Below are 72,089 nucleotides of genomic sequence, written 5' to 3'. Positions count from 1 at the left end.
ATCCATACCATCTCCAAATTTCAATTTTGTATCCTTAGTTGTTTGGTCTGGACGGTGATGAGTGAGTCAGTATGACAGGACGTTGCCCGTTACGTATAGAGACTGTACTCAGGGAGCGGGTTCTGGATAATCTGGTAATATTCGGCTGATTTCTCGAGAAGAATTCTTGATTACAATACGCCGAAAAAGCACGAATTCGAATGAAACAAATGGATGGTCCCTTCCCATCCGTCTATCATACGTTGCCGACACGGAGCTGGGACGGAGTGACTGGCAGAAAACCAAGCGAATTCGCAGAGACCGTCCGGCGGCCGCGGAGGGGGGGGGGGGGGGGGGAGACTGCGTTGTTTTGCCGAGGGCGCGAAACGTCCCGCCTGGCGGCGCCGGTGTGGGGCTAGAGCCACGGCACGCACACGGGGATTCAGTTACAAGTCATCTGGTATCAGTTACAAATAATAAAAGCGCCGGATAACAAGCCATTACCGCAGGCGCCCCCGCGCCCATATCGCGCCAAGACAACGACAAATTAATACCGCAGGGGCGGCGGCGGCGGCGAGGGGTGCGCTGGGCCGGCGGCCGTCACGTGACCCCAGCGAATCACTGCGGCGCCACCTACCCGTCACTTCGGCCTCGGGAGACGGAACGGCGGGGCTGACTCAGCGGCGAGCCGACAGCCTGTGACGGACCGCGGTCAGTGGGGGGTCCTTCACGCTCGTGCGCTGTCGGGTTTCCGATGAGGTCTTTGACCAACGAAGCACAGGCCTTCGACACTTCATTTTAATAAAGTCATGTTCTAACATTCTGCGTGGTGTCTGTTTGTTCTAAGTCGTGTCTCCCTACCACTTTCGCGCAGCGACGCTCTGAGAATTTTTTTTAGGGAATTAACTAGTTTGAACCTGGGACCTGTTGCTGGTAAGGAGACGCCAGACCGCACATGACATGTAGAGTTCAGAAGAGTTCAGTGAGACTAGCGATGATATAACCAAATACTTAATGATTTCAGCGTCAGCTCCACTCCACTCCCTGTAAAAGAATCTTAATACTAACTAAATTTACTGGAAGGGATTCAAGACTTTCCTATTTTTAGTTAGCTAGTAAAATAACGTAGAAAAAGCAGTTATGTTTACCACTGGAAATTTTATTCTACTCACAAAACATTGTTTATAAATTGCACTATTGATAAAAGGAAATATTTTAACACAGGATGATAAAAACCAACTGCATTCAACAAAAATGTGAACGAATATTCCCTGAATGGGTTTCCAAGTTCTACAATGGATCGAAGGATGACCTATGCCATATCACATCTATAATCTAGATTTAAGTTAAGTTTGATAAAAGAGAAAACTATCAAAATGGTCTACAGTGACCCTCAATTATCTTTAATTACTTATCTAACTTGTCGTAAATTACAGTGGCTGATGTGGCTTCTCAATAATTATATAACAAAAAAATCATCGCGTTTCAGATTTTAACTTACGTAGCAAATGTGAATACCATGAGCTTTATTTGACGATCGACACTAGTATTACGCAAAAAGGGGATGTAACAGATGAGACTTCTGCAGTTCTGAGTGAAGCCTTATGCGCTCAAAAATGCAGCATTGCGTGCGTTCATTACCTTGTCGGTGATCAGGCAGCGTCAGGGGGCGGAGGGCGTCGCAGCTCCTCACATCTCGCCGTCTCGGAAGCAACTCTCCCCTAACTTCTCCTTACTACAATTTACCGAAGTTGCTTTAAAAAAAGCTATCTGGCTGTGTTCTCAACTGACCAGTCAGGATCTCAATGTTAACCTTAAGCTCCACCTGCAAAAATTCTGTCTTTCCAATGAGAAACGTTATACTTTTCGTGGTGGGGCAATGTTTTTAACGTTTGCAACGTAACAGAGACGCGAAATAGTCTCACGCTAAAACTTTCAGCTGGTATGGCCCTTTTAGTGTTATCGTAAGATCTATACTGTTCTTCTGGAGCGCTCTATCTTTTAACATAGGCTGGGGGGTGGTTTTGGCGGTGGGCTGGCGACGTGGGTGTCCGTCCCTTATCGTAGGGCCTCCTAGCCTACACGATTCTGCTCTCGGCTTCTGTTCTCGTTTCTGCCCACGGAACTGCGTCCGTTTCACAGTGGGAAGGTATGACATGCATTTAGGCGTTCTTGTGTTAGTCTGTGGTATTCCATTTGCCCACTCGTTGATAGTATTACTTTGGTTAATTTAATGTCAGGATTTATTCGGAGCTATGTGACATACTGCCGGATTTGCTTATCATGTCAGGGTTTTCATGGAAGGTGTTGGATTTGCCTGACACCTTACAATGTTCAGAAAAAACGCAAAACCTAGAACAACTAGAGACAGGACGTTCATATTCACTGCACATGTACATCATGTTCTGCAGAAATGATTAGCATTTGAACATGTCGGCCCGCAGGTTCAAGGTCAATATCGATATCGCGGCGTAACACCACCTACCGGTAAAATGTGCCTGCAGCTCTCATTATCTTTTATCAGTGGCGGCTCGTGACGATAGATGGTGGTGCACTCTGCTCACGAAGGAAAACATCAACAAAAGAGAGAAAATCAGTACACTGCTCATGTTTTTGTAATGCCTAATATAAACAGACCGCTCCCTCGTGTCACTCCTGCATCTTCTCATAATAAAACCAAATGGTGCACACAGAAAAAAGTATGACTTTTGCAGAATAAAAGTAATTAAAATCACCTGCAGCTCTATGTACTCAAAAAGTGGTAGGCATGCCTCACTAACCTTCTTCAACAGGACTGACGTTAACGCCGTTCGATTTTATTTCTGAATTTGGATGTGGTGGTGAACACTTGTACAGGAACTCTATTCTTCTTTCTTTCATATTTGCAAATCTTTCAATCACTCTGTGCTTGAAGTCCGCAATTCCTAAGACGAGGTCTCGTTCAATAGAGAGCATCGCGAGTGCTGACAGTCTTTCTTGGTCCATAGTATTCCGCAAGATGGTTTTAATGCGTTTCAGCGAAGAAAAACAGTGTTCTGCGTCTGATGTGGTCATTGTGATCGGAATTATCGCTTTAGGAGCTTCACAGATTCGCTCAGTGTATCACAAAGATTACTGTCTGTTATGTAATCCAAGCAAACTCAAAGTTCCACATATGCTTTTGAATTCCTCTTCCATAAATAACAGAGAGTTCTGTTCGAAGTTTCTTTCCTTCCAAAAAAGAGTAGCATTCAATAGCAGCTCTGAAAGAAGTTTCTGGAAAACTGGAAGAGTAAGTAGCGAATTTCTCTGGTAGAAAAAGAGGGGCTGCAAGTAGGTGTCCGGTGAACTTGACTCTTTCTTTTGACTCGTAACTTATGACGTCACATACTTCTTTTGCCTCCCGCAGTAGATTACACATCATTGCACCATCTTCAGTTCTCCCTCTTTCATGCTACTCCTGTAAACCTATTGAATTTTGCTGCACTAAAATTAATCAAGAAACGAAAAACACCAGGATTGGGAGATGATTCAGTCTCATCATGTCCTCTATGGGTAAGTTCCAACGCACCACAGAAACGAATGCAGTTAATAATTAGATTAAATATGTACCTATTATCGGTAACTTTTTGGTTGTGTAATGCCACGGACCTTCTGTACTCATTGTCTAATTGGGTAACTATATTTACATTGCCTAGACTTGCCATATTCAAAGCGTTATCTACATGGTCTGAAGAAAGTTCATGTTTTCTAATTTTATCATGGAGGTGTTGAATGTCACAGACTTCATGTTTAGACAAAGAAAGATGTCCTCCAAACAATAAACAAGGAAAACAAAATAAGGCAGTTTTCATGTCACAACCACACAGCCGTTCATGCTTGTTGTACAATTCAGAGTTAAATTTCCTATTGAACTGGTGACTTTTCGTTTTAACGGTCTGCGAAATTGCTAAAGCAGAAGTCGGCCTACCTAGCCTCCTACTTTCTAATTTTTCTTCAAACTTCCGTGAGCTGAAAGGTCCAGAGAGCTATGAAATTACCTGATTCATTGTTTCACGTATTCACTTGTCACTTGAGCCTCAAAATTCAGGAGGAAGCACACGCTAAAATAACTAACACAATGCACAGGAAATAGTTCGCTCGCAGCTACACCTGAACTGGTAAGGTGGCGCGAGAATCCCGCTTTTTTCGAAAATCCGATAGCTGTTTCCCTTCGGAAGAGTTCGGGCCGTCTTCCTGCGGCTGGCAAGGTGGCCCGGGTGAGGTGTTTATACACACTAGGCCCGCATACGAGTATAGTGTTGCCTAGCGTTGCCCCCGCTTCCCGCACCCCCTCTGAGACACCCAAGTTCGCGTTTGCAGCCACAGTGCAACCCGCTGTCGCCGTCGCCACATTCTGTCCAATTCCGATGCATTCGGCGTTTGGAGCCCGGACATTTCAAAAGAGATAAACGGCCCGCTACTTGTCCACTAGAATAGAACGCTCAGAAGGCAAACACAGTTGAACAAAATTATTCGTTAGTGGTAACACAAACCTGCAAACCTATACAGGTGGCGCCCCTGTCTTTTATAAACCAAAGATAATGGACCAGTGTGATTTGTGCAGACGTGCAGGTTGCCCCGCAGACGTAAGCGCGAACCGTGCCGTTAAGTCAGTGCGTGTGAAAGAGGCCATATTATTGGCGTGAGAGAATGTGATGCATCCTCTGGGAAATTGCTGCTCGTACGGGACGTAGCGTTTAGGCAGGGCAAAGGGTGTGTGCAGAGTGGTTCCCGGAAGGCCGTAGATGGTTCAAATGGCTCTGAGCACTATGGGACTTAACTTCTGAGGTCATCAGTCCCCTAGAACTTAGAACTACTTAAACCTAACTAACCTAAGGACATCATACACATCCATGTCCGAGGCAGGATTCGAACCTGCGACCCTAGCGGTCTCGCGGTTCCAGACTGTAGCGCCTAGAACCGCACGGCCACTCTGGCCGGCGAAGGCCGTAGAAAATGATGAGTAACTCATCCGAATGGTATTGCAGGACATATCTGCATCCTCCGCGGCTCTGGTGCAATGGTGGAACAGTGTAACACATCGTACACTGTCAGGGGTCACAGTCCATCGCTGTTTATTAAGGTATGGGTTAGGTGCGCGTCTTCCACTTCTCCACCTACCTTTGACGAATGCGCAGAAACGTGTTAGACGCTGATGGTGTATTGAATAACGTTATTGAGGGCAGAAATTGCATCAGACAGTGTTTTCGGACTAACCCAGGTTCTGTTTGAAAATGATGGCCGCACTGTTCGTTCGTCGCAGACAGGAGGAGCGCCATCACAGTGGCTGCATTCGCACAGGACATAAAGGCCCAACTCAAGGTCTTATGGTGGCCTTGGGTACAGCCACAAATCACAGCTGGTGCGTGTCCAGGGTACTGTGACCAGTGTGACCTACGTGAATGACATCCTGCGACCTGTAGCCATATCCTTTCTGCACACAACCACCACAGACGCTATTTTTCAGCAAGACAATGCACAACCACACCTTGCTGCGCGAACACATGCCTTCTTGGTGACACAGGATGTCAGATTTTTGTCCTGGCTCGCAGGTCACCAGACTTGTCGCCAATCGAAAATGTGTGGGACATGGTGAAATGACGGACGCAGCGCTGTGGCCCAAAGCCAACCACCACAAATGAACTCTGGAACCCGGTGAACGCAGCATTGATGGCTATACCACAGGATGCAATTCGCACCTTATACGGGTCAACGCCTTCATGCATGGAACAGGTTATCAGGGCTCATGGCGAACGCTGTGCCTGCTAGACAAGAGGACGCATGCTGAACCGAGGTGACTGAAATGCTAATGATTTCTGTGTAACTTACTAATATACAGGGCTATTACAAATGATTGAAGCGATTTTATAAATTCACTGTAGCTCCATTCATTGACATATGGTCACGACACACTACAGATACGTAGAAAAACTCATAAAGTTTTGTTCGGCTGAAACCGCACTTCAGGTTTGTGCCGCCAGAGCGCTCGAGAGCGCAGTGAGACAAAATGGCGACAGGAGCCGAGAAAGCGTATGTCGTGCTTGAAATGCACTCACATCAGTCAGTCATAACAGTGCAACGACACTTCAGGACGAAGTTCAACAAAGATCCACCAACTGCTAACTCCATTCGGCGATTGTATGCGCAGTTTAAAGCTTCTGGATGCCTCTGTAAGGGGAAATCAACGGGTCGGCCTGCAGTGAGCGAAGAAACGGTTGAATGCGTGCGGGCAAGTTTCACGCGTAGCCCGCGGAAGTCGACGAATAAAGCAAGCAGGGAGCTATTTTCATCTTTCAACAGGATGGTGCTCCACCGCACTTCCATCATGATGTTCGGAATTTCTTAAACAGGAGATTGGAAAACCGATGGATCGGTCGTGGTGGAGATCATGATCAGCAATTCATGTCATGGCCTCCACGCTCTCCCGACTTAACCCCAAGCGATTTCTTTCTGTGGGGTTATGTGAAAGATTCAGTGTTTAAACCTCCTCTACCAAGAAACGTGCCAGAACTGCGAGCTCGCATGAACGATGCTTTCGAACTCATTGATGGGGACATGCTGCGCCGAGTGTGGGAGGAACTTGATTATCGGCTTGATGTCTGCCGAATCACTAAAGGGGCACATAGCGAACATTTGTGAATGCCTAAAAAAACTTTCTGAGTTTTGTATGTGTGTACAAAGCATTGTGAAAATATCTCAAATAATGAAGTTATTGTAGAGCTGTGAAATCGCTTCAATCATTTGTAATAACCCTGTATTATCACGACGAAAAAATCAAGCTGCCACCATGAAACTTGTTGATGTTGTTTTTTTCCCACATATTTACCATGCAGTGCGAAACATTTTGACTAACTTCTCTCGTCCCAGTGTAGCATATATGCTACAACCAACTTTTTTTTTCTAGCTCAGAGAGTAAACTGAATTTCCTGAGCTTAATTATAGCATACGCAGGGTGTCCATTATAGAAGTTCCAGTTTTAAAATGCAATAGAAAGAGAGCCGCTGCTCAGAATGCTTTTTCAAAAGCATTTCATTGACGCAGGAGAAAACATCAAGGGATAAAAACAAAACTAACGAAAATTTGACCAATAGATGGCGCTGTAATCATCATAATATGCACACCAACAGTCACGCGGCACTCGGCTGTTCCTCAGTTTGCATCCGAGGCGCGCAACGTGAGTCCTTGAAGCATCGCGCGCTGCTGAGAAATCTCTTTTACAGGAACGCTGACTGTGCGCCTACACTCAAGCATATGACAAAAAGCATTCGTCCTATGTCAGTAGCTCTGCAGAAGTTTTGGACACTCAAGGATATGAAAAAAAGCATTGGCCCTATGTCTGCTAAGAGTCTGGAGAAAATGATTCCAGAATTCGAAAAGACAGGTACTCGAAATCTGATTTCGCAGGACAGAGCGGATCAGGTTGTGGAATGGGGCCAAGGTCAATTATTGTTGGTTATACAATAACACACAACTTTATTTCTCAAACCAATGCACAGTTTTCTCTTTAAAACAACAAAGAGCAATTCACTGCTCAGGGCCCAAGTAACTTCTGCAACATAAGTTTAGATGATTCCTTTTAAAACAACAGGATTTAGAGTAACGGCTGAAGGCCATACTGAAGTAAAATTGCAGTATCTTCTCGGCTAAAGGCCGAAATAGTATTTCAGATCAGCTAAGGAAATTCTTTAAAAGCTAAGTATTTACAAATTTCGGCTAACGCCAAATGAAGGAAAATTCAAATTAATTCTTCGGCTGAAAGCCCAATTTAAAAAATTTGCATAATAAAAGAGAGGCTTTAAAGAAAAACTTTTACACAGTACTACAGAAAAACATCTTAAGAAAACTTGAAGTATCTCGTCGGCTGAAGGCCCAAACAATTACGAATAATTAAAAACCACCTTAAGATAAACATTTACAGAACACGGCTGGAGGCCGTTTCAAGAACTCAAGATAATTAAAGAGAAACCTTACAGACAAGTATTTACATATTAAAGTCACAGATTCTGAAAGAAAGGCGGTTGAGGGCCTAAAAACAGAGCAACAAGAATTTTTAACTAAAACACGGCTGAAGGCCTAATCTTAAAATAGTTGTCATGAACTTCGGCTGAAGGCCGTATACTAAACATAAAACAGACAATATTAATACGCGTCTTAAGGTCTGGACAGTACCTGCGACCAAATAAAATGACAATCGCAAACAACAAATTGGTGCTCAGAAGTGTTGCAAGGGTCGGCCTGGGGAGGAAACTCTAACCACAGTTTAGGTGAGACAGGCAGTGAAGCGTAACACTAAACAATCGGGGTGCAACACGACCTAGGGACGGCTGAAGAAGCAACCAACAGCCTAATCAATTCCCTCTAGTCGTGGACTGTGCGGCTGGTCCAGGCGGAGGTGCGAGTCCTCCCTCGGGCACGGGTGTGTGTGTGTGTGTGTGTGTGTGTGTGTGTGTGTGTGTGTGTGTGTTTGTCCTTAGGATAATTTAGGTTAAGTAGTGTGTAAGCTTAGGGACTGATTACCTTAGCAGTTAAGTCCGATAGTATTTCACACACAATTCCGTCTGTCGCAACCGTCCAACTGCCTATGCCAGTAGGCAGACATCATTCATACGCTCAGTGGAAATCACAGAAGCTACACACAGTTCGACGTAAACACACTTGCATAAGAACTCGAACAATCGTAAAAGCAATCACTGTGGATCAACAACGACGAATCAATTCGACACACAGAGAGTTTCCACAAGCGGTCGGCGACCAAATACACTTCGTCCGATGAGGCGACCGACCGAGCGACCAACCCAGGTCGTGTCCACTCAAGCTATGAGTGTCGGCAAGGGTCGGGCGAGTCTTTGCTGTACGAAGCTGACTGCAGCTCCAACCCGACTCAACTCCATGTCCGTTCAGAACTCGGAGACACGGCGACCCGGGCACCCTGTCTCGGATCCATCATGTGGAGGTAACTCTTGCCCATTGGCCACGACATCTCTGCACAAGGAAGGAACCGACCCACGTCTGGCAAGATGACCCTATGACGATGCCCAGGAACGGTCCCAAAGACCAAATACACGTCACCCGATAAGACGACCAACGGAACGACCGACCAACGGTCGTCCCGCTCCTATCTCCTTCCTTCGGACAGTTCGTGTGTGTCGCCAGCGGCCGGCGAGAATTGGCTGTCCGCACGCCACTGGCGCACCGTCCCCGACTTCACTGTTGCTCCTTCCAGACTGAGCTCCCAACTCCAGACACACGACGACGCAGAAATACTATCGGTCGCTCCAGATATAGTACGACAGTGCAATTATCCATAAGCACTGCTCCTGCCACTCACGGGCAAGTAAGGCAGGAAGTTAGTGACGCCAGTAAATGGAATAAGAAAACGATGTGGTAGTACCGTAAGAGAAGATTACAAACAATGACCGGGATGAACACGAGCCAAGCACGGCTCAGTTCTTTTGAAGTGTAATGTGACAGAGGGAGGAAAGCAATTGATCGGATGTCTGTCGAAGATACGACCACGTAACTGTAGGAGCTGTCGTGAGGAGGTGAACACGCAGCGCACGAGGAATTGTCCGAACCCTGGATATGCCTGCGAAACTTCCTGCTTCGCTATCCACACAGGAGTTTCGTCCTGCTGACCTGCCAACATGACATACATTCGCTTCGGGATTTCTTGCTCGCATGATAATAGACAGTGAACGGAACATTCTCTGGACAGACGAAGCCCAGTTCCATCTACAGGGTGTTTCAAAAATGACCGGTATATTTGAAACGGCAATAAAAACTAAACGAGCAGCGATAGAAATACACCGTTTGTTGCAATATGCTTGGGACAACATTACATTTTCAGGCAGACAAACTTTCGAAATTACAGTAGTTACAATTTTCGACAACAGATGGCGCTGCGGTCTGGGAAACTCTATAGTACGATATTTTCCACATATCCACCATGCGTAGCAATAATATGGCGTAGTCTCTGAATGAAATTATCCGAAACCTTTGACAACTTGTGTGGCGGAATGGCTTCACATGCAGATGAGATGTACTGCTTCAGCTGTTCAATTGTTTCTGGATTCTGGCGGTACACCTGGCCTTTCAAGTGTCCCCACAGAAGAAGTCACAGAGGTTCATGTCTGGCGAATAGGGAGGCCAATCCACGCCGCCCCCTGTATGTTTTGGATAGCGCAAAGCAATCACACGATCATCGAAATATTCATTCATGAAATTAAAGACGTCGGCCGTGCGATGTGGCCGGGCACCATCTTGCATAAACCACGAGGTGTTCGCAGTGTCGTCTAAGGCAGTTTGTACCGCCACAGATTCACGAAGAATGTCCAGATAGCGTGATGCAGTAATCGTTTCGGATCTGAAAAATGGGCCAATGATTCCTTTGGAAGAAATGGCGGCCCAGACCAGCACTTTTTGAGGATGCAGGGACGATGGGACTGCAACATGGGGCTTTTCGGTTCCCCAAATGCGCCAGTTCTGTTTATTGACGAAGCTGTCCAGGTAAAAATAAGCTTCGTCAGTAAACCAAATGCTGCCCACATGCATATCGCCGTCATCAATCCTGTGCACTATATCGTTAGCGAATGTCTCTCGTGCAGCAACGGTAGCGGCGCTGAGGGGTTGCCGCGTTTGAATTTTGTATGGATAGAGGTGTAAACTCTGGCGCATGAGACGATACGTGGACGTTGGCGTCATTTGGACCGCAGCTGCAACACGGCGAACGGAAACCTGAGGCCGCTGTTGGACCACCTGCACTAGCTGCGCGTTGCCCTCTGTGGTTGCCGTACGCGGTCGCCCTACCTTTCCAGCATGTTCATCCGTCACGTTCCCAGTCCGTTGAAATTTTTCAAACAGGTCCTTTATTGTATCGCTTTTCGGTCCTTTGGTTACATTAAACCTCCGTTGAAAACTTCGTCTTGTTGCAACAACACTGTGTTCTAGGCGGTGGAATTCCAACACCAGAAAAATCCTCTGTTCTAAGGAATAAACCATGTTGTCTACAGCACACTTGCACGTTGTGAACAGCACACGGTTACAGCAGAAAGACGACGTACAGAATGGCGCACGCACAGACTGCGTTGTCTTCTATATCTTTCACATCACTTGCAGCGCCATCTGTTGTTGAAAATTGTAACTACTGTAATTTCGAAAGTTTGTCCGCCTGAAAATGTACTGTTGTCCCAAGCATATTGCAACAAACGGTGTATTTCTATCGCTGCTCGTTTAGTTTTTATTGCCGTTGCAAATATACCGGTCATTTTTGAAACACCCTTAATAGGCAGTGAACGGAACATTCTCTGGACAGACGAAGCCCAGTTCCATCTACAAGGACATGTCAACACGCAGAATTGCGGAACACGGACAACGGAAAACCCACTCACACCTCAACCGGTACTTCTTCATTCTGCAGAACTCATGCGGGTTGACGACATCGTTTATAGTAGGGCCGTACTTTTCCGAGGAGATGAATCCTGCGCGCCGTGTTACCTGCAGCGTCGCTGGTAAACGCTATGAGAGCTTTTTGCGCATCAACGTCATTCCAACCCTTCAACAGCTTGGATTTGTGGATAGGATCATTTTTAATGTGAGATGGCGTTCCTCCGCACATTGCACAGCCGGTGAAGCGGCTGCTGCAGAAGCATTTCGTAAGTGCAAGAATTATCTGCCGTCGTTTTCCTACAGCCTGGACGATTGTGTAACTTCTGGCTATGACAGACGTTGTGGTCAATGTTCCAGTTACGAACATAGCTGAGCTGAAGGCACGCACTGCGCAACGCAATCTGAACGTGCCCCCAGAGACTCTTTGAGATGTTGTGGAGCGTGTTGTTTTTCGATTTCAACTTGTGGCAATAAACAGTGGACAGCATACTGAACATGTGTTTCCTTTTTATGCGGATTTTGACTCCAGGATAATTATAAACCGATGTAATTTGGTTTTTATGCAGTTTTTGGCCTCAGGAAATTAAAAACCGATTTTTCCCATCCGATGTGGCTCGACCTTGCCTTAGTGGATGGGCTTAACTAATTAACTGTTGACTGCCGAACCTGTGCAGGTTTCACATTGAAGAGATGGTGTAATGTGCAAAACATAGCCATCGTATATACAATTCGTTAGCACCACATCACGGCCTCCCAAAAAACACTGAGCATCACTTTGCCGCGGTCCGTTGTGTACGTCGCACCCGCGTGTCGCCACTGTCAGTAATTGGAGACCGAGCGCCGCCACACGGCAGTTCTAGAGAGACTTACTAGCACTCGTCCCAGTTGTACACACCGAGCGGGGTGGCGCAGTGGTTAGACACTGGACTCGCATTCGGGAGGACGACGGTTCAATCCCGCGTCCGGCCATCCTGATTTAGGTTTTCCGTGATTTCCCTAAATCGCTCCAGGCAAATGCCGGGATGGTTCCTCTGAAAGGGCACGGCCGACTTCCTTCCCCATCCTTCCCTAATCCGATGAGACCGATGACCACGCTGTCTGGTCTCCTTCCCCAAAACCAACCAACCAACCCAGTTGTACAGCCGACTTGGCTAGGAATGGTTCACTGAGAATTACGCTCTCATTTGCCGAGACGATAGTTAGCATAGCCTTCAGCTAAGTCAATTGCTACGACCTAGCAAGGCGCCATTTATCCTTTGCTAAGTATCTAATGACGCATATACTGTATCAACAAGACCAATGTTCACCAATTGTGGATTAAAGTTAAGTATTCCAGGAGCTACGTACTTTTCTTTATAGCATTCATTACGTATCCTGTTCCAGACCTCACGCCAGCCTACGTGAGTTTAAGCGCGTGCCTTTCGGTTACCCGTCACTGTGGATTGGCTGTCTTGCCAGTCCACAACATTGCCCGCTGAAGAAGCTTCACTTTTATCGCCGGTGATGATGAATCCAGAAGTTTCCATTGATTGTTTTGCTTCTTTGCTTCGGAGTCATAGTCATTTATCTACTGTTATCAGGCGGCTAAGAAAGTCTGGATCAGTGTTATGCATCTGCAACATTTCTTTAACTATCTCTCTTCCTCCGGATCTTTGAATGAACGTGAGCAGTGTCGAAATCCGGCAGGCGGCGACCTTTTGCAAAACCCCCTGCTCGAACTAAACTTCCAGAAGTAACTCAGTTTAGCTGGTGAGTTCGTAGGCGGTGGAATGAGGGGAGTAAAGCATAACTGGCCGAGCTTTCCCCCCGAGTTGTGCGACAATTAAGCCGGTTTGTCCTTGAACTGACTTACGAGCCGTCGCGTAGGAATTCTTCCTATCTGTTATGTGGAGACGCTTCCGTAGTTTCATGTCCCCTTGCAGAGCCGTAGCAACTCCATCGGGTTCTGTAACCATCATGAAGTGGGAAGAAGTCTTTTTTTTATGCAAACAATTTTTGCACGGGATGCCATCGTGGCGTGTTCATTTAAGAAATACCATAAAATGAACTTGTCATACTGATTATAAGCGGTACAATAACATGGTCTACGGCGCACAGTCTGTAACTTGAGTGTACAATCGGTAAGGTTCGTGTAACATCCTACGTCTTCTATTATGCCAGAGTTATTTATTTATTGAGTGATATAAACGTTTGCTGGCAATGTTAAATTATTGAAGGACGGTATTTATACCCCTTAGACTCCTCCTAATGTCTGATTGGCAGAAGAAAACTGCTGTTAGCAGATCTTTATTGATAACAATGACTTGAGTCGAGCCAGAAAAAAATGCACTTTCCGTACGTATCTTTTTCCTGACGTTGCGAGCGATTTCTGCATCGACACTTCATCCCGCCAGATGGCCAACCGCCTCTGCTAGCCAGCGTGGGAACTTGCCGCTCGCTCCTTACCCCGTAGACACTGCAGCGCTGATACATTCACTTCACGTATGTGAAACAGCAAAAATGGAAACAAAGTAAAATTCCCCTTATCTGCAAATCAGGGTACCTTACACTTTTTCACGAGCACTTTCACACTAACACTTTACTACTAACTCTATTCGCAAAACATTTTGCAGGCAGAATTCACACATACCACTGAATGTATCAGCAAAATTACATCATTGTACGGGACACATGTCTGGAGGCCAGATTTCATGAACTTCGACCTGTGTGGAAAATCTAGCTTTGCTTTAACGAAGCGCAAATTACTCAGACATTATTCATCCACTCTTTGATAATGGGAGCATTTAGCGACTTTCAACGGCCTTTAAGCAAATTACAAACCTTTTCTATACTGTTCCTTTCTTACAGCCTCAGAAAATAGTGATAGGACCACAGTTAATCGTTTATTTTTTCGTTAATCTATGGGTGAACGATCCGACACTAATAAAACCATCATAATTTCGGTTTTGCGTCTACAAACATAAAGGTTTTACATGTTCAACGTCAAATACTTAATACAGTAACTCATTTGTGAAGTAATCAGACGTTTGAAGATCTGTTAACACGATGACTGTGCGTACGGTACAGTGGTCGAGAAACTCCTCATAAGCCATACATTTCTGCAGTCAGTGGGAAGCGGCACTTGAAGTAATGTAAAGAGCGACGGAATTGGATAGTGGACGACTCGAAATTAGTGATACGGAGTGATGAATCACGATATACCCTATGGCAATCCGCCGGAAGCGTATGGGTTTGGCGAACATTACCTGCCATCATATGTAGCACCAACGGTGAAGTACGGAGGAGGTGGTGTTACGGGCTGCGGGTGGTTCTCGCGGTTAGGTTGTCGTTCCCTTATTAGGCTTAAGAAAATGTTAATTGCAGAAGAGTATGGACACTTTTGACGGCACTGTATTGGGTAGGTGCATAAGTTCGTAGCGTTTTTTCATAAGTTTAAACATTACATAATAAAGACATTAGTAATCAATAATACAGGGTGATTCAAAAAGAATACCACAACTTTAAAAATGTGTATTTAATGAAAGAAACATAATATAACCTTCTGTTATACATCATTACAAAGAGTATTTAAAAAGGTTTTTGTTCACTCAAAAACAAGTTCAGAGATGTTCAATATGGCCCCCTCCAGACACTCGAGCAATATCAACCCGATACTCCAACCCGTTCCACACTCTCTGTAGCATATCAGGCGTAACAGTTTGGATAGCTGCTGTTATTTCTCGTTTCAAATCATCAATGGTGGCTGGGAGAGGTGGCCGAAACACCAGTCCTTAAAATACCCCCATAAGAAAAAATCGCAGGGGGTAAGATCAGGGCTTCTTGGAGGCCAGTGATGAAGTGCTCTGTCACGGGCTGTTTGGCGGCCGATCCATCGCCTCGGGTAGTTGACGTTCAGGTAGTTACGGACAGATAAGTGCCAATGTGGTGGCGCTCCATCCTGCTGAAATATGAATTGTTGTGCTTCTTGTTCGAGCTGAGGGAACAGCCAATTCTCTAACATCTCCAGATACTGTAGTCCAGTTACAGTAGCACCTTCGAAGAAAAAGGGACCAAAAACTTTATTGGCTGGAATGGCGAACAAATGTACAACTAAATGAAACTTTATAGCTCCCTTAATTCGCCGACAGATAGTGCTTAGCTCTGCCTTTTGTCGTTGCAGAGTTTTAAATTCCTAAAGTTGTGGTATTCCTTTTGAATCACCCTGTATATTCTCCTGTTAGCCAGCGCTGAGGTAATTCTTCGAGTCCGTGACTGTAGAAATCACGTGGTTTTGAGTCGCAAAACTCGTCGAGCCGTGTTCGGAGCTCATTTTCATCCAGAAAGGAAACTTCTTGAAGATTTTTCGATAGAGGTCGGAAAAGGTGAAAGTTTGAAGGCGCAAGATGAAGTGAATGAGGTGGCTGCGGAATGACTTCCCAACTTCTGTATAGGGTTTTTCTTCCAATATATCAAAATGCGGGTGGGTGTTATTAGGAGTAGCATCACTTCACGCAGTCTTCCTGGTCATTGTTCTTGGATTGCGTCTTTAAGATGTCTAATTTGTTGACAACAAATGACAGCAGTGGTGGTTACAACGCGGCAAAGCATTTCGTACTACACCACAATGTCGCTGTTCTACCAGGAACGTAATAGCTTCTGTCAGCGAGCGCAGGTCCTCGTACGGGGAGTTGCTGCTTTGTCTGGGCCCAACTGTTCCTTTCTTGTGTAAGTCTGCAGGCTTTCGTGGCCCTTGTCATTGAAGTTAAAGCCTTCTGGGTTATTAGGCCGCGTCATGTTTCTTCTATAATGTTCGACGTTTCGACCCCTCTGCTGGGATCCTCCTCAGGATCTTTTGGTGTCCAGTACTACTAGAACACTGTCAGAGACGATAGAGGTGGAGCCCCTCCACGCCCACACCGGCATCATGGGCAACACAATAGGTCTACTGCCATCTCTGCATAATGGTCAGTTTTCACTAAAGTAAGGTGTCGCAGGATGTGGGTACTGCGATGTTTGCGTACGTCTGGTTAAGGTTAACCATTTATACGCGCTCATCTGGAGATAGATTGGGTCGAAAGTCGAAGTAAGGGTAGTGGTTTGAAGGGCAGAGAAAAAAAGTACCAAGGCAAGAGCCAAGGGAAAAAAATCTATGCGATAGTTAGGTCGGGTGGTAAGAGCAGTAGCGGTTGTCTTGCTGCCTGCGGTAGGTCGAGCGAGGATAGGCTTTGTTAGTAGTGGGTATCATGCATGTCGGTACCTTGACGTTGTGCGGTTGTGCTGCTCGGAGGCTGGCGCTGGGTGCTGGTGCAGAGTCCTCGTTCAGCGTCAGCAACCTGCAACAGTTAGGTTTATTAGCGTTCTTGTGTCCGATAGGTCATATACCGGAAGCACAGTGTGAGGGATGTTGGCGGAATGTTTGTGCGTCTGTGGGAGAGCTCGTCGGTGTCCCTGCCGTGGCCTGTTGGTCGGCTCTAATAGCAGCTGGTAGTTACCTTTCAGTGTTACTGATATGAAGGGACTTGCCGACGTTTGTCGCTTGTTTGCGTGTGTTAGTTTACCATAGGTGGCTATACCTTAGCTAACAGTGTCTTTGGCCGCTTGTGCTTCCACCTGTGGTTGTGATCATAGTTTCCCAGAGTGAGGATGAAAGGATTGTTCGAGTGTCTCGAGTTCCTGTACAGTCGTGTAGCGTGTTTTTTGAACACTTCCTTGAGGGTACCAAGGCGGTATTCATGGTGAAGATCCATGGTGCGTGTGTAGCGTGGAGCGTTGCTAATGATCCGTAGCACCTTGTTCTGTATGATCTCCAGGCGGCGCAGTCGTGTAGGAGCTGCATGTCCCCAGACGGGAGCTGCGTACGTCATCAGAGGTCTAATCAGTGTCGTGTGTATGGACCTCGACACCCTCCTATTCAGTGTGCTTTCCCTGTTGAGCATTGGGTAGAGCTGTTTGAGCCTCGCGTGCGCTCTGTTGGCAACGTACTCCATGTGGTCCCCCCATGTAAGTTTCCGGTCCAGCCAGACACCAAGGTATCTGACTTTCTCTCGGAAACGTATTGAGCGTGTATGTAGTGTTATCGGTCTACAGTGTTGATGTTTGTGCAGTAGTTTCGGTCTGCGTGTGAACAGAACTGCTTCGCACTTGTCGACGTTTACTTTAATACGCCATCGCTCCAACCAAGGCTCAGCTGTTCTGAGTGCTATCTGTATTCGTGAGTTGATGTTCGACGGTTTCCAATCTTGCGCAAGGATGGCGGTGTCATCCGCGTAGATGGCTAACGTCGTGTTTTGTGTTACTGGGAAGTCGTTAATGTACAGGTTAAACAAGATAGATTGAGTGTCGCGTCCACTTACAAAGGGGGAATTTTCTGGCGTTCGTGCTGGAGAAGTGATAGTATTGGTTAAAATTCATATGGCTACCATTGGTGGGCTATGGTCATAGACTAATACAGAAGAAGGGGCGTTGGTAGCTCATCACCTGTGGATACCATTGGCGCTCATCGTCATTGGATAGAAAGGCACTATTCCACACTTATGCTGGAGAAGGGTTATTGGTTGAAATGCCTGCTACCGCTATTGATTGGTCGTCATCAGTGGCTAGATTCTAAACGGACAGAGCAAGGGGGGGGGGGGGGAATGTTTACCCAAAATATTATTGTCCGCCGAGGTGATTTGCTCCGCGTTGTTTATGGCGCTCACACACCGCGGCCGCGTATTTACTTTCTTGTTGGTGGGGAGCCACGATGCCGGAAGCCTATAGCCGTCCTCTCTATTGAAATTAGATGCTTCTTAGAAATTTCCACCGCTTCTCGGACCTTTCTTCTATAAATGTTTGTTTCTTTAGCCAGTACACGTATTATTAAAATCGATGTCAGAGCCATCAAGGAAGTAAATACGCGGCCGCAGTGTGAGCGGCATAAACAACGCGCTGCAAATCACCTCGGCGGACAATAATATTTTGGGTAAACATTCCAACTCTCTTGTTCTGTCCGTTTCGAATCTAGCCACTGATGACGACCAACCAATAGCGGTAGCAGGCATTTCAACCAATAACCCTTCTCCAGCATAAGTGTGGAATAGAGCTTCCTATCCAATGATGATGGACCGCCAATGGTATCCACAGGAGATGATCTACCAACGCCCTTTCTTCTGCATCAGAGCGGGAATATTAGCCTATGACTATGGCCCACCAATACTATCACTTCCGCAGCACTAACGCCAGAAAACTCCCCCTTTATAAGTGGACGCGACACTCGTCTCTGACAGTGTTCTAACAGTAGAGGACACCAAAAGATCCTCAGGAAGAGTCCGCAGCTCGTGGTCGTGCGGTAGCGTTCTCGCTTCCCGCGCCCGGGTTCGATTCCCGGCGGGGTCGGGGATTTTCTCTGCCTCGTGATGACTCGGTGTTGTGTGATGTCCTTAGGTTAGTTAGGTTTAAGTAGTTCTAAGTTCTAGGGGACTGATGACCATAGATGTTAAGTCCCGTAGTTCTCAGAGCCATTTGAGCCATTTTGAACCTGAGGAAGATCCCAGCAGAGGGGTCGAAACGTCGAACATTTTAGAAGAAACCTGACGCGGCCTAATAACCCAGAAGATTTAAAATTCTATTCCTTTCTTTTCCTTATATTAGCATAAAGACATAATTTCTCGTCAGCAGAGGACAAATATGGTCGATGTTATTCACGTGCCAACTGACGACAAGAAAGCAGAGATGCGCAGATGGCAGCCCACTGATTTTTGTGATTTTGGCTTAGAGCATGCGGTAGCCATACGCCCGGTTTTTGAGCCTTCCACACTGCATGCCAATGGCGCACGAGGGCGGAATGATCACAGTTCATCACATTTGTCAGATCTCGAGTCCACTGACGTGGATAATTGTAGGTGAATGCTTTTAAACGATCTTCTTCTAACACCTTAGCCCTTCCTGAACGTGGAGGGTCACTAATGTCAAAATAATCCTCCTTAAAAGAAGAAAACCGTTTTCTTGTCGTGCTCTGTTCACTGGCATTATGCAAATGTTTCTGGCTGCCCTTGCTTCTGTCACCGCTCTACTGAACTCAAACAGAACAATATGTCGGAAATGTTCCCATTTCTCCTCTTGGCATTCCATTTTCTAGTGTCCAGGGCTCCATTCGCTATCTCTAGATGACAAAATTACAATACGTAAATTCAAACAGCAACAGTGAACTACATATAAAAATGACGATCGATAAATAAATCTGTAGTAACCGGAATAACAACAAGCAAAACAACATCGCAACATACTTTTGCACAACACACTATAATGCGTAGAGCAGAGGAGCAGATCGGAGACGATGATTTCTCTTTTTTATTTGTATCAGTATGACGATGCATCCTGTCACAAAGCTTTATACCTGAATCAATGATTTTTGGACAGTAACACCCCTGGAATGATTGGCCTGCCCAGACACCCGACGAGAAACAAATGGGTCATATTTCGGGTGACTTAGAACGTCGGCTCGCTCCAGAAGCCAGCGTCCAACATCACTACCTTCTCCGGTTTCGGCTCTTCAGGAAGAGTGGATTGCCATTCCTCCACAGAGATTCAGACAACTCATCGAAAGTGTTCCCAGCAGAGTTCTGGCCGTCAGGATACTTTTGATCAGATAATACACTACTGGCCATTAAAATTACTACACAACGAAGATGACGTGCTACAGACGCGAAATTTAACCGACAGGAAGAAGATGCTGTGATATGCAAATGTTTACCTTTTCAGAGCATTCACACAAGGTCGGCGCCGGTGGCGACACCTACAACGTGCTGACATGAGGAAAGTTTCCAACCGGTTTCTCATACACAAACAGCACGTGACCGGCGTTGCATGGTGAAACGGTTGTTGTGATGCCTCGTGCAAGGAGGAGAAATGCGTATCATCACGTTTCCGACTTTGATAAAGGTCGGATTGTAGTCTATCGCGATTGCGGTTTATCGTATCGCGACGTTGTTGCTCGCGTTGATCGAGATCCAATGACTGTTAGCAGAATATGGAATCGGTGGTTCAGGAGGGTAATACGGAACGCCGTGCTGGATCCCAACGGCCTCGTATCACTAGCAGCCGAGATGATAGGCATCTTATCCGTATGGCTGTAACGGATCGTGCAGTCACGTCTCGACCCCTGAGTCAACAGATGGGGACATTTACAAGACAACAACCGTCTGCACGAACAGTTCGACGACGTTTGCAGCAGCATGGACTATCAGCTCGGAGACCATGGCTGCGGTTGCCCTTGACGATGCATCACAGACAGGAGCGTCTGCGATGATGTACTCAACGACGAACCTGAGTGCACGAATAGCAAAACGTCATTTTTTCGGATGAATCCAGGTTATGTTTACGGCATCATGATGGTCGCATCCGTGTTTGGCGACATCGCGGTGAACGCACATTGGAAGCATGTATTCGTCATCGCCATACTGGCGTATCACCCGGCGTAGTGGTATGAGGTGCCATTGGTTACACGTCTCGGTCACCTCTTCTTCGCACTGACGACACTTTGAACAGTGGACGTTACATTTCAGATGTGTTACGACCCGCTGCTCTACCCTTCATTCGATCCCTACGAAACCCTACACTTCAGCAGGATAATGCACGACCGCATGTTGCAGGTCCTGTACGGGCTTTTCTGGATACAGAAAATGTTCAACATCTGCCCTGGCCAGCACATTCTCCACATCTCTTACCAATTGAAAACGTCTGGTCAGTGGTGGCCGAGCAACCGGCTTGTCACAATACGCCAGTCACTACTCTTGATGACCTGTGGTATCGTGTTGAAGCTACATGGGCAGCTGTGCCTGTACACGGCATCCAAGCTCTCTTTGACTCAATGCCCAGGCGAATCAAGGCCGTTATTACGGCCAGAGGTGGTTGTTCTGAGTACTGTTTTCTCAGGATCTATGCACCCAAATAGCGTGAAAATGTAATCACATGTCAGTTCTATGTAATATATTTGTCCAATGAATACCCGTTTATCACCTGCATTTCTTCTTAGTGTATCAGTTTTAATGGCCAATGGTGTATATATGCTCCTATACTACTGTTTGTAAAATGTGGAACTCTCAGAAGTAATGGGCTGCAGCACGAACAAATAAGAAGAGGTGTGGAACAGCTGAAGCATAACAAGTCATTAAAATGGCAGAGAAGTGGCGTGCACGCAGGCCCCACAGTGCCTTGTTTTGTGTTGGCGGACAGGCCAGTGTTACGCAACACTCAGTCGGTTCGGAGCCGTCATACGAAGTGGAAAATCTTAACCAGCTGCCACTATTCCTTACCGAAATGCGCCATGCGAGTGCGTTCGAACGGGGCAGTACGACTGATCTTCGGGAGGCGACTCGCACAGGGTACGCTGCTTCAACAATGAGGCGTATGTGGAACCAGTGGAGAGAAGGGGACGTTACACAGCGCCGACGGAGTATTGAAAGACACAATGTGACCACAGGGCGAGATGACCGCCATGTTGTCCGCTCCTTGGCTGTAAAGAGAATAGCTTCGTCCACAACGTTACCTCGACATTGGAACACTGCAACGGTTGTGGACATATCTGCGATGACGGTTCGATTCGACGCTGTGTTCTGAGGGCTGGACCGGCAGTACGCATGCCATTGCGTTGGCTTCCATTGACCAGAGCCCACCAAGACCGCAGACTGCAATGAGCACGTGAAAGCCTACATCGGTCGTTCTGAGTGGCAAAATGTACTGCTTTCGAGCGAATCCCACTTCATCTTGTCCTACCATGATGGCCGAATACTCACTCGATACCGTTGTGGTGAACGCAATGGAGCAGACTGTACTGTTGAGCGACATAGCGGAAAAAACGCCAAGTGTGATGGTTTGGGGCGTTTTTGGCTACAACACGCGTCATCGCTTACTACGTCTTGAGGGCAATCTGAACAGCTACCGCTACATCAGGGAGCTCTTACGGCCTGAGGCACTGCCCCTCCGACAGGCCGTCCCAGGTGCCATATTTCAACAGGACAACGCCCAGCCGCAGCTGGCGAGGAATGTGCGAGTTTTCTTCGAAGGACGACGGGTACCACTACTTCCCTGGCCTGCCCGTTCGCCTGACATGTCGCCCATCGAACACGTCCGAGACATGGTTGGCTGGCAACTTGTTCGTTCAGGTCCTAATGCAGCCACAGTTGATGGTTCCTGGACGCACCTACAGACCGCCTGGTGGAATATTCCCAAGCAGCATGTTCAGGCGCTCTTGGATTGGATGCCACAACATCTGGCGGTACTGATTGCAGCAAGGTGGTGGTGCTACTGAGTCTCCGCATTTATAGTTCTGTAATGCCTATCATTTGTTTAGTGTCATGTCCCTAATCGGTGAATTAAATTGCATTGAGATCACATGTCTCGGTCTTTGTGTTTCAATTTTTCCTAGCAGTAATGTACTATATTGGTGTGTTTGGGGAAGGACGGGGGGGGGGGGGGGGGCGAGGGGAGGTCATGACTAGAGGTTTACAAATTCTCCTAGAGGTTTACAAATTCTCTACCCCTGTATCCGCCACAACCATTATAGCAACTCAACCTGCCGCAACGGAAACGTAAGATACGTGTACACTGAAGCACAATGATTTCCGCTAGGCTGGTAATATGCACGGGACCCTTTCGGCCTCATGCAACCGACAACAGGTTGCGATATCAATCCACCTTCACTAGTCGGGTAGTTGTTTGACTAGGTAGTCTCAGTGCACCTCATTTATCATAACGGCGGGAACGGAAAAATAAACAAACCAAATTTAAGGGAGATTGAGGAAAAATTAAGAATTGGAGAATATAGAATGGTCATGAAACAGAGTCCAAGTTCAGGTGGGGAAAAGTTGTCGCGTGTTTATGAGACAGCTTCAAAAACGTCGGTGTCTCGCAACGCAAATTGTGTTAAAAGTTAGTAAACCTTCATTAGGGATCCTCGAATATGTTACGATATATTAATTCGGCAAGTAGTTTCCTCACTCCATAAATATTTCCAAAGAGGACCAATACCTAGTGGCTGGAGCGTCTGTGGAAACGTGTGCTACGAACTTGAGACCATTTAGCAGTATATAGGCTTTCTAAATTTTGGGCAAACATTGACTGAAATAGGAAAAGAATGTGGCTCAGTCGTTATTAGAAAACCGTGTTCTGGTGATATCCAACGTAGGGCGAAGAAAGGTTAGAATGAAAGAAAAGCTTCCTCTTTTAGGAATGTACTTTTTAGACTAACAAATGAAACACGAACTTCGTGTTTGCTAAAATGCACTTGGGGAATTTAGGATGAACTATTTTGGCTACTTATAATGAATTCAGTGAGCCCGCAATACACATCCTGTAAATAGTAATTAAAATTGTAGTAACTGAGTTTATATTTGACTGGAAAACACGAAGGTTCAAATGGCTCTGAGCACTATGGGACTCAACTTCTGAGGTCATTAGTCCCCTAGAACTTAGAACTAGTTAAACCTAACTAACCTAAGGACATCACAAACATCCATGCCCGAAGCAGGATTCGAACCTGCGACCGTAGCGGTCTTGCGGTTCCAGACTGCAGCGCCTTTAACCGCACGGCCACTTCGGCCGGCTAAAACACGAAGGTTACAGAAATTAGATTTCCATAATCTTACTTTCAAATGGCTCTCAGGACTATGGGACTTAGCATCTGAGGTCATCAGTCCCCTAGAACTTACAACTACTTAAACCTAACTAACCTAAGGACATCACACACTTCCATGCCCGAGGCAGGATTCGAACCTGCGACCGCAGCGGTTGCGCGGTTCCAGACTGAAGCGCCTAGAGCCGCTCGGCCACACCAGCCGGCAAAATCTTACTTTAATCGGCGTTGTAGTATAACAGACATATTCAGGTTTTTAGGGGCAAAGGACGTCAACTTTCAGAGACGGTTCTGCTTACTACAAAAACATGTGTAACAGGTAACCTGATGACGGTTCGACTGGACAATAGCCATTTCTAGTCGAAAGAGGGCGAAGCTGCAGAGAAAACCGTTCGTATCGAAATAAAATAAAAAAAATAAAAAAAAGTGTGTGAAATCTTGTGGGACTTAACTGCTAAGGTCATCAGTCCCTAAGCTTACACACTACTTATCCTAAATTATCCTAAGGACAAACACACAAACCCATGGCTGAGGAAGACTCGAAACTCCGCCGGACCAGCCGCACAGTCCATGACTGCAGCGCCTTAGACGGCTTTTTTTTTTTTTTAATCTCATTTTGTTCGCTTTTGTTCGTTGTGTCTGCTCGGGGCGGACGCCGTAAGACATCCATTTATGTTCGTTGTTGATCGATTGACTCAGTTTTTTTATTACAGAGGGCACGTAACCTTCTGACCGAACACGCTGAGTTACCGAGCCGGCTAAACCGCTCGGCTAATCCCGCGCGGCGAATCCATGTTTCATTGAGCCTCGTTTTGTCGTACTCGCGAACAAAGAAAAATTGTTCATTAACTTCCGAATCATATTCGTAACACTAGAATGAAAGTGTATAGTACGAACTGCTACTAGCATAGGACAGCGAGAGAAAGGGCAGGCAAGCAAAATTCCTTTAGCCTACTTGCGTTGGGCATACCTTGACACAGACGGGAATAAAGCAGCCTGTCTGTTCTGCTGATAATGGGAGGCAGCTTGCCTGTCTGGCTAACACGCAACCATGGGCAGATTTAAAGAGGAATATGTACACCTTTGGTCATGCCCATGATAACCGCCGCCACCCCGTCAACCCCCTTATTGATCACTACTGGAACCTCCCCATCGCACCCCCCTCAGATTTAGTTATAAGTTGGCACAGTGGATAGGCCTTGAAAAACTGAACAGAGATCACTCGAGAAAACAGGAGGAAGTTGTGCGGAACTATGAAAAAATAAGCAAAATATACAAACTGAGTAGTCCATGCGCAAGATAAGCAATATCAAGGATAGTGTTAGCTAAGGAGCGCCGTGGTCCCGTGGTTAGCGAGAGCAGCTGCGGAACGAGAGGTCCTTGGTTCAAGTCTTCCCTCGAGTGAAAAGTTTATTTTCACAAAGTTATGATCTGTCCGTTAGTTCATTGACGTCTCTGTTCACTGTAATAAGTTTAGTGTCTGTGTTTTGCGACCGCACTGCAAAACCGTGCCGTTAGTAGACGGAAGGACGTGCCTCTCCAATGGGAACCGAACACATTTGATCGCAAGGTCATAGGTCAACCGATTCCTCCACAGGAAAACACGTCTGATATATTCTATACCACATTGGTGACGGCATGTGCGTCACATGACAGGAATATGTTGTCGACCCACCTAACTAGCCGGCACGGTAGCTCAGCGTGTTCGGCCAGAGAGCCGGTTGGCCTCTGTAATAAAAAACTGAGTGGAACGATCAACCACCGAACTTAAACAGGATGTCTTGCGACGTCCGCAACGACCAAACACAACGATCAATAACGAGCAAAAAAAAAAAAAAAAAAAAAAAAAAAAAAAAAAAAAAAAAAAAAAAAAAAAAAAAAACCTAACTGGTACACTTGGCGAATAGGTAAAAAGATTCTTCCACCTTGCCCGATTTAAGTTTTCTTGTGGATGTGATAATCACTCCCAAAAAAGTGATGAAAACATAATAGTTTGTCACATAAACCGAAAATAAAAAATTAAACTTTTCACTCGAGGGAAGACTTGAACCAAGGACCTCTCGTTCCTCAGCTGCTCACGCTAACCACGGGACCACAGTGCTCCTGATCTCACACTCTCCTTGATGTTTGATGTTGCCTATCTTGCACATGGACTACTCAGTTTGTATATTTTGCTTATTTTTTTCATAGTTGCACACAACTTCTTGCTGTTTTCTCGATTGGTCTGTGTTCAGTTTTTCAAGGCCTATCCACTGTGCCAACTTATAACTAAATCTGAGGGGGGGGGGGGGGGGAGGAGGCGGGTGCGATGGGGAGGTTCCCTTGTGAGGCATGTGCCTGTCAGGAAATTCGCCTCTTCTCACAGGGCAGCAAGTTACTGGACAACAAGAGTCGAGAATCGGCTATGGCTGACCGGTCAGGTGCGAGTAACGAGAGACTTTTTCCATGGCCCTGCGGCCGATTAGCCTCGAGTCGCGGCCGCTGAAAAGACCAGCGAGGCCGACCCAGCGTGGGCAGCCCATTTAACAAAGGGCGACGCAGCCGTGGCTGGACGGTTGGTCCGGCCAGCCAACGACCGCGCTGCACACCACGGCACGCCGCTTATTGTCATTTCTTCTCACGACTCTCGGCCGCTTCCACCAATCACGCGCTCCGTGTCCTTGTCACTTCCCCCCTCCCCCCCCCCCCCCCCCCCAGCCCACACTACGGTCCCTTCTCATCCGTCTTCTCTTCCCACACGAATTGGAGAACAGAGGATAAGGGACAGAGCGAGAGTGTGTGTGAGAGAGAGAGAGAGAACGGACGCGGAGATTGCTTCCTTTGTTTTCTCTGTCACTGAGTTTTCTGGTTTCGCCTTACACGGCACGTACTGTCGCGGGTAATTGGAAAAGGAGCCAAAGCAATTATAGAGATTTCGAGGCAGTTTTTTTTCCCTCGCGTTTCTCCCAGGCGGTGGCTGGCGCCGTATCTCCCGCCGAGGATTCCTTGTCTGATTCCCGGGAGTGGTGAGCAACCAATGGCGTAAGCTCCTCCCCAGACAGAGGAACGTCGGACTTTCTGTCCCGTTTAGCACCCGCGACGCGCCAGTGGTACTGGGAGCGTATTAGCCGCGCCTCGTCCTCATTACTGCCGTCTCTGGTTTTAATTAAGCTGCCGGCCAATTTCGGGCAATTACGTAACTGATGAGTGTGATTTTTCGCTTAGAAAGGCAAGCTTCTGCTCTATTGGTTTCGAAGCGCCGAGAGCTGCGTACACCAGCCAATAACTTAGCTTGTGTATCTTACAAATTTTCTCTGGCTTAAGCCAGACCAGTTCTTCTCGAACAAGAAAGTAAATTGTAAAATGTTCAACACGACAGCATGAAAGGTTACCTTTCCTGCGTCATGCGTTTACTTTCCAATGTGTGACGACATTATGATGCACTACATATACATACAGAGAGCGTAAACGATAATTGTCTACAACGTACCACAGTAGTGTGGGGGAAGTAGAGATAAACAATTTTATATAGGACGCTTCGGTATACCAAGTCGGGAAATAACCTCAGTCTAGCCTACAAAAGCTACCTAAAAGCTAAGCTGCAGCGCATGTGGGCATCACGAAATTTTCAGTGTCATCTTTCTCTTTTACCGTCTTACAAGACTCTTTCGATAACATTATTAATTTGGACTTCCCGATGACGGGAACGAAATAAAAAAGACGTCATGACGTTTGCAATTCGACGTTTATAAGCATACTAAGAGGGGTGCAAAAAAACCTGTGCAAAAATAAAAACTACTTGCGTGTTTGGGATAAACCTTTTTTATTTTTCGACATAGTCTCCTTTTAGACTTATACACTTCGTCCAAAGCTGTTCTAATTTGTTGATCCCTTTCGAATAATAGGAATTGTCCAAGTCTGAAAAATAACTATTAGTTGCTGCAATCACCTCCTCGTTGGAATAAAATCTTTGTCCCGCCAGCCATTTCTTCAAATTGGGGAACAAATAGTAGTCCAAGGGAGGCAAGTCTGGGGAATAGGGGAGATGTGAAACGAGTTGGAATCCTATTTCCATTAATTCTGCGACCACAACTGCTGAGGTGCGTGCTGGGGCATTGTCCTGATGAAAAAGGCCTTTTTTGCGATCCAATCGCAGGCGTTTTTATTGCAGCTCGGTTTTCAAACGGTCCAATAACGATGAATAATATACACCTGTAATAGTTTTACACTTTTCCAGATAGTCGATGAGGATTATCCCTTGCGAATTCCAAAAGACAGTCGCCACAACCTTTCCGGCCGAAGGAATGGTCTTCGCCTTCTTTGGTGCGGATTCTCCCTTGGTAACCCATTGTTCAGATGTTTTCTTGTTTGGTCTCAGGAGTATAGTAATGTATCCGTGTTTCATCCACAGTGACGAAAAGACGCATAAATTCCTGCGGATTCTTCCTGAACAGCTGCAGACCATCCTTGCAACTCTTGTCACGATTCCGATTTAGGTCAAGCGTGAGCAATCGCGGAACCCGTCTTCCGGATAGCTGTCTCATGTCCAAATGTTTATGCAAAATATTATGTAGCCGTTCATTCGAGATGCCCACAGCACTAGCAATCACACGCACTTAAACTCTTCTGTCATCCCTCACCATATCATGGATTTTATCAATGATTTCTGGAGTCGTAACCTCCACAGGGCGTCCAGAACGTTCAGCATCACTTGTGCCCATATGACCACCCCGAAAATTTTGAAACGACTTATAAACTGTTCTAATCGAAGGTGCAGAGTCACCATAATGTGTATCAAGCTTCTCTTTAGTGTCCTGACGCGTTTTGCCTTTCATAAAGCAATGTTTAATCACCACACGAAATTCTTCTTCGTCCATTTTTTGACAATCACTCGACTTCCTTGATTCACACGAATGCCCAACACAAATAAATAGACCAATATGGCTGAAACTTGGTGTGCGTTCTTCCCAAAGATGCTACTAACTAATCATGACCTCGATACGCGCCAGTGGTGCCATCTCTCGGACATTGCACGGACTTTTCAAACACCCCTCGTAGTTTCCTTGTAAAAAGGTAAGACGAAGAAAACGATTTAACTGTTTATTTTAATTATTAAAATTCACAACAGTTTGAGGTAAAATTTGCACAAGTTAATTTTACATTTTTTAAGTGCAATTACAAGAGATTTTTAATATTCATAGTCATTTTTATCCAGAATCTCGAGTATGAATATATGAAGATAGTACCTGTTCCTTCGGACATACATTACTTTATGAAATACAAAACGCCTCAGGACACTAAAGAGAAGCTTGATAAACATTAAGGTGACTCTGAACCTTCGATTAGAACAGTTTATACGTGGTTTCAAAATTTTCGAAGTGTCCATATTGGCACAAGTGACTCTGAAGGTTCTGGACGCCCTGTGGAGGTTACGACTCCAGAAATCATTGATAAAATCCATGATATGGTGATGGATGACAGAAGAGTTTAAGTGCGTGAGATTGATCTCCTTCTTCTGTGCGGATGCACACGAATTGCCCGAACTCTTGCGGGACTCTGCCACGAGTAATGAGTGTAATGGGCAGGGGCACCACGAATAAAGTGTATGGATATTAAGTTGGGAATGTGAGTCTCACGCATTATCCTCTGTGCCCTCGGTGGCTCAGATGGATCGAGCGTCTGCCATGTAAGCAGGAGATCCTGGCTGTCCCCGCTGATGTACAGAGTGATCAAAAACTCAGTATAAATTTGAAAACTGAATAAATCACGGAATGATGTAGATAGAGAGGTACTAATTGACACACATGCTTGGGATGACATGGGGTTTTATTAGAGCCAAAAAAATAAAAAGTTCAAAAAATGTCCGACAGATGGCTCTTCATCTGATCAGAATAGCAATAATTAGCATAACGAAGTAAGACAAAGCAAAGATGATGTTCTTTACAGGAAATGCTCAATACGTCCACCATCATTCCTCGACAATAGCTGTAGTCGAGGAACAATGTCGTGAACAACACTGTAAAGCATGTCCGGAGTTATGGTGAGGCACTGGCGTCGGATGTTGTCTTTCAGCATCCCTAGAGATGTCGGTCGATCACGATACACTTGCGACTTCAGGTAACCCCAAAGCCAACAAGCGTAAGAGATCTTTCACGCGCCATCTGTCGGATATTTTGTGAACTTTGCTTCTTTTTTTTTGTTCTAATAAAACCCCAAGTCATTCCAAGTATATGTGTCAATTTTTACCTCTCTATCTACATTATTCCGTGGTTTATTAAGTTTTCAAGTTTATACTGACTTTTTGATCACCCTGTATATCAAAGCCTGTCGATAGCGCAGGGTCTTGATTTAATTATCATTTAATTTGAGAATTTCGAGTGGCGCGCGTGCGCTGTAGCTTAGTTTTTTACTGGCTGATTTGAGGATATTGCCCTGCTTGATAGACCACAAGTGTCTCATATATATTTGTTCGTACTGACTTCACCAACACCACTTTGGTTTGTTGTAACAGTTGTCATTTATACACAGTACACTTTGCATCCACTGTGCGTCTCAGTTCACTAAAACACTCAAAGAACGACGCACAACGAGAAATTATCCGATTTGGACGGAAATAGGTAGATGTGGTGCACATTAAGAGACTAATAAATGATTACAATTTCAGAAAAAACTGGGAGATTTTGCAAGAGAAAGAGCTTCACAAATTGAGCATATCATTAACGCGTTCGTCCACCTCTAGCTCTTGTGCAAGCATTTATTCGGTTTGGCATTGATTGACAAACTTGTTGCACGTCCTCCTGAAGGTTATTGTATCAAATTCTGCCCAACTGGTACGCAAGATGGTCAAAATCTCGAGCTGGTTGGACAATCCTGGCCATGATTCTCCATACATTCTCAATTGGGAACAGATCCGGATACCTTACTGACCAAGGTAGAGTTTGGCAAGCACGAAGACAAGTAGTAGAAACTCTAGCCGTGTACGGTCGGGCATTATCTTACTGAAATGTGATCTCAGGATGGCTTGCCATGAAGGGCAACAATACGGGGCGTAGAATACCGTCGACACACTGCTGTGCTGAAGCGTACCGCGGATGACAATATCAAGGGCTCTGCTATAAATGGCAGCTCAGACTACCACTCATGGTCGTCGAGCCGTATAGTGGGCGACAGTCGTGTTGGTATCTCGCCACTGCCTTGGGCGTCATCAGACACGCCTTCGCTGATCATCGGGGCTCAGTCCGATGCTGGACTCATCTCCGAACTTCTAGACCAGTCAGTGAGATTGCAATCCGAATGTGCCCACCATCAACGCAAACAGGTTTGTTGATGTACAGAGGTCAATCGTAGTTGGGGCAAGGGATACCGTGAGCTCAGTCCCCTTTCTGTGAGGCCCTATTAAAGGCCCTTGTAGTCACTGAAGCACCGGCTGCACGTCAGATCAATGATGATGATGAATCCGGGGCTCTGAGAGGTTCTCTGACGACTTCTCGGACCCCACCTTCTGTCGTCTCTCTCCTCCCGAACAGGCCATGAAGGCCCAACGGTACCGGCCGACCGCCGTGTCATCCTCGGTCCATAGGCGTCACTGGATGCGGATATGGAGGGGCATGTGGTCAGCACACCGCTCTCCCGGCCGTATGTCTGTTTGCGAGACCGGAGCCGCTACTTCTCAATAAAGTAGCTCCTCAGTTTGCCTGACAAAGGCTGAGTGCATCCCGCTTGGCAACAGCGCCCGGCAGAGCGGATGGTCACCCATCCAAGTGCTTTCCCTGCCCGGCAGCGCTTGAAATTAGGTGATCTGACGGGAACCGGTGTTACCACTGCGACAAGGCCATTGGCCGTCGTCTCTGTAGGTCGACCATTTCCTTCTTGAAGCCGTGGTCACCCATTCATGTCAACATCGTCGAATAGTGGCATCGCTACTATTCAAATGTCGAGCGCTTCGCATATTACTCAAACCAGCTTCTTCGAGCCCAACTACACGCCCCTCTCAAATGCTGACGTCAGCGTTTATTGCTCACGTGGCCGTCGCGAGGCATAGTAACTGTCCAATTGAGTACACAGAATGAAATTCGCAGAGACTTCATGCCCTAGTATCGACATGTCACCTGTTTACTATGTTTGCCAACTGTGCTGTGAAATTGCGCTGCAGCGCCACACATTCATTCACTGGTCTTCAAAGTATACAATTTTGCATTTTCCCTCGATACGTGTATGAAAATCAGTTTGTGATCAGTTTTCATAACTCCTTCATGGTGCGCCGTTTTCTATGTCTTAGAGTGTCTTTAAAACACCATACATTAGAAAAAAATTATTTTGGCCTAACAATGTATGCTTGCGACCCCAAAAATGCAGCACACGTAATTTTCAGGATAATAATTATTGAACTATATGAAATAAAATAGTCATAACTTCACAACTGTTTCCGTTAGGACGTTCAAACTGCACGGTTGGCCACGGGGAATGATGGGAATTAGTACGCGCATGCATGGTTTCGTTTAGCGACGGAGTCTACTTTCATTTGTACGGGTTCGTCAATAACAAAAATTGGCGCACTTGGGGGTCTGAGAATCCGCATTTCGCGATCAAGTCTCTCGGTGACTGTGTGTCGTGCAAAGTCCAGACACGGAATAATCGGTGCGATATTCCTTGATGGCACGGTGACTACCGAACGGTACGTGAAGGTTTTGGAAGATCATTTCATCTCCATTATCCAAAGTGGCCCTGAGTTCGACAAGATGTGGTTCATGCAAGACAGATCTCGACTCCATAGAAGGAAGAGTGTGTTTGAAGTCCTGGAGGAGTAGTTTGGTGACCGCGTTCTGGTTCTGGGGTACCCAGAGGCCACTGGCATGGGCCTCGATTGGTCGCCATATACTCCGGATATGAACACATGCGATTCCTTCTTGTGGGGCTATATTAAAGACAAGGTGTACCTCAAAACCATTGCTGAGCTGAAAACAGCCATTCAGGAGTTCATCGATAGCATCGATGTTCCTACGCTCAGCGGGTCACGCAGAATTTCGCTATTCATCTGTGGAGTACCCGCCCTACAGTGTATAAAGCAATAGACAATATTGCTATTAAGACCGAGAACTATGTAGGCGCACAAGTCGTCATGCATGGCCCATCAGTTTTCTAGGTTGGAGTTCTTAACTTTACCTTTAGCAGCAATGACGCCAATCTGCACGGTAATGGGTAGGTCACCTTTGTTCTAGTACGTGGACCTAAAGTCGATAAAGTGGCCGGTTTTGAAACTTTTATCAGCCGTGACGTCATTGCTTATCGGACGTTTCAGATCGCAGAGGTCTACAATAGAGATATGGGTAAATCCTATTACGTGTGTAGCTCGTCTGATCGATTTCCTGGGGCTGGTTTGAAACACAGAGCGTGTCTCCTCGATGTTTTCAGGTGTTTTGAGCCTTTTGGAGGACAGACATTTCCAACACTGTCATCACGAACACTATCCGTTCTCTCAAACTTGCGAAACAAATTCTTGATTGTTACCACACTTGGACCGGTTGACTTCAGCTTGAACTCGGTCGTAAACTTCCTTTGAGCAGCAGTTGGGCTGTTATTTCTCGCATAGTAGGCCTGCACAAGCGCAATACCCTGAGGCATTTTGACGTGCAAATGGCCGACAATGCATGCGCATACTAATTCCCACCACGCCCCGCGGCCAACAGCGATGTTTGAACGTCCTAACGGAAACGGTTGAGAAGTTATGGCGATTTTATTTCATACAGTTCAATAACTGAATAATTACTGTTTCAATCGATTTGTCGCCAGCGGTGTAACCGTCCAGTCGTTGATCTCTTTGCCAATTTATGTGCAACATGTTTAATTTATTTACGTTCAGTGTGTACTTGTACCAATCGTCGATCCTCTTCAGTTCTTACAAGGAGGTCACACGGTAATCGATTTTTTTATTTTTGTTTTATTTTTCATTTTTTACACGAGGGGCGTTCAGTAGGTAAAGCGACACACGTATTTTCTCGGCCAATTTCGGTTGAAAATAATGTTGATTTTGCTGTGGGACATTTTGGGATATTCGCGCTTCTGTCCCTATAGTTCCATGAACTCCCGATAGGTGGCGCCGCTCTACTTAGCCATCAATATGGCGCCTGTGAATGAGGTGCCTTCCAATCAGCTGTTATTGAGTTTCTTTTGGCGGAAAACCAGAGCATCGCAGATATTCGTAGGCGCTTTCAGCATATCTATAGAGACTTGGCAGTAAACAAAAGCGCGGTGAGTCCTCGAGCGAGACGTCTGTCACCATCGCAGTAAGATAGCGCGAACCTGTCCGATCTCCCACGTGCCTGCAGGCCTCACAAAATTGTTAGGCCTACTCCTCCAATTGTGGAACGAGCGACACTCTCATTATAGTTGATCGATGGATCACAATCAAACATTTCGCTGCTCAGCTGGACGTCTCTATCGGTGGTACTGTTACACTCGCAAACCAACTGGGGTACCCAAAGGTGTACCACTGGGTCACATTAAGAGCAACAGAGGGCCATCTGTGCGGAACTGCTTGCATGTTACGAGGCTGATCGTGACAACCTTTTGTCGAACATTATCACAGGCGATGAAACATGGGTTTGTCACTTCGAACTTAAAAAAACGGCAATTTACAGAGCGGTACCACACCATCTCTCCTCCGAAGCAAAAATTCAAAGCCACACTTGAGTCGGTAAAGTCATCGCGACTGTCTTATGGGACTCTGAAGGGGTTATTCTGTTTGATGTCCTCCATCATGTTTCAACAATCAGCTCTGAAGTGTCCTGTGCTACCCTCGGGAAACTGAAGAAAAGACTTTGTCGTGTTCTTCATAAAAATGCAAAGGAATTTCTCCCTCTCCATGACAATACAAGGTCTCACACAAATCCAAGCAAGTGAAAGCAGCTCTCGAAACTTCATTGGACTGTTCTTCCTCATCCACCCTACAGTCCGGATCTCACACCTTCCGACTTCCACCCGTTTGGTCCAATGAAAGATGTACTCCATGGGAAGCAATACGTGCATGATGGGGTTGTTAGCCTTCTCTCCACTTGTTATGGCTTCTGCAGTACTTGTTAGCAGCAGACACAGTGGCTGCGCCAAAGACTGAGACGGCGTGGAGTTTTACAATTATTTATTGAACTTTCTTTACAATTTCTCCCTCGTCGTCGCTGCCCAGCCCTGTGGATCCCTCCGCCTGGCTGCTGCTTTGTAGATTCTCCGACAATGCGCGCCGCCGATCGCACTCGGAGCCTCAGGCCACCAGTGCTCCGCTGAAGTCAGGATGCCCTGTGGTTGAGATGAACTCGTCGCCGCTCCACAGCCGCGTCGCCGTGAGGTCGGCTGCCGACGCCTGCTGCACCAGCGGCTGGGAAGCTGTCAGGTCCCATCATGGACGGACCATGCGGAGTGGCCGGGTTGCCGTGAAGTCCGGGCGTCAGTCCCCAGCGGCGCCTGTGACCAAGACCGCGCTGCGGCCGGTCCTGCTGGAAGTCCTCGCTGTAGTTAGTCAGCCATGGTGCCGACCGAACTCAGGCCGACCTCCAGAGCTAAAGTTGACATCCGGCTCCGAACGGATGACTCCTGTGAGCTGGAACAGACTTCCAGAATCGTCACCTATGAAGATTGAACATTCGTACACAGACCACGTCCGTCCTCAGATACAAACTGCTTCCCAATGGCTTCTGGCCGTTGCTGCCTGCACTCCACTATTTATATCCGGCAGGAGGACATTTTTTACCCTCAGTGGCCGCTTCTTGTTATTACTCCCGCAGTATATTGCAGCGTAACTTAGTGTGCTGGCCTCACTTCTCCTTACTCAGTACTCCTCAGGCTTTGCTTGGCGCTCAGTCTGTGTGCATCCTTGCATCAGATTGTTGGTAGACTGCAACTGTCAGCAAGGCTATCTGTGCTGCGCCTACTTCGCAATGCCGCAATCGCCGGCTGTCTCTGTTTTGCCATGCTTCACTGTGTGAAGCAATGCTTACTACATGTGGCCGCAACAGGGTGGTTATTGATTCAGCCAGGCGGTGGCTCTGAGTCAGCCAGTAGAATGACACCAGGCAGCCATACAGGCCCTCCCAGAAATGTGGCATAAGGCAGTAGCACTGAACGGAGATTATGTTGAAAAATGGGATTTTGTGACCAAAAGTGTGGGGAATAATATGACACATTGGAATCCTGAATAAAACGAACCTGTTTTCAGAAAAAAAAAAACGTGTTGCATTACCTATTGAAGGTTCTTTGTATTAATGGTACCTGAAGTTCAGAGCTCAAATGTTACTCAGTCAAAGCAATCCGATGCAGCTCTCAAAAATTCTCCAGAAAACCGACTTTAAAATTTCCTGTATTCTTTAGTATCCTAAAACAAGCTCAGTTTTTAGATGTGGCATGTGCCTCTTTGTGAGAGTGCTCACCCACCAAATGAGTTCATGGGTTCAATTCCCAGTCACAGTAAGCATCAAAAAATGGTGCATATTCCATGAGCATTTGTGTAAATTGTAAAATGTATCATCATTTTATTGGGGCTTTGTCCTACTTCAATGCGGGGTCGGCCCTGTTAGTATGGATTTGGTAATGTTAGTGTCACAGGGTGGCCAGATGCCCTTCCTGTCGCCATCCCATACCCCTCGGGATTGAAGTAATTTACTCCAGTGGCTGCGCCTAGTTTAAGCCATGAAACAGTGCGACGGTTTTTTTCAGATGTCTTCGAGTCGTGTAACTGAGGCAGGACATGAGGACCAGCCCAGTATTCACCCAGTGAGATGTGGAACATCGCCTAAAAACCACATAGAGGCTGGCCGGCACACCGGCCCTCGTCGTTAATCCGCCGGGCGGATTCAATCCAGGGCCGACGTGCCTACCCGAGTCCAGGAAGCAGCGCATTAGTGCTCTCGGCTAACCTGGTGGGTTTAAATTGTAAAATATATAAAGATTAAAAATAATTTTTTTTTACAAATCCAAACAATCTTTATTAGCCGTCTAGTTTAGAAAAGTACTTGACACACTTACTTCTCATATTCACTAACACTCTAATATTAAACAGTGATGTACAGGTTTCCTGCTGAACCAACCGACTGTGAGAAATAAAATGCTGAACTCTGCTCTGCTGTGAAAATCTGCGATTTTGTTTTTTTTCCTCGCAGTGTGACAAATAGTTTCTCCCATGTATATTCTTGCTCAGTGCGAGTAATTACGAAATTAAAGGCTCCACCACAATCGGACACCATCCATGCAGTCAGTCAACTCAGAAATCAGGTAGGTTGCGTTTCTGTTTCGCTGATTTGTGATTTGTGATGACCGCAGGCGGTAACCTTCAATGCAGTCGGTAAACCCAGAAATCAGGTAGGTTGCGCTTCTGATTCACTGATTTGTGATGAAAATACTACTATGTAATACGTATTTCCAATAATACTAAGGGAGAGTTAGGGGTCAGAGAGATGAGGGAAGGGGTCAGTGACAGAGGGAAGGGTACACAGAGAGAGGGTAGAGGAAGTGATGGTCAGAGAGAGGAGGGAGTAGAAGGAGGTGGACAGAGACAGAGGGTAAACTAGTTCCATCAATGTTCGAATCCTTAACATAAATCAGCTTGGGAGGTGGCATGAGACCCCTCTCATAATTCGATTTTCCTCTCTAATTGCATGCTGTGAAAAGTTGCTATTCCTTCACATGTGGACTTCCCACACAGCGTCTCTCGTCACCTGGGTGGTCCAGTGACAGGCTGGATATGCTGATCTTGAAAGGGTTAAGCCGACGGGTGTGAGGGAGTCGAGTGGATGCTTTCCAGACGACGAAATTGTCATAAGAGCGGGGACGACACGCCCACAGGGGCCTGAAGAAGCTGCTGGGGCTAGAGATTCCGTTACTTCGCAGAAACTTAGTGAAAACACTTTCTGCTGGGCTACCAGCGAGGTGTGGGAATTACTTGTGTTCCCAGGCAGTCTTGGCGGGCAAATTCCCGCGTTTTCTGTAAAATCATAACTGTGATAGGCTTGCTCAGGGCATAGCTCGGTGACGTAGCAAAATCAGTGCATAAATTGGTGCCAAGTATCTCCATTGGTGGAATGGTAGTGCTTCGGCAATAGAGTGGAGTTTTCCACCGGTTTTCGAGTTGCTGATTGGAACATTTAACCACGGCCACTGTCGTGGGGGTAGTAATGTTCTCTGTTCGGCCTGTATGGGTGCTCTTGAAGGAGTTGGCTCTCGCCCTTCAGTCGAGGTAGGTTACAAGAGGGAACTCTCGCTGCTCTGGACAGGCTGCCTTCCATTGGCTGACTAATATACTTTCATTTAATTGTAACTGTTTGATGAAGTTGCTGAAGTTTCGACTTCAACGTTACTTTCCGAGTACAGTTGCCATTGAGCATTCTGCATACAAGCGGCCTATGTTGTCTGTCTTGAGATGTTTTGGCTAAAGCTGACTGTATCGGAGTTACTGTGTGACTTTGCTTGTTAAAATCTATCACTGTACTGTCAGTGATTCTGTGGCGAGCCTTCTTTGTCTCCCTCAGAGGTGCATGTGTATTGATAGGAAGTCTTTAGTCTGGAACCACCAGACCAGGATAATTTGTGTCGGGCTATACTTGCGCAGTTATCATCACCACGACAGGACATCGAAGCAACCAGCCATTGCCTCCAGTACGCCAGATCGTGTCCTTGCAGTTAAGAAGACAGCTAGGTAATGTATGCCTGCAGCACCGACAGATTAGGGAATTTTGCTCTGTGACAATCAGAGCTCAGCAGAGCACGCCTGTTCCCATCTTTTCTTATGTCGTTCTGTCTTGGATGTTCATTGTCTGAATTCTCACTACAGTAACAGCAATTAATGTTGGGTTGGCTGGGTGTTTATCTTAAGATTTGAGTTGCAAGGAATTGGCTCCACATACCACTTGGTCATAAACGTCACAAGCTAGTTTATGGACAACTTCACGTTCACAGCATTTATTTGAGTAGCCAATTAGATGTATTGTAAGTGTTTCATGTGTTTTGTTTATTATTTCGAGTTTAGTCACAATAAATCAAATTGTTATTTTGTATAGAACTTTCATTCTGTTAATCAGTAGAGCAACCCTTTCATTTCTCACTATGTTAATGAAACTTTCCTTTATCAAATTAATGTATATCAAATTAAATTATTGCAGGTGCCGAACTCTTTTCTGCTCCACTTGCATGGTCGATTACAGTCAGTTCGCATTTCTTCTTAATCCATGTGCAACAGCAAAAGTCGGAGTTAGAAAAAGGGGGGCTTAGAGCATAATTTCCATATGAAGATTCTAGAAGAATTTGGTGTTAAATAAACTGCTAGCCCCAGCACCTCGCATAAAATGGCGACCCTGCCGGGATCCTTCCTGTGAATCGCTGATAAGCAAGCAGTATCCTCAGGACGAATATTCAAAATTTTTTTACTTAAATTTTTTAATGATTAATACCCAAGTTTTTTTCTGGTAGTTCCGCATTTTGTTTATAAGTAGTGGTGCATGATTACAGTTTTTGTTTTAAGTGCATATATTTTTTGTTTGTTCATTGTTTTTTGTTTCTTTTATGTGGTGTCTGTACTACAACACAGTTTGTCGGGTTTGTGTGCGGTTTCTGTGCCACAACAAATCTTGCATGTAACAACAGCATTGGAACGACATTGTTGAAATTTTATGTTTATGTGTAAAAATATTGGGAGTAGATTATTTTTATTGCGCATTTTAGATAAATTTGTTTTTCATGAATGATCATGAGAAGTAAGGCACGACTATTATCGAGCGAAGTTAAAACAAAAGAGGATAGCATAATGGATAAGGGACAGGTCACTGACGGGGATAGGTTCAGAGATGAGATGGGCACATTTTTAAGCGTACGGGACGACAGGGTCATTGATGACGAAGGTGATTTGGACGCGATCTTAAAGCAACGTCGCGTTTGTGATTATAATAGTGAGGTAGAGGATGAAACAGAGACAGGCACAGAGGTCGAGACGATAGCAGAAGTTTATAGTCAAACGAACGCGTGCAGACAGAGGCCAGCTCGGTCACGTCAGAGCTCTAGCGCCCAGGTGTCCAGAGTTACATTGCCCATTTGTGACGAGGACCAAAAAGATGACATTAACCCAATACTAAGCTTCCTACGATCAATGAAAGAAGAAGCTGACGAACGCCGTAAGAAGGAGAAGGAAGAAGATGAGAAACAGCGTAAGAATGAGGAGGAAGAAGATGAGAAACAACGTAAGAAGGAGAAGGAAGAAGCTGACGAACAGCGTAAGAAGGACACTGAGGCAATAATTTGGCATATATGGGAAATTCATGGGGAATTACTAACAATAAAGAATGTGGAGAAGTAAAACAAATGTCAATGGCTGTACAAAAAGTAGCAGGCCTGGCCGAAACGGCAGCAACAGGGGCAATGAAAGTCGCGGAAGCAACTTCTAAACTCGCAGGGCGCTTGCGACGTACAACACAAGCCTACTCAAAATCCCTAGCGTTCTTAAAAACTCAAGGTAATATCGCGATTGCGAACACCACGAAACGAATGGAGGAAGTAGAGAGTCGGATAGCAAAACTATAGCAAAATGGGCACACGAGCACTGCGCGTTCGGATACCAATGATGGAGTACACAGAATTGTGTCTCCGAGGAAAAGCCCGCCATGCTTTAGCCCAATGACCGAGTGCGGAACTAACAATGCACACGCAGAAACAGCGAGTAATAGCTCCAATAATTATAGCCCACTTAGGAGAGTGAATTCTGAGTGCCACTTCCACTGTGACACAGAGGTAGCACATCACAGTTATCAGCAAGATAGATCAGGACACTCAGCAGACGTGCAAGTATCGGGAACGAGTAACAACACCAGTGCGATGATGGGACAGGATTTTGATCACAATCACTTCCTGTCGATACTAAAATTCCAGAAGTTCAAAGATAATGGAGGGTCGATGCATCCGAAGAGCTGGGTGATGCAGTTTACAAATTTATTACCGTCATCATGGCCAACCCAGGCAAAATTAGAACTCGTGTGGACACATCGAAGGCCAAGTCGAGGGAAAGATGCGGGGTGTGGCAGCGACGCGTCGGACATTTCAGGAATTTATTGCTGCATTCCTGCGGACCTACTGGTCAAAGGCAACGCAAGACAGGATTAAAGAGGAAATAATATTTTTTCCTGAACTGGAAGTGTCCGGGCATAGGACAGCAACCAAATTTTTTGATGATTTACTCAAGAAGAATCAATTTTTAGATAGTCCATATAGCAACGGAGAAATCATTAAATTTTGATGTTCCAAATTGCCAGTTAGGTACCAACAGACACTTGTCGGGAAGTGTGAATCTGACACAGAAGCATTCAAGAGTCTATTGCGCGAACTCGAAGTTGTCTTTGACAAACAAGACGCAAAAGACAGGAAGAAGTGGCAGAGTAACAAATACCAACGACCGGCAAGGGAGGACGACAGCAGATGGCATAATCGCACTGGTCATTTAGGAAACCAGGGTTACGGAAATCAAGATTACGCTAACCAAGGTTTTGGAAACCAGAGACACGGAAACCAGAACGTCAGGGAACTGGGTCATGCTAGACAAGGAAGCTGGGACAGGAGGAATAACGAACGGCAAAGCGACCATGATTGGAGAGAGCGAAATCAAGGACATCAGGAAATTGAAATTAGACCCGCAAATACTAATCCACGTCAGAGGAGGGGGAGCTTAACGAGGGATTGACGCCAGACTAGTTCGAACACGGGCCGCCAGAATTTCGCACATAATCTCGGACCTGGCCAACTACGGATGATAAATCACGAAGGTTTATCAGAAATCCTGCTCGAAGAACATAAAACAACTCCTCGACAGGATCGGCAGTAGCAATAGCTGAAAAAAGTATGAATGCGATAATAGAAAGTGGAAGCTACATAACGGCAATATCTGAGGCAGCATACAAGAGGTGCTCCCAGGAGGTGGACTGGCCTGTCCTATCGGTTAAGGAAACCAAAATAAAAGGGGCATTAGCGGGCAAATGTACGGAGGTCACCCAACAAACAAGACTGGAATTCTCCTGCCAAGGACACAATATAGAGTCTAACTTCTGGATCGTGCCAAATCTGGCGATCGACATGATAATAGGAACGGACTTCCTAAATGAGCATGAAGCGGTAGTTGATCTAGGAAGAGTTGAGTGGTTTTGAGGAAAGGGAATCCCGTCGACATTAAGTTCGACGACCAGCTGATTCCAGCTCAACTACCGTCTAACTGTGTACGGATAAACTACGCGTGTGAGAAAGACAGAAAGGAAGAACAGGTCGACGTTGCGGGTGGGGGAGAGGACACGGATGAGAATTAAGTCCTAATAATGGGAGAAATAAAGGAGAAAATAGGAGAAAAAGCAGAAGCAATAAAGAATATAAGGTCCGGCCAGCGCAAAGAACTTCATAAATTACTAGTAGAACATGCTGAGCTTTTCATTCCCAAGACAGGACCAATAAAGAACTTCCAATATGAATTCCGTGTACGTCCGCACAATCAGTTTCGTGTGCCGCCCTACCCAATTCCCTTGGCATATCGACAGAAAGTAGCAGGTGAAATTACGCGAATGCTGAGTGAAGGAATAATAGAACCTACGGCTTCAGCCTATAATAACTAGTTAAAAGTAGTCGAGAAGGCAGATGGTAGTATTCGTTTAGTCTTGGACTCGCGACAAATTAATACCGTAATAGAACCCGAAACAGACAGACCGGAACGATTAGAGGAACTCTTACAAAACTTCCCTGGAATATCAATCTTCTCATCAGTTGATCTAAAATCAAGTTTCTGGTAAATTGAGCTCCACCCAAATTGCAGACAGTACACAGCCTTTTTAGCATTTCGAAGATTTTACCGGTTTCGTCGTCTACCATTTGGTTTGAATATTTCGTCTGCCACATTCATTCGTCGGCTGGACGGCATACTACGCGATAATTTGAAACGTCATGTCGCCAGCTATGTGGACGATTTGACGATTTGCTGATCGCGGAAAAATCTTGTGGAGAGCACAATGCGGTCCTCGGTGAACTAGCGACATTCAAGGAATACGGAGTGACTACCAATATCGAAAAATCGAATTTTGGGAGGTCCTCTGTCAAATTTCTAGGACATATCATCACGGGTGAGGACATTGCGCCAAATCCTGAAAAGATCGAAGCGATTTAAAAGTTTCGCATTCCTACGACAAAGAAGCAGTTAAGGAGGTTTTTAGGGATCATAAATTTTTACAACAGCTTCATATATGTCAAAACTCAGAGCAGTCCTAGGTTGCATCAACTTACAGGAAAGAAGATTCCTTGGGAATGGGATGAGGCGGCCGAATCCGAATGGAAAGCATTAAAATTCGCATTATTACAAGCACCCATCCTCTCACACCCCAATTTAGTAGAAGCGCTTTGCATAGTAACGGACAGTTCATACTCAGGTCTGGGTGTGGAAGACAATTGCGTTTGGTAGCAGAGTACTAGCTAAGAGTGAGAGGAATTACTCAGTAACCGAGTTACAGGCGCCAGCTATTGTAAGGGCGTTTGAAAAATTCAGGTACCTTCTGTTTGGTCGCAAGACGAGGGTCTACACTGACCACAAGGCACTCGAGTTCTTGATGACTGCAAAGCTTAATCACAGGCGGCTCATTAGGTGGGCATCATATCTGCAGCAGTACAACTTTTCGATAGACTATATCCCCGGCAGTCAGAACATTATTGCAGACGCCTTATCACGGTCACCTATCGGATTTGAGCACAACATAGAAGAAAATCTGGAGGAAAATCAGTACTGCCTTTTCTATATGCAGAAAGTAGCCTTTGAAAATTTTATTACCTGTAGTATGCAGGACATCAAGAAGGAGCAAGACAAGGACCCTGCCCTAGTGTTATTGAAACAGAAATGGATAGATAGAAGACACGCCACCATCAGGCAGTTCTACCTCTTGCGGAAAGGCATAATTTTCCACCGAAATTATGCCAATGACACTGAATGGGGGCTATGCATCCCTGAACACCTAATAAACAAGGTTATATGGCATACTCACCTCAGCTATGGGCACTTCGGACCACGCAAGTTCAATCTGAAGCTAAGGACCATGTGTTACTTTCGAAACATAGAGCGTCGAATTCGGAGGGTACTATCGGTGTGTAAAGACTACCAAAAGGCTAAGCACACCACTGTGAGCATGCAGGCACCATTATACCCAATCGTACCGACCAAATTAAGACAATTAGCGGCAACAGATTTGATGGGGCCTTTGCCAAGAACAAGAAGAGGATATACTGACGTATTAGTCTTTGTTGAACTAACGTCCAAATACGTTACCTTTACGGCACTGAAGAGGGCGACAGGGCGAACTGTATCACGAGCCCCAATCCGGGATTTCCTGCCACAGGTTGGTCATGTGAGTAAAATTATCTCTGCTAACAGGCCACAGTTTAAGTCAAAAACATGGAAGGAGACGTTACGTCGATGTAAAATTGATCCCATTTTATATCATCACACCATCCGAGCTCGAATGCTGCAGAACAGGTTATTAAAGAACTCGGAAACTTGTGCCGGTTGTACTGTAACAAACAGCACACGACATGGGACGTTTTTCTTAAAGACTTCCAGGAGGTGATCAATGAGGCACCCCATGGGATAACAAAATTGGCACCCATTACAGTACTGAAAAACCGGATTCCTAAGGACTTGATAACCGAGGTCGTTAACTTCACACCAAGGGCACGAACGCAGCATCGAGCGGATTTGGCTCTCAAGAGGATACGGGCTGCAGCAGAGGTCAGGAAGAGACGTGCCGACAGGGGAGCTCGTGTACGGCACTTCCAAATTGAACAAAGGGTGCTCGTGAAGTCTTTCCGACTCTCGAACAAACAAAAAATGAAATGCCAAAAATTCTATTCTGTTTACAACGGCCCGTGCCGTATAAGGAGAGCATAGGACTCCACCACATCTCTCACATAAAGGAGTTCGTTGAATAGTAGTAGTGTAAGTGGTGTACATAGTAGAATGGGGAAATGCATGAACCTTGCTATAGTAGTAGTGTAAGTGGTGTACATAGTAGAATGGGCAAATACATGAACCTTGCTACACGTAACAATGATGCCTGCGTTAATAGATTAAGATTGTTAAAGTATTAACACGCTGCGTTGCCTTGTAGAAGAATTTACTGCTGCTAGCTTTTTTTTTTTTTTTTTCGCGACTTCTAACGTCGATGGGGTAGGAGGCACTACCATTCCATGAGCAATGTTTTTGTCCTTTCCTGTCTGGTGTCCATGTTGAGGGATAATGATGAGTGAGGAGATGTAGCACAAACGGGCACATACAAGAAAGTGCTCCTAGAAGCGTTCTGGGAAGTCGTGATACGCTCCATAGCGGCCACAACCAGTTCGCGAGACGTTCATACCAATGCTTGCAGGCACGCGTCAGTGCACTGCAAGATTGTGGTATATTGCGTGATTTCGAGGATGAATATGGGCAGTATAGTTTATACAGTGATGCGCCAGCATCGTTGTCTTGCAAGTCGGGGTGAATTTGTGAGTGTTTGACTCCAATGGTGGCCTAGACGGTATAAATGCGGGCATAAAGTCTACCATGCCAATATGCTGGTTGGCGATTTAGCGTGCAGCTCGTGACTGTCACAGATGAATAACCAAGGAATTACACTTGGAGATTCGTGACATACTGTGTAGCTGGCGTGTGGTGGGCGACTGAATCCTCAACAGGAACCAGTCCTGGCTTGGTCATATTACATTGCCTCTGGAAAGGTGCACTTTGATCACTAAAACAGCATCACATAGAAAAAGAAGTTGCAACTATAAATTTATTGTCTTGTATAGCCATGGCTAACCCAGTCTCTCGAGTTTCAGTGAGGCGTAGTGAGAACTCGGAGGACGTCTCGTACGGCGCGCACATCACTATCGTCGTCAATAGAGGCGAGCAACGAGACATCTCAGCGTAACAGGAATTATGTAAGAGTATTGTATAAGGTAAAAAAAAGGAGTACCATATACTAGGATAAATTAAACTTTAGGATTTAACAATAACTAGATCCTTAATATTGTGGGGGTTTTCTACTACAAGTAGGAATGTTTGGCGCGCGCCTGTTGGGATGCTATATTTCAGGTCACCAAACCACAGACCCCGAGATGGAGGGACGACGGGCGAGCGAACGTAGAATAGTTGCATGTTCTTTATAACTCAGTAAAACTTCCACCTGCATAATAACATAATTTATTCAAAAGACATAGAATGTAGATCGTCGGCAAATGGTAGTTAACTCTTGAGCATGTCTACTGTCGCTCTATATAAGTAATAGTACTATTAGTACGGGCTCGCACATTTAGTTGTTCATCACACACCATGTACAGTAGTGAGATCGGTCTCTACACAAATATCAAGATAAATTATTTCCATGTCTACATTAGATACACCAAGATTTTGTTATAAAGATAGCCATAGATTAATAACTATAAAATTAAAATAACAGTGCCTGAAATGACAGACCATCAATGTATCGTTATGTAGATTTGATAACATAGAAGGTCAGGGGAAAAAGTTAGGCATAAGATTTTTGTCAGAATTGTGCAGATGACGGGTATCGTGGCAATGCAGAGGCCAGCCGGAGAAAAAAAACAAGAGGTCATCGGCTACCTGCTAGAAGGGGAGCGTCAGCGCGCCACCTGACGCGAAGGGCGCGGGAGCGTTCGGTCCTACAAGCTGACAGTCACTATACTTTCATGTAATTGTAACTGTTTGACGAAATTGCTGAAGTTTCGACTTCAACGTAACTTTCTGAGTACAGTTGGCAATTGAGCGTTCTACATACAATCGGCCTATGTTGTCCGTCTTGAGCAGTTCTGGCTAAAGCTGACTGTATCGGAGTGACTGTGTGACTTTGCTTGTTAAAATCTATCACTGTACTGTCAGTGATTGTGTGGCGAGCCTTCTTTGTCTCCATCAGAGGCGCATTTGTATTGATAGGAAGTCTTTAGTCTGGAACAACCAGACCAGGATAATTTGTTTCCGGCTATATTCGCGACATTATCATCACCACGACGGGACGTCGAAGCAACCAGCCATCGCCTCCGGTACTCCAGATCGTGTCCTTGCAGTTAAGAAGGCAGCTTGGTAATGTACAGGATGTTTAAAAAATGATCGGTATATTTGAAACGGCAATAAAAACTAAACGAGCAGCGATAGAAATACACCGTTTGTTGCAATATGCTTGGGACAACAGCACATTTTCAGGCGGACAAACTTTCGAAATTACAGTAGTTACAATTTTCAACAACAGATGGCGCTGCAAGTGATCTGAAAGATATAGAAGGCAACGCAGTCTGTGGGTGCACCATTCTGTACGTCGTCTTTCTGCTGTAAGCGTGTGCTGTTCACACCGTGCAAGTGTGCTGTAGACAACATGGTTTATTCCTTAGAACAGAGGATTTTTCTGGTGTTGGAATTCCACCGCCTAGAACACAGTGTTGTTGCAACAAGACGAAGTTTTCAACGGAGGTTTAATGTAACCAAAGGACCGAAAAGCGATACAATAAAGGATCTGTTTGAAACATTTCAACGGACTGGGAACGTGACGGATGAACGTGCTGGAAAGGTAGGGCGACCGCGTATGGCAACCACAGAGGGCAACGCGCAGCTAGTGCAGCAGGTGATCCAACAGCGGCCTCGGGTTTCCGTTCGCCGTGTTGCAGCTGCGGTCCAAATGACGCCAACGTCCACGTATCGTCCTTGCGCCAGAGTTTACACCTCTATCCATACAAAATTCAAACGCGGCAACCCCTCAGCGCCGCTACCATTGCTGCACGAAAGACATTCGCTAACGATATAGTGCACAGGATTGATGACGGCGATATGCATGTGGGCAGCATTTGGTTTACTGACGGAGCTTATTTTTACCTGGACGGCTTCGTCGATAAACAGAACTAGCGCATATGGGGAACTGAAAAGCCCCATGTTGCAGTTCCATCATCCCTGCATCCTCAAAAAGTACTGGTCTGGGCCGCCATTTCTTCCAAAGGAATCATTGGCCCATTTTTCAGATCCGAAACGATTACTGCATCACGCTATCTGGATATTCTTCGTGAATTTGTGGCGGTACAAACTGCCTTAGATGACACTGCGAACACCTCGTGGTTTATGCAAGATGGTGCCCGGCCACATCGCACGGCCGACGTCTTTAATTTCCTGAATGAATATTTCGATGATCGTGTGATTGCTTTGGGCTATCCGAAACATACAGGAGGCGGCGTGGATTGGCCTCCCTATTCGCCAGACATGAACCCCTGTGACTTCTTTCTGTGGGGACACTTGAAAGACCAGGTGTACCGCCAGAATCCAGAAACAATTGAACAGCTGAAGCAGTACATCTCATCTGCATGTGAAGCCATTCCGCCAGACACGTTGTCAAAGGTTTCGGGTAGTTTCATTCAGAGACTACGCCATATTATTGCTACGCATGGTGGATATGTGGAAAATATCGTACTATAGAGTTTCCCAGACCGCAGCGCCATCTGTTGTTGAAAATTGTAACTACTGTAATTTCGAAAGTTTGTCTGCCTGAAAATGTACTGTTGTCCCAAGCATATTGCAACAAACGGTGTATTTCTATCGCTGCTCGTTTAGTTTTTATTGCCGTTTCAAATATACTGGTCATTTTTGAAACACCCTGTATGTCCGCAGCACCGGCAGATTAGGGAATTTTGCTCTGTGACAATCAGAGCTCAGCAGAGCGTGCCTGTTCCCGCCTTTTCTTACGTGGTTCTGTCTTGGATGTTCATTGTCTGAATGCTCACTACAGTAGCAGCAATTAATGTTGGGTTAGCTGGGTGTTTCTCTTAAAATTTGAGTTGCAAGGAATTCGCTCCACATACCACTTGGTCATAAACGTCACAAGCTAGTTTATGGACAACTTCACGTTCACAGCATTTATTTGAGTATCCAATTTGACGTATTGTAAGTGTTTCATGTGTTTTATTTATTATTTCGAGTTTAGTCATAATAAATCAAATTGTTATTTTGAATAGAACTTTCATTCTGTGGATCGGTAAAGCAACCCTTTCATTTCTCACTACGTTAATGAAACTATCCTAAACCAAATTAATTTATATCAAATTAAATTATTGCAGGTGCCAAACTCTTTTCTACTCCACTTGCAGGGTCGATTACAGTCAGTTCGCGTTTCTTCTTAATCCATGTGCAACAGCAAAAGTCGGAGTTAGAAAAAGGGGGGCTTAGAGCATCATTTCCATATGAAGATTCTGGAAGAATTTAGTGTTAAGTACACTGCTAGCCCCGGCACATCGCAAGCTTAGCGCCATTGTATGGGTACTCTGTCATTTAATCCCGACTACACAGGAACTTCAGTCGTTGGAGCAGCTGCAGAGGCGTCTGGTCCAGCGAGTTAAGGTCCTACGTGTTCAGGACTAGACGACAGTGCACCACATGGAGTGGCACTAAACTGATGTATGTTAAGGACTTGAAGATGGCAATTGAAGTTTGCCGAAACCAGCCACCCACATATGTATTGCATGCGATCTGAGCTTAAAAATCTTCTCCAACCAGAAGAGAATATTTTTCATAATAAGAGATCGGTTTTCTGCCGACGGTGTCAGGTAACCAAAAGTTTATATCGGCAACGAAAATTCGACTTTTTTGTTCATACGTAATTAGAAATCAGAAGACGAGTATTTTTCATAGTAATGGCAAATAGATATGTATCAACTGACATGTAATTGACGATTTTTATTTTTTTATGATGTAGGTATTAGAAATAAACAACGGTGAAGTCGTTGATGACAGTGCCACTAAAGCACGATTTTCCGAAACTCCTTCACCAAAGAAGACGAAGTAAATATTCCGGAATTGCAATCAAGAACAACTGCCAAGATGAGAAACATAGAAATAGATATCCTCGGTGTCGCAAAGCAGCTTAAATCAGTTAATAAAAGCAAGGCTTCCGGTCCAAATTGTATACCAGTCAGGTTCCTCTCAGAGTATGCTGATAAAATAGCTCCATATTTAGGAATTATATACAACCGCTCGCTCACAGAAAGATCCGTACCTGAAGACTGGAAAATTGCTCAAGTCACACCATTACCCAAAAAGGGAAGTAGGAGTAAACCGTTGAATTACAGACCCATATCACTAACGTCGATCTGCAGTACGGTTTTGGACACTGTATTCGAACATTATGAAGTACCTCGAAGAAAACGATTTATTGACACGTAGTCAGCACGGATTCAGAAAATATCGTTCTTGTGAAACACAACTAGCTGTTTATATTCATGAAGTAATGAGTGTTATCGACAGGGGATGTCAAATTGATTCCATGTCTTTAGATTTCTAGAAGGCTTTCGACCCCGTTCCTCCCAAGTGTCTTCTAACCAAATTGCGTGCCTCTGGAGTATCGCCTCAGTTGTGCGACTGGATTCGTGATTTCCTGTCATAAAGGTCACAGATCGCAATAATAGACGGTAAGTCATCCAGTAAAACAGAAATAATACCTTGTGTTCCCCAAGGAAGTGTTATAGGCCCTCTATTGTTCTTGATGTATGTTAACGACATAGGAGACAATCTGAGTAGCCGTCTTAGATTGTTTGCAGATGGTGCTGTCATTTACCGTGTTGTAAAGTCATCAGATGACCAAAACGAATTGCAAAATTATTTAGATAAGATATCTGTATGGTACGAAAAGTGGCAATTGGCCCTGAATAAAGAAAGTGTGAAGTTATTCACATGAGTACTAAAAGAAATCCCCTCAATTTCGATTACGCGATAAGTAACACAAATCTGAAGGCTGTAAATTCAACTAAATACTTAGAGATTACAATTATAAGTGCCCTAAATTGGAACGATCACATAGATAATATTGTGGGTAGAGCCAACCAAAGACTGCGATTCACTGGCAGAACACTTTAGAAGGTGCAACAGGTCTACTAAAGAGACTGCTTACTTCACTCTTGTCCGCCCTATTCTGGAGTATTGCTGTGCGGTGTGGGATCCGCATCAGATGGGACTGACGGATGACATCGAAAACGAACATAGAAGGGCAGTTCGTTTTTTATTATCGTGAAGTAGGGGAGATAGTGCCACAGACATGATACGTAAATTGGAGTGGCAATCATTAAAACAAAGTCGTTTTTCGTTGCGACGGAATCTTCTCATGAAATTTCAATTACAAGTTTTCTCCTCCGATTCCGAAAACATTCTGTCGGCATCCACCTACATAGGGAGAAATGCTCATCACGATAAAATAAGAGAAATCAGGGCTTGCACGGAAAAATTTAAGTGCACGTTTTTTCCGCGCGCCGTTCGAGAGTGGAACGGCAGAGAGGCAGCTAGAAGGTGGTTCATTGAACCCTCTGCCAGGCACTTTATTGAGAATAGCAGAGTAATCATGTAGATGTAGATGTAGATGTAGCGATCCGTTGATTACCAATATCGAGTGCTGCCAATTTTTTTCATCTTTATATATTTTACGCTTCACGGAAATGTTTGTAGAACCTACACTTTCGAGTAGAAATTTCGAGCGACCGGGGATCGAACCAATAGCCCATGTGACAAGCGAGCGTTCTATCAAAGAACCACACGTCGCGCCGAAAAACCAGCTTGTTTAAGGATACCAAAGAAGGGCATAAAACTTTTCTCGAGAAATTTTGAGAGCTGCATCGAATTGCTCTGGCTGAGTGATATTTGAGTTACAAACATCACGTACCATAAACATAAAAAGATGCTAGCGTGCTTCGCTACAGTCTTCCGGTATTGCAATAGCCCTGTAGACACAGCAACGTCTGCGAACGGACTCACGGAGCCTCCAAAGTTATCCACTATACACTAACACAAATTTTAAACAGTAGTCCCCTTATAGGACTCAACTTACTGGTTTCAATGAAGCCGAGAGAGAGCGGATGCATGAAGAAACAATGTCGTCCTAATATGCAACTTCTTTGTAAATAGATTGCAAATACTGCCAACAGATTTTCAATAATTTTCATTTCTATACGTGCTACTATCTATCTTGCCTTTTATTTTGTCAAAGATAAAAATCTTGCTATTCAAAATTAATGCGTGTTCAGGCAATAGTTTCATACAGAAAGGGTTATCAGTATGAGACAGTGCATGAGATAGGGGACATCCGACGAATATTGGCGATTTTCTGTCCTACTTAATTCTTGTATTAATCGCGGTAAAAATGTCTGTTCATTTCGTTTTCTTTTATTAGTAATAATCAGATGTTGTCGAGTTTTTCCTCTTTCAACAAGTATATCTTTCTCTTTACAGTCACAACTTATTTATTTTGCCTCTGGCTAACGGTTTCGGTAGATAGTACCATCCTCAGACCATCCTATGATCAAAAAATACCAATACTTAATTACAGCAATAGTTAAAGAGCAATTTACAGAAGTGTTATCCTTTATAACACCAAATGTACCTTAAAATGTGTGGTTACCCCTCTTATCCCTGGCATGCAGTCCTTACGCTTGCTTCCCAAGTAGGTGACTCAAATACTAAAAGAAAAGGTCTACGTTGAGCTTTAAATAAATGTAAATTTCGGCTAGCTCTGATAAAAGTGCCACCAGTTTACAGAGATTATTTTATTAACTTTTTTTACCTCTTAAAAAAGTCGCAGAGTAAAAGATATCTAGAAATAGCAAAGTAATAAAAGATTAAAAACAAAATCGCAAATGTGTTTAGCTAAGTTTACATTTTACCATTATATACAGTTTACACCACTATAAAAAATCGATATGACCACAAAACATTAAATTAAGCAAGTGTAGTGGTAAACATAGCGTTACATAATAAAATAAAAATTCAGTTTTACTGGAAACAAGTTAGGGGTCCAGGGAGAATAGTGACACACTTTATTCTACTTTGCAATTGTCAGTTGACGATCTTTGGCCGCATCTCCAATTTTATGTTTGTCCTAACATTGACCATGTGTACACTGAGAATCTCAGCGGCTATGCAGCGCACAATATCCACGCGGTTTCTCCTTGTTATATGATTGTGGAATGAGACAAGGGAAGAGCGAACAAAGAAAAGTGTAAGAGAGAGAGAACTCCAACTGTGAGTCCAAACATTTCTGGTGAGCCGGTGTTTAGTGGGATAGAGGTCGTAGTATCCACTTTGACTTAATTCGTGTCGTGTTCAGTGTTTTTTTTACAGTTTGTGGTTTCCAGCGTTATCGTTAAGTAGAGATTTGTTATGTTCCAATGTTCCTGGTAGGTGATGTGACGGCCGGCCGCTGTGACCGAGCGGTTCTAGGAGCTTCAGTCCGAAACCGCGCTACGGATACGGTCGCAGGTTCGAATCCTGCCTCGGGCATGGATGTGTGTGATGTCCTTAGATTAGTTAGGTTTACCTAGTTCTAAGTCTAGAGGACTGATGACCTTAGATGTCAAGTCCCGTAATGCTTAGAGCCATTTGAATCATTTTGATGATGTGACATTTGCTGTTACTTTCTTTGCATAAATTCATGTCTTTTTCATCTGTGTTTGGTCTGTGATTCCGTGTTTAATGGTTGAATGATCAGAGCAAAATTTCCAATCTGTGATGTGTTCCTTGCAACTTATGTCGAAGATTTTAAAACATACAAAATCAAACCATCCTAACCAAAACAAGTAGCATGTCTGCTCCAGTCTCACCTCAATCCTCTCAATCTGAGCTCATGCATGGAAGAAACAACCAATACAAACTTAAGATTTTTCTCCTCACAGTTACTCGCCTCTGTATTTCCAATCAGTCTTGCTCTTCTTTCTCAGCCGACCCGCCCCGTGCCACGTATCACTCACTGTTCCCACCCCTTCCCGTGGTATGGCGTGAAGTTGAATTCAAGTTTAGCTGCAAACCAGATGACTACATATGAGGAAATAAAGGAAGATTGCCAAAAACATAACACCTCAAAGTATATTCCTTTCATTTCGTTACAGCTGCTGAAACACTCATCATACCCGGTTTCAGTTGTTTTCATTATCTGATACTCGTTTTTTACTTTTCGATTTTTTTTCAGTTCTTCACATCTGTTCAGTCTTGTTCTCTTAGAACCCATTTAGGTGCTGTTATTTCATTTCGAAAACATGTCATTCTGGCTGTTCCTTATTTTGTAGTGGATGTTTGCAGATCTTCATTTAACTTCTCAACAAATGTCTCTGTCAATTTTTTTTTCCTCTGAAGCAATTAAAAATCCATTTGATAGCGTATTGCCATATTTTCTGAATAAATATTACTAACTCTTTATTGAATTATAGCTGTTCTTACTTGGCAAGATAGAAGGCATAACGTCCCCAAGTGAAAATGGTTCAAATGGCTCTCAGCACTATGGGACTTAACTGCTGAGGTCATCAGTCCCCTAGATCTTAGAACGACTTACACCTAACTAACCTAAGGACATCATATACATCCATGTCAAAGGCAGGATTCGAACCTGCGACCGTAGTGGTCGCGCGGTTCCAGACTGTAGCGCCTAGAACCGCTCAGCCACCTCGGCCGGCTGTTCCCAAGTGAAAGATTCGGCCTTCGTTTCCAACTGCACGAAACGTATAATAACATGTAGTTTGTAAGTAGAAACAAAAGATGTGCGATAAACAGTTTCTTAATCAAATTCGTGAATAAACAGTGAAAAGAGACAGCAGTAACAATAGGTATCATAATAATGGCAAAGAAAATGGAAGAATGGAAATTGATTAAAAGGATTTGTATAGGACAAGGAAGGACCAACGGCCTTGCCGCAGTGGTAACACCGGTTCCCGTCAGATCAACGAAGTTCAAGCGCTGTAGGGGTGGGGTAGGTGACCATCCGCTCTGCCGGGCGCTGTTGGCAAGCGGGGTGCACTCAGCCCTTGCGAGACGAACTGAGGAGCTACTTGATTGAGAAGTAGCGGCTCCGGTCTCGTAAACATACGGCCGGGAGAGCGGTGTGCTGACCACATGACCCACCATATCCACATCCAGTGACGCCTATTGGTTGCGGATGACACGGCGGCCGGTCGGTACCATTGGGCCTCCATGGCCTGTTCGGGCGAAGTTTATAGGACAAAGAGAAAAGGGAAAAAAAATTAAACAAATGGTTATACGTGATTATCCTTGAATTGTGACACGAAACGCAAGAGGGTGGTTTAATAAGTCTGTTAAAAAGCGAGGAAAATGTTTGTTTCGTAAAAATTCGCCTTACTTCTCGACATAGTCTCCTTTGAGCGATATACACTTGGTTCAGCGATCCTCCAGCTTTTGAACCATGTCAGAAAAGTAGATTATGTCAGTCTCTGCAAAATACTCGTTGACTGCAACTACTACATCTTCACTTGATGAAAATTTATTTGCAGCAAGCCAAGATTTCAAGTTAGGGTACTGGAAGAAGTCACATGGGGCTGGTGAAGAGGCTGGATGAGGAACAACTCAAAGCCCGATTCAGCCGTTGTTATCGCTTATGTGTGTGATGGTGCATTATTCTGGTGACAGAGTATTGTTTTGGTAGCTAACTTGGTCTTTTTTCAGGCAACGCAAGTTTCAAACCGTCCAACGTTGAAGCATGATAGGGTCCTGGTATGGTTATGTATTTTTCGAAGTAATCTATGGGAATAATTCCTTGGGAATTCCAAAACACAGTGGCAATCACGTTATCAGTTCACAAAATACTTTGCCATCTTCAGTGCACTTTCGTCATAACTTGTCCATTGTTTTCACTGCCGTTTCGACTCTGTTGTGTAATGATGGATTCAGGTTTCGTCAACAGTCACAAATCGGCGCAAATAGTCTTGCGTGTAACGATCGAACATCGTGAGACATTGTTTTGAAATGTTGCGCCTGATGCGCTTTTGGTCAACTATAAGCAATCATGGCATCCATTTCGTAGCCAACTGCCCACATAGGATATTATGCACTCGCTCGGTTAAGATGCCTACAGTCTCAGCTATCTCACGAAGTTTTATTCGGCCGTTCTGCATTACCATATCATGTATTTTGTCAAGGATTTCCTTTGTGGTGACCTCAATTGGAGAGCTGGATCGCGCTTCGACTTCGGCGCTCGTCAGACCACGTTTGAATTCATTAATCCAAAAATAAAGGGTCTTCAATGATGATGCAGGCTCCAACAAACTTCATCTGGTTCTGTTTTGATTTGTGTGGCAGTCCAACACCTCAAATGACAAAGTTTATTTTAAACAGCCGGAAACTCAGTTTTCTCGGTTTTCAATTTTGTCGACACACTGACCAATTCAGGCGGGTGTACATTTTTGAAATTCTCTATAGAATTGTTATAATAATCAAGCTTAATACCGACGAAGGCGCAACAAAAACGATCCGTTCTTTCATAGGAATTTACCAGACTTATCAAACGACCCTCAGTGTAAATGAGTGAGGTGCTTTGTGCGACAATGAACTGTCAGTAATCCGGTAAATCACAAAGAAATTTATTTCAGGCTTCGTGGTGAAAACTATCCCCCGCCTTCCTCTAGGCGAAACAGGTGCGTCCACTTGCTCGGGAGAAATCAGTGCCCCTTCGTCCGCCCCGATAGCTGAGTGGTCAGCGTGATGGATTGCCGTCCTACGGGCCCGGATTCGATTCCCAGCTGGGTCGCAGATTTTCTCCGATCAGGGACTGGGTGTTGTGTCGTCTTTATCACCATTTCATCCCCATCCGGCTCGCAGGTCGCCCGATGTGGCGTCGAATGTAATAAGACCTGCACCAAGGCGGCCAAACCTGCCCCGCAAGGGGCCTCCCGGCCAAAGACGCCAAACGCTCATATCCATTTCCAGTACCCCCTCCCAGTTGAGAAGGGTTGATCCTCGAAGCCGCGCTGTCTTTTCCCATATTCTGAGCGACCCTCGCTAGACCGCTCTCGCACCTTGACACCTGATCTCGCAGGCGTTACTGCGTTACAAACACAATCCCCGATTCTGACAGCTGCTGCCCCTACCGGCAGATTCATCAAGTTATGGCGGGGCGGTTTGCCACGGGCGGTGTAGCTAATCGAAAAACGCCACCGGACACCGCTCGTCGCCCCCAGACATCGAGTGTCGAGTTGCACCTCAATACCTGCCACCAATAGGTAATGATAAGTCCATCCATGGCGTAACCCAAGCCAACACGCCACCACGTAATTTTCTGAAATCGCTGACCTTCGCGGTGGTTGTTCTGTTGCCCCTCACGTCGATATCTTGCTGTAGAAGAACGTCAACGCATTGAACTTATGCCATCTGTGTTATGCAACATCAGTAATCCCCAGACTCATTAAAGAACCGAACTCCCACTTACCAAACAGCTTCGAACGTACAAGCAGCCCTCCGTCGGTAGGCCACAAGTGGTCCATCGGGACCATCCGACCGCCGTGTCGTCATCAAATGAGGATGCGGACAGAAGGGGCGTGTGGTCTGCACACCACTCTCCCGATCGTTATGATGGTTTTCTTTGACCGGAGCCGCTACTATTCGGTCCAGTAGCTCCTCAATTGGCATCACGAGGCTGAGTGCACCCAGAAAAATGGCAACAGCGCATTGTGGCCCGAATGGTCACCCATCCAAGAGCCAGCCACGCCCAACAGCGCTTAACTTCTGACGGGAACCGGTGTATCCACTGCGGCAAGGCCGTATCATACAGGGTGACAATTATTCAACTATATGAAATAAAATTGTCGTAACTCCTGAACGGTTTGTGTTAGGACGTTCAAACTGCACGGTTGGCTGCGGGACATAATGAAAATTGTATGGTTTGGATTAGCGACGAAGCCCACTTTCATTTGGATGGGATCGTCAATAAGCAAAACTGACGCATTTGGGGGACTGAGGATCTGCATTTCGCAATCGAGAAATCTCTTCACCCTCAATGGGTAACTGTGTGGTGCTTGATGGCACGGTGACTACCGAACGGTGCGGGAGGTTTTGGAGGATGATTTCATCCCCATCATCCAAAGTGACCCTGATTTCGTAAAGATGTGATTCATGCAAGACGGAGCTCGAACCCATCGAAGCAGAAGAGTATGTCCCGGAGGAGCACTTTGGGAACCGCGTTCTGGCTTAGAGAGGCCACTGGTACGGGCCTCGATTGGCTGCCACTTTCTCCGGATCTGAACACGTGCGACTCCTTTTTGGGGGGTTATATTAATTGGAGATTGAGACAGGCCTCAGACAGTGGGATGACCTCTCATGTGTTCTGTTCAATGTCATCTTAGAGAAAGTAATAAAAGAATGTAGGCAACAGGAGTGGGCTGGAGAAGAGCTGGACGGTAACTTCAATTGTCTCGTATATGCACATGAAATAGTACTGCTAAGTGAATCAAAGCAAGAGTTGAAATAAATGTACCAGAAAATGGTCAATTATGTACAGAAGGTAGGGCTCAAAGTGAATCGAGACAAAACAGAGTTCTTGCAATTAGGAAGAAGACAAGAGCAGGAAGAATTTGTTGAGATAGCTAAAAATGGTTCAAATGGCTCTGAGCACTATGGGACTCAACTGCTGAGGTCATTAGTCCCCTAGAACTTAGAACTAGCTAAACCTAACTAACCTAAGGACATCACAAACATCCATGCCCGAGGCAGGATTCGAACCTGCGACCGTAGCGGTCTTGCGGTTCCAGACTGCAGCGCCTTTAACCGCACGGCCACTTCGGCCGGCTGAGATAGCTGGCAAGAGGTTCAAGAGAGTACACAATTTCAAATACTTGGGATCTTGGTTTACCACGGACAACAACATAACAATGGACATCAAGGAAAGAAAAGCAGTGGGAATGAAATGCATGGATTCCCTAGGAGAGACGCTCGGCTCTAAATCGATCTCAGTGAACACTAAGATGAAAATCTACAACGCAGTGATATGCCCAGCAGTAATGTACGGTTCAGAAACAGGGAGCATGACTAAGCGAGACACGGAAAAACTATTAATATTAGAAAGAAGAGTAATGAGGAAGATATGGGGACCAGTTTTAGATACCGGAGAATGGAGGAGGAGGAAACACAAGGAAATCAACCAACTAGCAGAAGAATACAATGAGTAGGCCATGTAGCCCGTATGCCAGACGGAAGACAGGCGAAGATAGCACTAGCGGGAAACCAAATAACCAAACGCCCCATTGGACGACCAAGTCAGCGCTGGATGGCCTACCTTGCGAAGGACTTAGCAGCCCTGGGAATTGAAGACGCCTGGAGGAACCGGGCACAAAACAAGAAGGAATGGAGGCGGTTTGTGGAAGCAGCGAGTGGTCTGCAGGGCCTGGGATCGCTGAATATCTATCTATCTGTATTAAAGGCAAAGTGTCCAGCAGTAACCACAAAACCTCTGCTGAGCTGAATACCGCCATACAGGAGGTCATCGACAGCATCGACAGCATCGACGTTCCAAGACTTAAGTGGGTCATGCAGAATTTCGCTATTCGTCTCTGCGCCACATCATCGCTAATGATGGTAGGCACATCGAACATGCCATAACCTAAATCCGAAAATCAATAGTGACGTTTACATGTTGAATAAAGTGTGTGAACCCCGTAGCTTGTAACTAATTTACGTTTTTTCCATATAGTTCCATAATTGTCACACTGCATGGTTACTTTACAAATGAGGTAATATGTCAAATATTTGACGTTCGGCGTGTAATCGAAAAAAGTTTGGAAAACATTTGAAATTATGTATAAAGTTTGTTGGCAACCGCTACGTGTTCTCATTATCAAATACTAAAAGTGTATAGCGTGGGTAATTTTCATTCCATTTTAAGCAAAAAGCTAATTTTTCACGCATCTAAATTTGTGTGATGTCTTGCCCCCTGAACTACGTGACGTACAATGATGAAATGTAGCAAGTACGTTCTGTGGTATATGTAGACACTGTCTGCAAGCTGTGTTGCCAACAGATTTGATAGTAAAGAAATAATAAATTGCGTTATGCCTGCTATGTTACTGTATGAACAGCGGAAAGCTACACTACTGGCCATTAGAATTCCTACACCACGAAGATGAAGTGCTACAGACGGAAATATAACCGACAGGAAGAAGATGTTGTGATTACGCAAATGATTAGCTTTTCAGAGCATTCACACAAGGTTGGCGCCGGTGGCGACATCTACAACGTGCTGACATGAGGAAAGTTTCCAACCGATTTGTCATACACAAACAGCAGATGACCGGCGTTGCCGGGTGAAATGTTGTTGTGATGCCTCGTGTAAGGAGGATAAATGCATACCATCACGTTTCCGACTTTGATAAAGGTCGGATGGTAGCCTATCGCGATTGCGGTTTATCGTATCGCGACATTGCTGCTCACGTTGGTCGAGATCCAATAACTGTTAGCAGAATATGGAATCGGTGGGTTCAGGAGGGTAATACGGAACGCCGTGCTGGATCCCAACGGCCTCGTATCACTAGCAGTCGAAACGGCAGGCATATTATCCGTATGGCTGTAACGGATCGCGCAGCCACGTCTCGATCCCTGAGTCAACAGATGGGGACGTTTACAAGTCAACAACCATCTGCACGAACAGTTCGACGACGTTTGCAGCAGCATGCACTATCAGCTCGGAGACCGTGGCTGCGGTTACCCTCGACGCTGCATCACAGACAGGAGCGCCTGCGATGGTGTACTCAACGACGAACCTAGGTGCACGAATGGCAAAACGTCATTTTTTCGGATGGATCGAGGTTCTGTTTACAGCATAATGTTGGTCGCATCCGTGTTTGGTGACACCGCGGTGAACGCACATTGGAAGCGTGTATTCGTCATCGCCATACTGGCGTATCAAAAAAAAAATGGTTCAAATGGCTCTGAGCACTATGGGACTCAACAGCTGAGGTCATTAGTCCCCTAGAACTTAGAACTAGTTAAACCTAACTAACCTAAGGACATCACAAACATCCATGCCCGAGGCAGGATTCGAACCTGCGACCGTAGCGGTCATGCGGTTCCAGACTGCAGCGCCTTTAACCGCACGGCCACTTCGGCCGGCTACTGGCGTATCACCCGGCGTGATGGTGTGGGGTGCCATTGGTTACACGTCTCGGTCACCTCTTGTTCGCATTGACGGTACTTTGAACAGTGGACGTTACATTTCAGATGTGTTACGACCCGTGGCTCTACCCTTCATTCGATCCCTGCGAAACCCTACATTTCAGCAGGATAATGCACGACCGCATGCTGCAGGTCCTGTACGGGCCTTTCTGGATAGAGACAATGTTCGACTGCTGCGCTGTCCAACACATTCTCCAGATCTCTCACCAATTGAAAACGTCTGGTGAATGGTGACCGAGCAACTGGCTCGTCACAATACACCAGTCCCTACTCTTGATGAACTCTGGTATGGTGTTGAAGCTGCATGGGCAGCTGTACCTGTAGATGCCATCCGAGCTCTGTTTGACTCAATGCCCAGGTGTATCAAGGCCGTTATTACGGCCGGAGGTGGTTGTTCTGGGTACTGATTTCTCAGGATCTATGCACCCAAATTGCGTGAAAATGTAATCACATGTCAGTTCTAGTATAACATATTCGTCCAACGAATACCCATTTATCATCTGCATTTCTTCTTGGTGTAGCAATTTTAATGGCAAGAAAGCGTATTTATCTTATTGTGTTAAAGCTTTAACGTATGATTATACCTCTTAATGATTAGGTTATTACAGAATTTTAAATTTTTAAATTCAGTCAATAATTACACGACGTCTTTTAAAAAAATCCGGAACTTTGCCCACAAAGTTTTTCTACTCTTACCTTTTACTTATTATACATGGTGTCGTTCGTCATACACTCCTCCCACAATTGAAGCGTCGCGCCCAACGCCGTTTCCACTTCCGGAAATAGTTTCGGTAAGCCTCTAGTTGGATGGCGCGCAGCGCCGACTGCGAATTTTCTTTTATTTATTCCATCGATGCAAATCTTTGTCCTTTTAACGGGGTTTCCCACTTAAGAAATAAAAATAAGTCTTCTGGATCCAGGTCAGCCGGCCGAGCGGTTCTAGGCGCTTCACTCCAGAACCACGAGACTGCTACGGTCGCATGCTCGAATCCTGCCTCGGGCATGGATGTGTGCGATGTCCTTAGGTTAGTTAGGTTTAAGTAGTTCTAAGTTCTAGGGGACTGATGACCTCAGATGTTAAGTCCCATAGTGGTCAGAGCCATTTGAACCATTTGGATCCAAGTCAGGAGAGGATGATGCAGCACAGTGATTTCGAGTTTTGTGCAGTAGTCGCACCAACTGGGATGAATGTGCTGGTACGTTATTGTGAAGCAAGTGTCATAAATTTTCTCGCTACATTTCAGACCGTTTCATTCTCACATTTTCTAGCAGGCGTCGCAACACGACCCGATAGAACCCTGAATTAACAGTTTGTCCCTGTCGCACGAATTCTTGATGAACTAATCCCTCAAAGTTAAAGAAAACTATCAGCATGGCTTTGATATTTGACCTGACCTGACGAGCTTTTTTTGGTCTTTTTGGTCTTGGAGAGCATTCCCTGACCCATTGGGAAAACTGAACCTTGGTCTCAACATCATAACCGTAGACCCACGTCTCGGCACCAGTTAAAATTCTCTTACGGAACGTCTCGTTTTCATTTGCGCCATCCAAAAGCTTTTCACAAATTGCGAGGCGAAGGTCTTTCTGGTCTTGACTCATGAGCCGTGAGAAGAACTTGGCAACAACACGATGCGTTCCAAGATTTCATGACATGAGCCAACTGAAATATTCTTCTGCAATCTCGGACTGTCTTGGATGGGTACGCACAATTTTGTTGACGTTCCTGACACGCAAGTCGTCGGTAAACATCGGAGGGTGACCTGAAGGAGGGTCATCGTTCCAGAATGAGATTTTCACTCTGCAGCGGAGTGTGCGCTGATATGAAACTTCCTGGCAGATTAAAACTGTGTGCCCGACCGAGACTCGAACTCGGGACCTTTGCCTTTCGTGGGCAAGTGCTCTACCATCTGAGCTACCGAAGTACGACTCACGCCCGGTCCTCACAGCTTTACTTCTGCCAGTATCTCGTCTCCTACCTTCCAAACTTTACAGAAGCTCTCCTGCGAACCTTCTCTCGGTCGGGCACACAGTTTTAATCTGCCAGGAAGTTTTATATCAGCGCAAACTCTGCTGCAGAGTGAAAATCTCATTCTGGAAACATCCCCCAGGCTGTGGCTAAGCCATGTCTCCGCAGTATCCTTTCTTTTAAGGAGTGCTAGCTCTGCAAGGTTCGCAGGAGAGCTTCTGTAACGTTTGGAAGGTAGGAGACGAGATACTGGCAGAAGTAAAGCTGTGAGGACCGAGCTTGCGTCGTGCTTCGGTAGCTCAGATGGTAGAGCATTTGCCCACGAAAGGCAAAGGTCCAGAGTTCGAGTCTCGGTCGGGCACACAGTTTTAACCTGCCAGGTAGTTTCATATCAGCGCACACTCCGCTGCAGAGTGAAAATCTCATTCTGGAAACATCCCCCAGGCTGTGGCTAAGCCATGTCTCCGCAGTATCCTTTCTTTCAGGAGTGCTAGTTCTGCAAGGTTCGCTGGAGAGCTTCTGTAAAGTTTGGAAGGTAGGAGACGAGATACTGGCAGAAGTAAAGCTATGAGGACCAGGCGTGAGTCGTGCTTCGGTAGCTCAGATGGTAGAGCACTTGCCCGCGAAAGACAAAGGTCCCGATTTCGAGTCTCGGTCGGGCACACAGTTTTAATCTCCCAGGAAGTTTCAGGGTCAGCGTTAATTGCCGTGCGACCATTTTTAAATCGAGTGAACCATTCGTAACACCGAGTACGGTTTAAGCACTCATCACCGTAGGCTTCCTGCACCATTTAGTGTGTTGTAAATGGTTTTTTGAGTTTCATGCAAAATTTAATACAGACGCTTTGCTTCTCCAACTGTGCCGTCTCGAAATTCGCAAACTATGCGACAGAACGTTCTACTCCAACAACGTTGCCGCGAAACTACGAATGTTTTGGAATTTCTTGGACGGACCTCATATGAAATAGTGAAAATCAAATTTACGTTGTCATTTACAGGGCTTTTAGATAGGCAGCCCACAAATGGGGGATGTTACGAAGTGGTTTAGCCGTTTAGTGACTTAGATATGTGAACTAGTGTAGGTAAAATACTCCACTGTGTATTTTCTATTGAGTAAAAATCATGTTGAGAGAAATTAAAATGAATGTCAATTAGAGGAGCAGGGAGATGAAAATTGTTGGACAGTAGAGTGGAGGGAAACAAGTAAATGCGTTTGTCAGGCTCGTTGACTAAATTATGCACGAATAACATAAATAGTTACATTAAAAACACTAAGCGTTGATTATTTGACTGGAAACACGTCAGAGCAGACTGTCGGAGACCGAGTTATAATGTCAGTGTTACAGAGCATTTCTTGTGCCATGCTGCGCTGTTCTTGTTGGCAGCACTGTTGGTGGGGGGCACATGCTCCGTGTACGGCACAGGGACCTCTTTAAGAAGACAGTTTCCAGTCTTGGTGTCCGTTTTCAGCTGGACACAGCACTCTCCTGAAGAGGCGGACAGATGGATCGCCTCAATATCGAGTAATGTTAATTCCAGGATCTGGCAGAAAACCGAAGGAGAGTATAAAGAATTATTAGGCAGGGAAATATTACGATTTGCGAGATTGACAATATAAATAGTGTGAGGCGTAGTACTGCATGTTACTTGTAGCGATCGGCCTTTTACTTACCTGTAAACTGAGTATTGTAGAGAGTTTCAGGAAGAGCATCAGGGGACGAATGACAAGAACGGTGGAAGGAAATACAGTAGAAGAAGAATGGGTAGCTTTGAGGGATAAAATAGTGAAGGCAGCAGAGGTTCACGTAGGAAAAAGACGAGGGCTAGTAGAAATCCTCGGGTAACAAAAGAAATATTGAATTTGATTGATGAAAGGAGAAAATGAAAAAATGCAGTAAATGCAGCAGGCAAAAAGGAATACAAACGTCTCAAAAATGAGATCGACAGGATATGCAAAATGGCTAAGCAGGGATGGCTAGAGGACAAATGTAAGGATGTAGAGGCATATCTCACTAGGGATAAGATAGATACTGCCTACAGGAAAATTAGAGAGACATTTGGAGAAAAAGAGGACCACTTGTATGAATATCAAGAGCTCAGATGGAAACCCAGTTCTAAGCAAACAAGGGAAAGCAGAAAGGTGGAATGAATATATAGAGGGTCTATACAAGGGCGATATACATGACAACAATATTGGAAATTACGTAGATGAAGATGAAATGGGAGATATGATACTGCGTGAAGAGTTTGACAGAGCACTGAAAGACCAAAGCCGAAACAAGGCCCCAGGAGTAGACAACATTCCATTAGAACTACTGATAGCCTTGGGAGAGCCAGCCCTGACAAAACCGTATGGTGAACAAGATGTATGAGACAGGTGAAATATCCTTAGACTTCAAGAAGAATACAATAATTTCAATCCCAAAGAAAGCAGGTGTGGACAGATGTGGAAATTACCAAACTATCAGTTTAATAAGTCACGATTGTAAAATACTAACACGAATTCCTTACAGACGAATGGAGAAACTGGTAGAAGCCGATCTCGGGAAGATCAGTTTGGATTCCGTAGAAATGTTGGAGCACGTTAGGCAACACTGACCCTACGACTTATCGTAGAAGATACACTCCTGGAAATTGAAATAAGAACACCGTGAATTCATTGTCCCAGGAAGGGGAAAGTTTATTGACACATTCCTGGGGTCAGATACATCACATGATCACACTGACAGAACCACAGGCACATAGACACAGGCAACAGAGCATGCACAATGTCGGCACTAGTACAGTGTATATCCACCTTTCGCAGCAATGCAGGCTGTTATTCTCCCATGGAGACGATCGTAGAGATGCTGGATGTAGTCCTGTGGAATGGCTTGCCCTGCCATTTCCACCTGGCGCCTCAGTTGGACCAGCGTTCGTGCTGGACGTGCAGACCGCGTGAGACGACGCTTCATCCAGTCCCAAACATGCTCAATGGGGGACAGATCCGGAGATCTTGCTGGCCAGGGTAGTTGACTTACACCTTCTAGAGCACGTTGGGTGGCACGGGATACATGCGGACGTGCATTGTCCTGTTGGAACAGCAAGTTCCCTTGCCGGTCTAGGAATGGTAGAACGATGGGTTCGATGACGGTTTGGATGTACCGTGCACTATTCAGTGTCCCCTCGACGATCACCAGTGGTGTACGGCCAGTGTAGGAGATCGCTCCCCACACCATGATGCCAGGTGTTGGCCCTGTGTGCCTCGGTCGTATGCAGTCCTGATTGTGGCGCTCACGTGCACGGCGCCAAACACGCATACGACCATCATTGGCACCAAGGCAGAAGCGACTCTCATCGCTGAAGACGACACGTCTCCATTCGTCCCTCCATTCACGCCTGTCGCGACACCACTGGAGGCGGGCTGCACGATGTTGGGGCGTGAGCGGAAGACGGCCTAACGGTGTGCGGGACCGTAGCCCAGCTTCATGGAGACGGTTGCGAATGGTCCTCGCCGATACCCCAGGAGCAACAGTGTCCCTAACTTGCTGGGAAGTGGCGGTGCGGTCCCCTACGGCACTGCGTAGGATCCTACGGTCTTGGCGTGCATCCGTGCGTCGCTGCGGTCCGGTCCCAGGTCGACGGGCACGTGCACCTTCCGCCGACCACTGGCGACAACATCGATGTACTGTGGAGACCTCACGCCCCAAGTGTTGAGCAATTCGGCGGTACGTCCACCCGGCCTCCCGCATGCCAACTATACGCCCTCGCTCAAAGTCCGTCAACTCCACATACGGTTCACGTCCACGCTGTCGCGGCATGCTACCAGTGTTAAAGACTGCGATGGAGCTCCGTATGCCACGGCAAACTGGCTGACACTGACGGCGGCGGTGCACAAATGCTGCGCAGCTAGCGCCATTCGACGGCCAACACCGCGGTTCCTGGTGTGTCCGCTGTGCCGTGCGTGTGATCATTGCTTGTACAGCCCTCTAGCAGTGTCCGGAGCAAGTATGGTGGGTCTGACACACCGGTGTCAATGTGTTCTTTTTTCCATTTCCAGGAGTGTAGATTGACAAAAGGCAAACATACGTTTCTAACATTTGTAGACTTAGAGAAACCTTTTGACAATGTTGACTGGAATACTCTCTTTCAAATTCTGATGGTGTCATAGGTCAAAAACAGGGAGCGAAAGGCAATTTGCAGTTTGTACAGAAACCAGATGGCAGTTGTAAGAGTCGAGGAGCATGAAAGGGAAGCAGTGGTTGGGAAGGCCGTGAGATAGGGTTGTAGCTTATCCCCGATGTTATTCGATCTGTATATTGAGCAAGCAGTAGAATATACAAAAGAAAAATTGGGAGTAGGAATTAAGATCCATGGAGATGAAATAAAAACTTTGAGGTTTGCCGATCACATTGTAATTCTGGCAGAGACAGCAAGGGACCTGAAAGAGCAGTTGAACTGAATGGACAGTGTCTTGAAAGGAGTATATAAGATGAACATCAACAAAAGCAAAACGAGGATAATGGAATGTAGTCGAATTAAATCGAGTGATGCTGAGTTTTGCTGTTGGGGAGCAAAACAACTGTTGATGGTCGAAGTAGAGAGGATATAAAAGACTGCCAATGGCAAGGAAAGCGTTTCTGAAGAAGAGAAATTTGCTAACATCGAATATAGATTTAAGTGTTAGGAAGTCTTTCCTAAAAGTATTTGTATGGAGATTAGCTATGTATGGAAGAGAAACATGGTGATAAATAGTTTAGACAAGAAGAGAATAGATGCTTTCGAAATGTGGTGCTACAGAAGAATGCTGAAGATGAGATGGGTACATCACATAACTAATGAGGAGATACAGAATAGAATTGAGGAGAAGAGAAATTTGTGGCACACTTGACTAGAAGAAGGGATCTGTTGGTAGGACATGTTCTGAGGCATCAAGGGATCACCAATTTAGTACTGGAGGGCAGTGCGGGGGGGGGGGGGGGGGGGAGGGGAGGGGGGGGGGTAAAAATCGTAGAGGAAGAACAAGAGATGAATACACTAAGCAGATTCAGAAGGATGTAGGTTGCAGTAGGTACTGGGAGATGAAGAAGTTTGTACAGGATGGGGTAGCATGGATAGCTGCATCAAACCAGTCTCTGGACTGAAGACCACAACAACAACAACAACAACAACAAACTGAGTGTGCCATCTTATAGAAATGAAACCTTCGTCTGTGAGCATTTGATCTAGAATATCGAGCCGTAGACTGGTCCGTATAGCGCAGGTGGTCAAAAATATTAAACTATATGAAATAAAATCGTCATAACTTCTGAACGGTTTGCGTTAGTACGTTCAAACAGTACAGTTGGCCGCAGGTGCCCTATTCTGAATCGTTCATACCGATCGGTGCAGTAAGTTAGCCTCGGTAGTGACGTCATTTTCGGGTCTTTATCTGAAGTTACTATTCTGTAAGCTTCTGAGACCTGTTACCGATCCTGCCGATTTTTTGACAACTGTACCGAGAGGTTTAGGATTTCGGTATGGTATTGGTGTGATTTATTTACACCTAAAATTTGCTATTTTAAACATATTGAGCGGCTTTAGCTTCGGATTTAGTTATTGTGTTACTGAAGACTCACCAGGACGCGTCTGGGTGGAAAGCAAGCTATAATAGATTCAAATGGTTCAAATGGCTCTGAGCACTATGGGACTTAACTTCTGAGGTCATCAGTCCCCTAGAACTTAGAACTACTTAAACCTAACTACCCTAAGGACATCACACACACCCATGTCCGAGGCAGGATTCGAACCCGCGACCGTAGCGGTCGCGCGGTTCCAGACTGTAGCGCCCAGAACCGCTCGGCCACTCTGGCCGGCCAAGTTATAATAGACTATTTTCCTTTGTTAGAAAGGTGGCTTGTATTGTTGTTCCTGTGAATGACTACAACATAAAAAAACAGCATCAGTCAATATTCTCACAAAACACCTGATATTTTTAAATAATTAAGAGTTTAAAAATCATTAAATTTAAAAGGGTTGCCTCTGCTAACGTATATCACATGAGTGTTAGCTGAAATTACCAGTGACTTCGCGTACTTTTTTCCGCAAATGGTTTACTTAGTAATTATCGAAACGCGTTTAAAATTTGAAGTAACAATCAAAGGAATTTTGTGTAACCTTATAGAGGAAACCTTCCAAAATGTCATGCATTTACGGCTTACGCCCGCATCATTCTGGAACGAAGTCAGTCTGCGTCTGTCTATACTGGAATTATGTGAAATAAAGCGCTGGTGGTCTGCGAGTTGTAGTAGTACAATGGATAAGGTAACGACAAGCTTTGTCAAAGGTCGTAGGTTGTCATACTGCAACATACCAAAATATTTTTCTTTTCTTCTTCGTCTTTGTAACACATTCTGAGACTTCGTTAATCGTCAAAGTTAATAATTTTTCTGATGTAGTTGCTGTTACAGTATTTACACGTAAGAGCGCGCTTCCTCAGTAATACCTTCGATCTCGTGACTTCCATATGTTTAAAGACTGCTATCCGTGAAAAATTGACAGTGGCATTTATACTTTATCTTGTCACAAATAATCCACCACTTTTTTTTAATACGTAGTGATTTCCGAGTGTGTGGTTAGAGAGCACAACTTTAATTACTGCGAGTGAAACTAGCAGCAATCCCCTTTATGCTTTAGGTTGTCACAAGTATTTGTCTGCGATCGAATCCTTAACAACAGTAGACATAGATGAAAGATTCCGCCACAATTTTTTAGACTATACTATAGTATATGAAACGCTTTCATTCATCAATGCATGTTACAAACTACAATGTACTTCTATAGCTGCACTCGCCACACGCTCTCGAAAGACGTGTTATTAAATGTTGTTTCTATGAACCGAATCGTCGATGTATCATATAGGGAAGTAGGCTACTTCATCATTTGGATATCTAGGACCGACTTACAACCACATTCTATGCTTGTTCTTATTTTTTGACATTCTCTAAAACAATTTTTTGGGTTCGTAGAGATGTGTTCCGTCTATGCAACTAATTGAGGCAGTGAAATGAAATGATCGTATGGCATTGATGGCCGCCGAGTGCAAGTCTTATCTCAGTCGACGCCACATCAGTTTGTTTCTTGCCATACGCGTTTCGCTCCTTTTATTTGTGAAGCGTCTTTACGAATAATAGAAGCGAAATGCGTATGGGAATAAACAAACTGCCTTCAATTATTTGCACAGGCACAACATACCTCGATGAATTTTGAAGCAACTATGGAACGACGGAAAACAGAAACGGGTGTTTCTATCCATGTATTTGTAGAATGAGGTACCACACTCCATTTTTAACTCAAATTCCGAAACGTAAAATCCAAAACAAAACGCCGATCTGAAGGAGAATAAAATGACATAATGTTACATTTACGACAGTTTCCATAATGCAGTCAATATTCTATCGTTATCATGCATTCATGGAAGCACGTGGTCAGCGAAATTTGAACAGTATTACATGCTCTAACCACACTTTTCGGTACTGTGAAGAATAGCGTGCCTGTGTCGGTTGCTAGCCGCTTCGGGTTCGTGCCGCTGCAGTGCGCATGCACGGATCTGAGTCAGATTGCTTTTGATTGGTTGGCACGAGGAGAACTGACAACAGCGTTTCGGTTCGCTAGGACCGTTCGGCATCGCTTCCAAAATGCTTAAAGAATAATGATGAGGCTCTCTATCGAAAACAAGACCGTTCGATGTGCTCGCATACGAAACCGATCGGCAAAATGGCGGAAAGATACAAAATAGGGCACTGTGGGAATAGTATGCGCATGTATGGTTTTGTTTAGCGACAAAGCCCACTATCATTTGGATGGGTTCGTCAATAAGCAAATTTGGCGCATTTAGGAGACTGATCATCCCCATTTCACGGTCGAGAAGTCTCTTCACCCTGAATGGGTGACTGTGTGGTGTGCAACGTTCAGTTAAGGAATAATCGGTGTGATATTTGTTGATGGCATGGTGACTACCGAACAGTATGTGAAGGTTTTGGAAGATGATTTCATACCCATTATCCAAAGTGACCCTGATTTCAACAACGTGTGGTTCATACAAGACAGAACTCGACCCCATCGAAGGAAAAGAGCGTTTGATATCCTGCAGGAGCCTTTGGGGACCGCATTCTGGCTCTGGAGTACCCAGAGGCCACTGGTATGGGCCTTGATTGGCCGCCATATTCTCCGGATCTGAACACATGCGAGTACTTTTTGTGGGGCTATATTAAAGACAAAGAGTACAGCAATAACCCCAAAAGTATTTCTGAGGTGAAAAGACCCATTCGACAGCATAGGTATTCTGACACTTCAGCGGGTCATGCAGAACTTCGCTGTTCGTCTGCGCCTCATCATCGTCAAAGATGGCAGGCATATCGAACATGTCATAACCTAAATCTGAATATCTGTAGTGGTGTTTACATGTCGAATAATGTGTGTACACGCCGTAGTTGGTAACTAATTTACGTGTTTTTTTTCATATCAATAAGTGCCACCATGTATTTGTCCGCTCCCGGTAGCTGAGTGGTCAGCGCGACAGACTGTCAATCCTAAGAGCCCGGGTTCGATTCACCGCCTGAGTCGGAAATTTTCTCCGCTCAGGGAATGGGTGTTGTGTTGTCCTAATCATCATCATTTCATTCCCATCGATGTGCAAGTCGCCGAAGTTGCGTCAAATCGAAAGACTTGCACCCGGAGAACGGTCTACCTGACGGGAGGCCCTAGTCACACGACATTCACATTTACCATGTATTTGACTCCAAGAAATGGCTTCATTTCGGAGATCCTAGTCATTTAGCTTTATCAATAATTTTAACGACGAATCACGTGATATTCAAGAAAAAGCCGCCATATCACCTGAGGGAATTCAGCGAAGGCAGAGAATGAAACCTCAATCGCTGTTTTCAGACGTCACGTGGTAGGAGAGTTCTTTGTATCCATCTTCGGTCATCTAAAAACATTAACAAAAAGCTGTACAAAATATACAGGCTCAAGCGTACATAACAAGGATCAACACAGAACGTAAAGAAAGCCTTCTCTGATGGGGAAAAATATGTTCCTATGCATGTTTTGAACATAGTTTTGCCGTCGAAGTGAAGAGGGGAGGAACTTATCGATAGTAAAGGAAATATACGAGTTATTCTATTGAATATGTTATGAAAAATGCATGAGGAAACTAC

Source organism: Schistocerca piceifrons, chromosome 3 (assembly GCF_021461385.2).
Source record: "Schistocerca piceifrons isolate TAMUIC-IGC-003096 chromosome 3, iqSchPice1.1, whole genome shotgun sequence".
NCBI lineage: Eukaryota > Metazoa > Arthropoda > Insecta > Orthoptera > Acrididae > Schistocerca > Schistocerca piceifrons.
This window is presented reverse-complemented; position numbering follows the sequence as displayed.